The following is a 63,983-nucleotide window of genomic DNA, read 5'->3' on the forward strand; positions in this document are numbered from 1 at the left end:
GGATCCCAACCAGGTAGTCTACATCTACCAACATGGCTCAGTCCACTTGTCATTGACTTCGTGGATTTGTGCCACGTTTTGGTCTGGCCACCCCTAGCTTTCTTCCAACCTACTCCTACACCATGAAACATTGCACGTCGGGGCAGTCGGTAGTTGGGCATACGTAACACGTGTCCCAGCCATATGTATATATATATATATATATATATATATATAACAGTCTATAAATAGTTCATAGAAGTTACCGATAATTTAATCTTCGGAGACAACAGCAAACTGTAGACATTTCTGTTAATGTAAATAATGCTTGGGTGTGTAGTTCAATTAAGTTGATCAGTTTTCCTTGACAATTATCTATTTATGATTTAGTCAGTCTAATTAGATTTGGGATAGTTGATTGAGATTTACTTAGAAGTAAATCCATGTCTAATTGGTTTAGAGGATTTGTGGCTTGAAAAACGAAATTTATTAAAATCCAGTTTGACTCGTTCCTATTCAGTTTGTTTCTGTAGCCCGCTTAGGTACGCGCCCAACTGTCGTTACTTGCAGATCACGATTTCTCCTTCTTATGTATGTGTAACCACACATACACTTTCGTAAATCGATTTTTGCTGCACTGTCATGTCGAAAAAGAAAAAAGCGATCGGAAAAAAACCTGAGAAATCCTACAGTAATAATAATGATGATAATGTCAGTGATTCGTTTCTAGTCAATCCTGACAAATATGTCGCTAATTTTTGCTTAATTGTATTATCTGTTCGTGAAAAGCAGGCACTTTCTCTTGGGTTTTAATATTTCCATCTCAATGATACAAATATCTATATTGTCGATCAATGATCAGTTTGAAAATCTCTATGATCAACTGATTAAGTGTGAATTCAACGGTTGGATCGCATTACGACGAATTTCACCAAGGAAAATATAACAGTATTTACAAAGCGTTGTAATATTTAGGAAAATACCAATACGTGAATGCTGAAAATGAAATAATAGTAAACTTATTTTTAAAAAATACGAAATGCACTGGTGTTTCGTTTCAATGTATTATAATTGCAGAAACTATAGTGTTAGAATCAAGGTTAGGATACTAGATTTTATGTGTTAGCCTTAGAGTTTCTATAGTCCTCTTAGAAATAGTCTTATATATTTTCAGTAAATTTCATTTTCTATTAGAAATTATTCATTTACTTTTGTTGCTTTCTGCTTAGCTAAAACGGGTTAAAATGTTAAAGTCGTTCAGTAATATTTATAGATTCACCGTAATGATACTCAACATGATATCTGTTTAATAAGTTAGTGGCTATCCGAACTCAGTAACCCGGGGAATAACGCGTTGTCGTTTGAAGTCAAAGATTCTGAGTTCTAGTCTCAGTCTGAAGATCGGCATTAAGATACAGGTGTATTCAGATTACGAGTCTCAAAAAGAACGGAATGTTCTGATCGTACATTCTATAAGACTTCAAAAATAATTTTACAGCAACTTAATTTCTGAAATATCTTTTTTGAATCTCTATGGCTCTCTATGGACCATTGTATCAAGATTTCTTATTTCTACTTTATTTTGATGGGGTTTCGTTCTGTCAGTTGATGGGGCCGAATTCCGCTAAAATCACTCGCCTAAGCTGTAAATTTTCACCATATCACTTCCGTTTTGTTTTCGATAACTTTTCAGGAGTAATTTGCTGTTTTTATTCATGATTATTGAATGCCATTTTTAACCCAAAATAAACATATATGGCATAATATTCTACTTCAGGTAAACTGTCAAGACAAATACTTAGTGTATCATGTATTTTCTCTTTACACTGTCAAAAATCAAAGTCGTTTTCAAATATCTTATGTCTTCTAACGGGTGCAATTTCTGAATGATTTAATCACATATCTACTTGTCAAAATCATCTCATATGAAACAGAAATTAAGTTATGTAGATAAATTTTGACATTATGAAATTTTCAACCTTCGCCATCATTGTGTGTTAAGATTGTTAGCATCAATATCTCATTATCAATGTTCAGATTTAGTCACTCAGTAATAGGCGACATAGAATATGGTAGAGCTCTATATTGGTCTAACGTCTCCGACTGTGAAATACACAAATTATGTAGACTTTACTTAAAAAGTCGGTGTCTACCGACATGCCTCAGACTACATGGGTCGAGCTATATCATGATCTTGTATAGGTCTGCATTGAGCATCGAGGCAGACAGTAGCTAGTCATTCAGCTTTTCTATCCTAATATGAGACTTTAGAGCTGTGCCCACTCACAATCCCACTGAGGATCGAACCTAGGGCATTTAGTTCTGGCGGTGGACATTTACTCATTAGAATTAGCCGGTGTCCAGTGGTATAATCCCAACTTCAATCATTTCGAGTTATGGTGCGATGACCGTCCGGCCTCTTTGAAGATAAATGTTTCAGTAAGTCTGAACATTTTTTTTCAAAATGACCTTATCATTGTATTTGTTCTAAATAACATTTCTTCTTCAAATAAAATTTTTTATACTGACACATTTTCATCTAGATTTGAAACAATAATTGCTGAAGATAATTATGAAACAATTAAAATATCAAATCCGGAACAGTTAACTAAATTCCTTGAAATGTATCCACCAGGAGATACAGTCGAATTTTCTGAACTTCCATTTCCTAAACAGTTGTGCTTTTCATGGATAGTGCCTAAAATTTATCGAACTGTTCGTGAATACATCAATTTGTGTTATCGGTTCTGTGAAAATATGGATTTAGCTTATACAGAACTAGAGGATACAATTAATCGTGCTACAAATTTCCTATTCAGTCAATGTTTAAATACAGTTTTAACTTCGGGCGTTCGTTCATCTTTACGTCAATTACCTCGGCTTATGCAATTTTGTATAAATTTGGATGAGTTAGAAACAGTTTGTGGGCATTTAGATAACTATCTTCAATACACCTTGCTGGATGAGGCTTCAAGTATAACCAGTGGTCGTTTAAAAGATTTCGGATTGATTAGGGTAAGTTTCACTATCTTCGGTATTACATATTACATTTAAAAAAGATTGTTGAACGTTTTTACTGATTTACTTTTTTTCTGATATTGTGATCATCCAGACTGAACTCTTAATTCATCATAATACTATTGATCAATATCAGCCATGGTTTTCAAGCAAATCTGTTATTTATAAAACATTCAATGACAATTATGACTGCACTTATGGAACCCCAATTAGGGCTGCTACCTTGCTGTGGTGTTCGGCCTTGGATATAACTAACCTAAGGGACAGCCATCCACACATCTCTAATAACAGTGAAGACTGACAGTCGTAGGATTACACTATGCTAATATTGTCGTGTAACTACTAAGCTTCAGTCTGGGCACCTGGGCAGTATCACAGCCCTCACACAAATCGAATGAGATTTGTGAGGCGCATATGTATCTGGTGCTTCCTTGTACCAATATTTATGTGTTTAAATAATAATAATAATACTAAGCAATTAGGAATAATTTTTTTAATAGTTCGTTGGGATTCTTTTTTTCAATTTTTTGAATAAGCGTCATCATAAACATTATTTCGCAAATGTTAGAAAGTAATACACCGAGATTTCTCATATTGTCGTGAATGTTTAGGCAAAAAAAATTGATTCATAAACACATCAAGATATTAGTGCCTGGTTTCACTATAAATGTCAGATTTTGTATACTCTATTCAGAAGTGATACTTTTAAAGGTTTTAGCTTATTCCGTTAATTGTTTGAAAAATATTGCACTCCAATTAAATTGCGTTGATATTTTAACTACCGAAAACAAAAAAAACAGACAGATAACGTGAACTTTGGTCAACTTATCCATTCTTGCTATGTCATTTCACTTTGCATAGCTGGATATATTACAAATTGGCATGTATAATTATATTAGGATTAAGCACTGTGTAAAATTTTGAAATTGATAATTAATCAATAATAAATCAGTGTAGCAATGTCCTAGTCCTGCAATAGTAGATCAGTCAGTTCCTGAATAGCTCAACGACGACGCTTCTATCTGTAATGGAGATTCAAGTCTCAGTGGATCTAAACCTAGAACTTTATGCCTATTACCTCCTGCCACATAACATTACACATACCTGTCCGATAGACAACCGCAGTCAGTGATTTGAGACCTCGATTGAAATTGCTGAAAGTTAGTCATAGTGGCACAATAATGTATTCCCTTTTTATCCTCTCCCGGATCTCGAATTTTGGTGTCGCTTCATTCTCACCCTTTTATTCTATCTTTTTGAACCATATTCTCAATCCTCAGTTTTTCTCATGATCATTGCTACTATATTATTCCTATCTTCTTTGATATTCATCTTGTTATGCTAGTGTTGTATGTTAACGCACATTTGTTACAGACTCTATGTCGTTTGCGATTAATTTAAACTTACCTGTATATTTCGGTGATGTTATGTAGTGTGAAATAAATGGTCTAATTGCAGAGCTCTCATTGTTGTTCCTGATAACATTATCAGCGCCTACTTTATGCAAATCGTTGACGTGGGACATTAGAGATGGAAGATGGATTTCGTATTTAATTTTATCTATCATTTATATATGCTTCTTTAACAAACATTCTGACCTGAATTCCAGTGTCATGCTTTTTTCAAATACTTTTTAAAATTAATTATTGGTTGTACTTTGCGTTTAAAGAAATTCTAGTTCTCGTAAAATCTATTTGTTCAGGATAATCAACGTGAAGATTCAGATATGACTGCATCAGTTACTCTAAACTCTGGAGCTAATCCACCACGTAGCCGATTACAAGGTGCATCACTACTTAAAGATATACGTGTATTGGTTGAAGATCAAATTTGTAATCATTTAAAGGATAGTGTTACGAAATTTATTAATTTAAGTAACTATGATGATATCGATGATAATAATAGTGGTCAAATTAACAATAATACCAATAAAAATGATCAAACTGTTGATGGACGTAATGGTGTAAGTTATACAGCTAATACAAAAATCAAACCAACTGAAAATATTGTTCATTTAACATCGTGGTTGAAATCAGTGTTCGATTCATTTTCAAATCTTCCCCCGAAAATTGCTCAAACTGCTTGTATGTCAGTTTGTAAACATATTGCCCGTTTATTGTATGATGTTTTATTTGGTTCTCAAGTAAGTTTATATGTGTTGAAAATTGAACTAAATCATCCTCGTAATTCCTTTTTTTTTGTTATAATTGGTGAAAATAAACGTGAAGATTATTAAATTTCAAACATTGAGGACTTTTTTGTTCAGTAACCATCAGTTGTTGTCCCATATTTTAAGTACACATAATTGAGCTCTAGCGGTGAAGTGACTGAACATTGTTTAATGAACTCTAGTGCTATTTAACGCCTTCAATTTATGCGCGAATGAATAATCTTCAGACCCTTGAAGTGGCATCTAATAGTATGTATGTTTAACGTTAATCAATCCACAATATTGTCCAACCAATTTCCTTCACTTGTTGTTGATAATTCTCCCCCACTTGGCATCAGGGTAAAAGTATGATCAATGAAGTTCAACCATGTGGAATATAAGACAGCTATCCATCGTAGGCAATCAACTAAATTTTTATTTTTCAACCTCAGCCATATTATAGAAGTATATATATATATATATATATATATATATATATATGCACGTGATAGGCCCAACAAACATCTTGATTTTTTCAAAGGATCAGACATTTGCCACTGATAGGCTTAGTTACCTAAGTGATAGACAGTTATATGTGAATGACTATCTTCCCCACAAGCCAAGCTACTCGAGAGGAGAGACAAAGAGTGAGGAAAGAAGTCTAGTTGGGCTAAACTGATTCAGATGTATATACATAATATACAGAGAGGAATAGTGAAAAGGATCGTTCATGTTTATTCATTGTTTATGTTATATTCCGTTTGAGTTTGATACTTTTGACCCTATCGGTACTTTTTTTGGCTTTTATTTATCAACCGTATTGAAAGTTGTTCAAATTCATGCATAAATCACAAGCGCACTAATATTTGTTTTGCATATACAGATTAAAATATCTTTTTATGTTATAGCCGATTGATATTTGTATAATTTAATCAACTTCACTGTTTCAACTCAGATAGACTTTCTATCTATACATGTTCAGTTGAATAATTTATTAGAATATACGCTAACATACATCGATCATTCCGTAATAGTAATCAATGTTTTATTGTTTAATGACCTAGACTTTTAATTAATAGTTTTTCAATGTTGTCTCCAAATTAAGTTACTTTATTTTATAGGGTACTATTTGATAACTCGATGTTTAGTTGCTATCTATTTGAAACATGTAATATTTAAAGTCTTAGTCATTTTTATAATCAGGGTAGAGCCCTGGGAAGAACATAGATTAGCCTAACTTATCTCACTAAAACAATAAAATAATAATGACATGACAAACAGAAAAAGAGTTAAAATGACTAGTAGTATTAATAGGGAGAGAGACTAAACATTGGAAATGAAGCGCGATGAGATAGAATCTAAAGGTATATATACAGAATATTGGAACTCAAGATGTGATGGGAGGTAAAGAGTAGATGCATCTCCATCATGACCGATTCCTAACAATGTCATCCGAAGTATCTAACCATTAATCACGGTTATCAGACAGCCTAAACATGTCTTTTTCTTTCATAGGCCACATTTCACAACCATAGAGTAGCACAAAAGAAACTGCTATGTATTATGGTATACATATCACTTTGTTAGGAGACCGGGGACCTCGACTACTTCACAAATGACGCAAGCTGGAAAAAACAGTTTATCTTTTAAAATCCGTGTTCAGATTTCGTCAAACGCCCACCCACGAGGGCTAATTTAACTTTCCAGATAAGTTAAAAGGTTTCAATGCATTCAGCTACTCCACTCTCTACAGTTAGCTTTCAGGATGACATAGACTACTCTTTGAATAAGTTTGCTTTAGAGGAAAAGAAATGGATCCCTAAACTACTGGATTGTTACTCAAGAAGTTCAGGCGACTCCGTAGTATTCCATAGTCTTCACCAAATAGGAATAGATTATCTGTGTATACTCCATGTAGATTAGGTTGCATAGTGTTTCTAAGTTGTTTGTCAGGCTGGCTTGCTAAAGATTTTCATAAAAATATCAGTTTCTCCTCATTTCAATTTCCCAGATTTATATATATCACTTATTGATAAAAGTACCAAAAGATATGACGGTGTATAATTCAAGACTTCTGCTGAGTGTTCCTAGGTATCCAAAAATCAATGTATTTTTTACTGGGACTGTCAATTCATGGTGTAGGCCATTTTGTTTTAATTTTTTGCAGGACTTCCTTTTCTTTTCTTACAGCATTTACTTTATATTTTAGGTGCGTTCTCTTTCTGAAACAGGTCTTCAACAATTAAGTATTGATTTATCTTTGTGTGAATCGTTTGCACGTTCACAACCTGTTCCAGGCCTAGATCGTACTACTCTTTGGTTAATTTTTGCTGATTTAAGACAGTTATTGGATTTATATCACAAAGATGATTGGAATTCATACATTGCATTTCGTAAAAATGTTATTGGTTAGTAGTCATTTTTTTGTGTTCTGTGGAATTGCTTGAAACGTACATACTGTATTATTTCGTGTTTATTTCTATGGCTTGAATACGGCATTATAGATAAAAATGTTTGTCGATAATTAAAATGTTATACGTATATTTGTAGTCTAACCAAGTGTTTTCACAACGATCTGCTATCAACTGATGAAGTATTGAAGTTTAATGACACTTAGTGGATTATATTACATATTCAAACTGTTAAACACCTATTTTAAAACTATGTAGCTACTACAAAGAAGTTTCCTACTTTATATTTGTTTCAGAAAAGTAGCTGTGTACGTAAATCCCAAAATGAATTGACACGATCTTTTAAAAGGTTTACAACTTATCATGACACTCATTACAATAAAATAGAACCAGGAAAATCACAATAGTTGGCACGTTTTTATTCTTATCTGTTCTTTGAAGAAGCGAGGTGTGCTACAGAATCAGCTCATTCAACATATTATGCGGTACGAAAATGACCGAAAACTTTATAACTGAAGATGAAATGACTGATAAACGTTATTGATATATACTTTAATACATATTTCGTGAATAATTAAAAATTATGTATACGTTAATGTGGAATCTTTTGGAATATCGCACATTTTTAGTTAAAAGTTCTTCACTTCAACCAAGAATAAAAGTGTTGATTATTTCATTTCAAACTTGGTAGCTAAGTAATACAATACTCTCTGTGTTGGGATGACCCTGCATTTTTCTCGCAAGCGACATGACAAGCTCAGGGGTCATCAAGGAGCATTTCAACCAATCAGCGATTAATTAGAAGTTATGTTACTAAAATAACGAAAATGGAAAAGTCACATGTGGAGATCCTGATTGGCTGATTGATACACTGCTACTATGTTTAGCAGTATTCTAGAACTTTCAGTAAAAACTCAAGGACTCTTAAATTACTATAAAATCCCTATATTTTCTGTACATAAATGAACCTTGCGGTAAAGTGTTTCTCTCATACTCGTGTCTTCTCTCTGGTGTCCAAGTCGCTGTGTAGTTCTAGTCTGGGGTTACGGAACTAGCTTAGGATCTGAATAAAGCGTTCAACTTACAAGACGTATCACTCTGTAAGTTGGAAGTCTTCAGCTGGATGTATTCATGACTTCAAACAATATCTAACTGAAGATGTCAACAAACGACATGAGCATCATTTAATTTCAGCTCGGTCGCTGAATGCTGTCGAATTCCGAAGATCCTGTGCGCTTCATAGATATACTCAATGCCCTATCCAATCTTAAACTATCATTAAAAAGTTCTTCGCTGGTACTTAGTTTTTAATGGTTTCTCAGTCGTTGTCTGTCTATAAAAAGGATCTATGTAGCTTTAATGCTTTCTTAATGTCTTGAGTAGAAAAAAGATATGCTTTTACTGCTTCCTCGTTATTAATGACCCCGTGACTTTCGATCTGTTATTATTCAATGAATAGTGATAATGTTTACTTATCCGTGTGCTGGTGATAATCTCAACTTGTAAATTAATCACTTCTATCATAACGTCCAGTACTATATTCGGGACTTATCTGCAAGATACTTTGTATCAGATTCTAAAAAAATTAATAGTATTGATCACGAACATGTTTTGCAATTAAATTTATTTCTTATGTGCCTTCCTTTTCTAAAGTATGAGATCCACACCATTGGCGGATACATATAGCTTAAGTTTTGAGGGAATTTTGGCGGGCCAAAATCCATGATATTATTTTTTATACTGGTTGTTCACTTAATTAACTGCATTCCACTTTTCATATTCCAAAAATTATCCTTATCTATTCTCCTTTCTTCCATAAAACTATTGTTTAGGATCAGGAAAATATGGTAAGTCTTGAGAAGAGGAATGTGCTACATATTTTTTCAAATGACGGGTATTTTGTTTTCTTTTACATAAAAATTAGTAGAGATGAGTTTACTGTTGTTAGAAAATTCTATCTGCATACTTGATTAAAACATCGATAATTATATATTTGAAAATAATAACTTACTTATTAACTACAAATTTGTGTACTCAGCCTTAACGTACACTTTGAATTGTGTATTGACTAATAATTACTACTGTGGACTGCCTAAATCGTAGTATGATAAGTGGGGTTTATTTATTTGAACACATGAATATTCGTATAAAGTGGCACCGAATACATATGCGCCACACAAGTCATTTGATTTGTGTGTGGGCTGTGATACTGCCCGGGTGCACAGACCGAAGCAAATGATTTTCTTAGGGAGCCACACTCGGAGCCTTCGACCTAAAGGTCTGATCCACAAGGCAGTGGACATCGTGAGGAGATGCAGTCTCATGGTAGCCGGTGATCAACGTTAGGTTCATACACCATTTGTTTCCTTAGGATCCTGGAGCCTATGTGCACCATTGGTTTGGAATCAGGGTTTTCCAATCCCCCCCAGATGGATCCATCAACCCGGTTAAAGCTCCGAACGTTCGTTTTTCGTCCTCTTAATTTCGTAAATAGCACCCGTGACACGAGAAGGCAGTGAGTAGGACTTCCCTGGTAGTGGCTGTATACGCGTGGCCATATGTGAGCATTTCGAAAGGAAGAGCTAACTCTCCTCACCCTCGGCCGTACCAGGACATTTGGGGGCGATAAGTGGAGTTTGAATCTATACGACGTAATGGTTGAAGTCTCTTAACTATTAAGCTACTGTTTTATCATGAATAATCATTAAATTTCTCGCTTTATTGCAAACTAACATATGCATATTGTATTAATTACTATACAAATAAGCTGTAAATAATTAGAGCAAAGGATTTTATTGTCTTTTGGATTGAGTTCATTTTAATTTCTTCTGAACAACTTTAATGTAATAACTCTTAAGAAACTAATTATTGTCCAAACTATTTTTAGTAATGAAACTTATCGTGCAGATTTATAAACTATCAGACGATATTTTAATATATACTTAGTGATAATATTTATCATATAAGTTTCCTCCTACAATATGTAAAATCTACTTTTTGTAAATTTTAGTCCATCCTATATAAACACAAATTTTCTTATTTCTATAATGTGATCCATATACACAATCATTCTAGGATTATTTATTTATTTAAACACATCAATATTGGTACAAGGAAGCACCAGATACATATGCGCCGCACAAATCTTATTTGATTTGTGTGAGGGCTGTGATACTGCCCGGGTGCACAGACCGAAGCAAATGATTTTCTTAGGGAGCCACACTCGGAGCCTTCGACCTAAAGGTCTGATCCACAAGGCAGTGGAGCATCGTTAGGAGATGCAGTCCCATGGTAGCCGGTTACCAACGATTGATTTATACGCCATTCGTTCCATCAGGATACTGGAGCCCATGTGCACCATTGGTTTGGAATCAGGGTTTTCCAACTCCTTTAGGTGGACTTTCCGTGTCCACCAACCCGGTTAAAGCGCCGGGCATTCGCTTCTCGTCCTCTCAATTTCATAAACAACACCCGTGGCACGAGAACTCAGTGAGTAGGACTTCCTTGGCAGAGGCTGTATACGCGTAACCATGTGAGAGCATTTCGAGAGGGATAGCGGACTCTTCCCACTCTCAGCCGTACCAGGGCATTTGGGGGCTGATTTTAGGATTATAACCTTTTCATATCGTCTATTGTTTTTCAAGTAACATTTGATGGAATGATTTATACATGGAATTGGTATTAGACTTGAAAGTATTAACGGTTATTGTGAAAATATTAAGGTTCTTTTCTAGTTTATCTTAGTAAAGTTTTACTAAAATATAATTTACAAGTTAATTTCAATATCTTTATAATACAAATATTGTGTTTTTTTTTATTATTTCAAATCATTAACAGGCAGTGCTTATGATCGTGTCCCACCAAGTGTAGCAATTAAACTACTAGAACGTTTACGTGATTCCGATAAAAAACGTACAGGATTCCTTCAAGCAATGCGTAAAGAGGAACGTGGTCGAAAAAAGAAACTAGAGGATATAATTCGTCAATTACGTGAATTAAATGTTACACCTCGAAATAATTAATCTTAAAAATTCCAGATTTAGCAAGAGAAAATAATGAAACTTATCTAAAGAAGAAAATCTCAAAATATCATCATTTCTTTTATTTGCTTTATATACATTCAAAATAGCTTCGCCGGTTTCCATGCTGTTATATATATATATATATATATATATATATATATATATATATAAAGCTTACATTCTTTTATGTAAAAATTAACTTGCACACTAATCTTTCAATATATATGTTTTTTGTTTCTTTTATTACCAAATATGTACACATAAATTTGTAAAGAACTACATATTTTTTATTTATAGTCAAAACAATACAAAATGTCAATTCCTTGATTACTCAATGGTTTTCTATGGAAATTCATTTTATTTCGATGAAAATAAGTACATGAAGATAGACCAAAGTATGTAAGAAAAACTGACCTAAAGAAATTGTGCGTGTATAACTTGTTGCGATTCATAATCTCTGATCTTTTTTTCCATTTTAATTGCATTTTAGCTATGATAACTAGTGATACCGATAATAGACAAACCAAAGTAAGTGAAGTCTGAACCTGCCACTATACAGTTAAAAGTTAGACGTCTTAGCCATTAAGCCATCTCCCCACACATGAAATAGATTACTTTGGTATCCTTAATTATGGTGGAATGATATGTTATATTAGTGTACCGAATGTATTCAATTTATAGGAAGCTTATCAATTGTTTTTTACTGTCATATCATAATCATTTCGACCAACAAATATATGCCACACTCTATTAAGAGATTTGTGCCAGAATTGAAAGGTGGTCAGCGTAACATTGAGTCTTTTCTGAAGAAACTAGTTAGTGCGCACATCGGATATGGCATAATAATTTATTGTGTGTTGATATGGTCGTAATTTCAATGGTGCTTGTTCTTTAGTGAATATGAATGGAAAGATCTAAAGACTTCGTATTTTATATTGAACTTAGCTTGCAAGTGTGACTGTTTATAGTTACCTCTTGTTGACTTTATGTTATTAATAAAATATCTTATTTTACAAGTGTATTATTCTACAGTATTTTATTAATGCTATGATGGACAATAGTCATTGGTCATTTTGTGATCTCTATTTTTGCTGTCGATTATTTGTAAGTTAAAGATAAGTGACTTATAGCCACGCAATTCATGTTCAATAACCTGCATTCCGGAATATATATTCATATAGCTAGTCTGTTGACCAGTGAACAAATATAACATAGCGTCTTGATGACTTGACGTGATTGCATCTAGTAAAACTGGGTTTATCAGTGCTGAAATATCAGCTTGATAGGAGGATGTAAACAAATGAGGAGTATAACTTCCAGACACTATAGATACCAAATAATTACCTGTTTTCAAATGCAGTCTGCATTTACCCGTTTGTTTACTTTGAAAAATATCACTCCTAGACAACGCTTTTTAATCCAGTGATTATCTTTTGATTTACATACTAGAACAGATCTCGAGTGACATTACTATTAGGATACAGACACAATTTGTTTATACGACATATGGACAGTCATATGTGATAGCGATAATATATATACATATCTTTTGTCCTATCCTACCTCCTACGTTTCTTTTGTACAATAAATTGCTTCAAATGTAATGCCTTTGCAGTGCGCGCTTCGGACTCTTAACCTCGCCTATTAACAAATATTTAAACAGCCCGCAAATGAAATTCTCATCATTTGGTTCAGTACTGTACCCAACAAATCATCAGTATTTGCTTGATTTTCATAAACATTGTATAATTTATATTTACGTTGATGTGGTGGATAATGTGAAAGTTACGTTCGAGGATATTTATCATTGCAAAAACATTTAGCGAGACTTCTACTTAAAAACTCACTATCTACCTTAAACACTGACAAATATTCTACTGTTATTTTCATGGTTATAAAGCGCATGAATGCTTGAAAATACATCCTATATCATAAACATCGGACAGTCAAAAAGTATCATCATTTTTTATGCATATAAATCATACTTAAACCAAAGCTCCCACAAAATATTTCATATACAAAAATGAGTGTGGTTTATGGTATGCAAGCTTTGTCTTAATATAGTCGTATGAGTCACAGTGATTGTGGTCAGAAAACCTTTCAGTGACTAATGTTCAATCCCTAGTACACATTACCAAGAGCGATACAGTTCCGGAAACCCCTTATTGGAAGACTCCAGGTCGACAAAACTGGTGATCATCAGATGAAAAGTACAGCTTCCTATTGATTAAGGATTGGTTTTCCAGTCATATGGCTGGAGATTTAAGGATGAATTAGATGATTTGCATCAGGAGTTAGTAATTCCTGGGCTGTAGAGAACCAATATAGTCTTTTTCTAATGGTCAAATATCCCAGTTATATTGCGCGATAAATGTTGTGCTTTATGCTTCTATCAGTAGATTATAGATAGACGCTTACTAAGCGATCTTAGTTGAATAATTTGACCAAGTTTTAGGAAATACTTTATAATTGCAACATGTTTCATGAACTTTAGCATGGCGGCTGAGTTTACGGAGAATTTTGCATCCTCAGTTTATCCCTGTAATAATTAATCTGACTGTAATGACAGGATATAAAAGAGCGAAGCATTTTCATATTACAATAATATAACCTCAATATATACATACTATTTTACAGCTTACGTTACAACTTTAGAATAGTTTATTTAGAATTTATTTAGTTTTGTAACAATTAGTATCCTGATTGCTTGATCGAATGCCACACAAACCGCCAGCCCTAGCTTGTCTGGGCACCAGTCTATGCTGCATATTGGTTGATTGGACAATGTGACATTTTGAAGCTGAGTTAGGTGGCCGATTACACCTTGTGAGACTTCGATATCGCCGTTCCCCTCTGGATCTGCTTCCCTCACTATCTTCTGACGTTTGCTGGGATAATGGTACTGCCATAAGCATAAGGATCCATTCCCACCAGCAGTCATAAATATATCACGTTGCTGAGGTAGATGGCTTACCTGCCAAACAGTAGCACCTTGGTTTTTCTCGACTAATGATGCAAACCCCTTCTTTGGATGTTGTGTTCGCATATCCCATACGTGTATTTTCCCTTCTAATGTAGTCGCTACCAGTTTATTCATAGATATATCTTTCCTGTCAAACTGTAGACAACAGACACCATTCTTTATGTTCGCCTCCCAACGGACCTTCATGGCTCGTAGATCAAACAGCTTTATATCACCATTATCATAACCTGCAGTTAGGCATCTGTCGTGCTTATTATATGCGTGGCCAAATGCAACAGTCCAGCAATCCCGTCTATTTTCAGTAACTGAGTTTTCCTTACCATCAGGTGAAACAGGTTCCATAGTTGCTACTGGGAGTTTAGCTTGTCTTGGGTCCCACACCTTAACTACACCATCCCTACTACCTGTGGCAATTTCTGGAGCCCCTTCACCAACTCCAAGTCCGCCAACACCGTCTATCGCATTTATTATCTCTTTATGCGCTTGAACGCCGTATATTGGATTGTCAAGGCGTCCATCACTACTGATATCCCATATTGCTAGTCTTCCATTAAACGCTCCAGTAGCTAAATGTCTTTGGGGAAGCATGGATGCACTAAATGTACAACATTTAAACGAGCTACTTTTTTCACTCTGAAAAATATAAAAGAACCACAGGAATTAAAATAGTTGCAAATGAATGAAAGTAAGATATGAAGTACCAAGAATACTTTGAGTTTTTTCATAGAAGAGTTGTGCACTTACTTGGAGTGCAGAGTTTTTTTTAACTTAAAATAACTTTGATTAATGTTTGATAACTTTTGACGTAGGTGAGACGTACGTCTACTTGCAGAGGGATGAGTACATTGAACGGGTATGTAATATTTTACTGATCAAAGAATAAACTTTGTTATCAAAGGAAATCTACAGACCGCAGGTTTTTGATGCTATTTAGCAATAATAGTATTATATTGCTTGGCTAGAATATCACAAATTATAGCTGAACTTAACATATATGCATGTATACAAAGGCTCCGTAGAAAATGTTTTGACCTCACTTGAGTGCCATTTTAGAAGTAAAGCATATCTTTAGGCTGACACTTGACTCATTGTCATTTTACCACGTGGTATCATCAACTGTTTACATTTCGAAGATGTGCATTAATGATATGTTTTAGGTTAGTATGGTCAACTAGACCATCTGGCCTCCTGTGCTAAAAACAAAGACCTTCATAGTTGTGTCAAATTATTTATTTATAGTTCGACCATTTTTTGCGTGAAAACACTAACAGAGTTGGGTTAAAGATTGGACTGCCTAACTACAATTAGGGTTTCACATAAATGCGAATAACGAGGCTTAACAAAAACTGACGTATAACAGGCTTATATATAATTTGATCTTGTCTTACTTCGGATATCAGTTGAATATCTTTCGCAGAGACATCGTATATTTGAATAGCGCCAGTTCCTCTGGGCTTCGAACCAACAACTGCAAACTTGGAACTAACTGGAATCCATTTACAATCGAAAAGTGTGAAGTCGACAGATTTAGTTATATGTCCTATCATTTGTGGCTTATCCATTGCGTGTAACCTAGGTAGCCAAGTAACGTAACCAGTTGTATTGGGACAAGGTACAAGGTCATAAAAATGTTTGAATGTAGTAGATTCTGTTGTTTTACACTGATATCAGCAATTATTTCTTAAAAGTATATTAAAACGATAATGAAGAACAGATTATATCTGTACAAAGTGCTTTCTGTGGTTGACATCTAGAGGTTTACAGGGGCAAATCATTACCAAAATATATAGTTAAGAAGGTAAAGAAATCCTTGACATATGCATTTTTGTAAGCTCTCAAAGTTAGTGTTAACTATGAACAAGGAAGATAGGATGCAGACGCAAATGAAAATATTGGAAAAGCAAGAGCAGCATTCCTACTGTAGTTGTAAATAAATCCCCAAAATAAATAACTCTGTAAGTATTCGACATTGGATGATGACCACATTAGTTTTAGTGGACTCGTTTAGCTGAAGGCGCTCGGTCATGCATCCCTACCAGATCACTTTACAGCATGGCATGGGAAGCATCTCCTACGATCATTAGCCAGATTAGATCAGTCACTTCTCGATATATTGATAACCCATCAAATATATCTTCTAACCTCCTCGCTTCTGACTTCTGATTTGAACTGGGTGGGCGCGATTCGATTATAGATGTTATTGGTAAAGAGTTGTCAAACTACAATACTGCTGGTATCTTCACTACAATTGAAGAACATATGGAACTCGAAACAACTCATGACTAATATCAAAGTGAGAATCTCCAATACTACCGTTAAGACAGTTAGTCCAACTGCACGGAGTTGAAACGTTGAGAACAAAGATGCCATAGGTATTCAGAGTTTGACAACACTTTAACTAGTAACACCTATGATTGAATTGTCAGCATCCAATGTCGAACACGTACAGAGGTATTGATTTTGGGGATTTAGTTATCGCTTCAAGAACCACTAGAACCATCACCAAAGGATGAATAGTGACTGAGACGAATTGTTTAGAGAATAATGGTGGGAAGCCTATGCTCATCCATGAGGGTTAACTAGCCTAAGTAAGTACTCCTAACCTCTGAAGTTCTTTTTGAAGTACTGAGACGTTCGGCCAATCCGTTATAAGTTCAAATGGTTAAGGATGGAATAGAAGAAGCTTTCGCTTAACGGGCTTCCGTGTCTAGTAGCAGTGTATCACCAATTCCTCCAGGCAGGAACCTAGGTTTATTAACGGTAGTAGAGGAGAAAAACAATTCGGTAAATCATAATAATATGTCATCCTTAGTCCTTAAGAATAGGTCAAGTTTCCTCTTAAAGGACTCCTGGGAAGTCGCTTAAACTATCTCAGTTGGCAGTGAATTGCAGCATTTGATAATTCTTAAGGAGTATAAGTTGTGTCTACAGTCCGTTCTGCTATGCTGGGCCTCCAGTTTCTGGGTGTTACCTCTTAGGTTAGCATTGTGACTACGCTTAGGTAGATGTTCGAGGGGATGACCAGAAGTGTTAATGATACTGTAAGTCATATGAAGGTCACCTTTCAGACGTCTATACTCTAACAGGTAAAGATTAAGTGTTTGGAGGCGCTCTTCCTTAGGTTTGAATTTGAGTCTTTGAATTGATTTCGTGGCTCGACATTGGATATGTTCCAGAGTATCCTCATCCTTTCGGAGGGAGGGAGGGAGGAAATACCATGTTTCCGTACTCTGTAGTGCCGTGCTTCATTAATCGTTCACCCTGATAACCGTTATCATATCAATCTGAACGGTGTAAAATATCAGAAGACAAAGGGAAGCGGCAACTACATTTTTATTGACAAATAACATAGGCTAGAAGGCAGTGAGCACATGAGCAAATGTTAGCGAGCGAAGTAAAAATGACATGCATGGGAGATGGCTGGTAAGCCAACTCGCTATGAGCAAGCATTAATCAACATTTATAGTCAGACAAAAATGAATGACAGACATGTGATAGGTAGGATAAGAAGTGTGCATACACATACGCTCATATAAAAAAATAGTCAAGGTCAGTAAGCGAATAGTTAACAAGATCAAAATATGACTCATAACGTTATAGGTGAATTAGCTTGGCCAGAAGCTAGAATAAAGTATATGGGCTTAACATATTAACTGATACTACAACTCTAAATGGGGACGAATAAAACTGTTGAAAATTATGTGGAAAGTTCAACCACCAAACTAGCCAAAAATTCGCCTCAGTGTTACCAGTACAAGGTTTGCTTGAAAGGCGTTTTTATCACAGTTAGCGTACGACTTCAAGTTGTAGGGTACCAGCACTCTTAAATCTTTTTCGACTTGAGATACTTCTAGAGTGGAATTCCCGTAGCTGCAACTATATTCTGCAACATGTCGCAGATGGACTACTATACACTTTGAAGTGTTGAAGGTAAGTCCGTTGTCGTCTGCCCAACTTTGAAGTCGAGTTAGATGCTCCTGAAGTGCCAGTATATCCTCTTGGTTGCGTAACTCTCTCTCCAATGTTTCACATCATCAGCGAAAAGCAATAAGTCAGACGATACTTGTTGTACAAGATCGTATACATAAATCAACAGAGAAGAGGTCCTAGTATAGAGCTCTGGGGGACCCCACTAGGACATTCTACAGCCTGAGAGAAAGTGAAGTTAACCCTGACGTCATAATGTCATTTTTTTACATATGAAGTAAGACAGTCAATTAGAGATGGTTTGATACCCAATCGTTCAATCTTATTGATAAGGCATATATGGTTGACCCTGTCAAAAGCTTATGAGAAATCAAGGTAAATAATGTCACCCTTCCCCTTACGATTAAGGATGGTTGTCCATCTGCCCGCCGCAGTCAGCAGGTTGGTTATACAAGAGTGACCGCCTCTGAAACCATGCTGTTGGGGTGAGAACGTTAGGGGTAATAAGTAGTCGTGTATACCATCGCATATCAGGGACTCCATAATTCTAGAAGGTATAGAGAGTAGGGCCACTGGTTAGCAGCTTGAGAGTTTTCCGCGCTGAACTCCATGAAAATTGATGTGATGTCAGCCAGCTTACAAACTTCCCGTAGTTTGCCTCGGCTTAGCGAGTGTGAGAACATCACGCTAAGTGGTGTTGCCAGGATTGAAGCTGATTCCCTCAATATAGTAGAATGAACCATATCTTTTCTTACGTGCTTCAGTTAACGGAACACCAGGTCAGTGCTCAGGTCCACTTCGGAAAGTGCTGTGCAGTTGTAGGTGAAGTTTTCATCAGTGTAGTTGATGTGGGTCGTTTGAAATGTCCGAGAGTACTGTTCAGCCAAAAGATTAGCGTCATCCCCGTCGTTATTGGTCGGACCATTAGGACCTAGTAGTTGGGAAACTCCAGTTTTGCCTTGTCGAAAAGAAGCTGCGTAACGGAATAAGCTTTTCGGATTGGAGACAAATTTATCGATAAGCTTGGTCTGGTACCGAAGCCTGTCTTCTCTTATTGCCTTTGAGCATATGTTCCTTTTTTGTTTGTATTGCTTGTATGCGCCGTTCATTTGTGAATACCCAGTCTAAGCGCGATGGCGTCTGACTATTTCTCCAACGAGTTGCCGACTTCACATTTCGAATAATCCCAGATCATCGATAAGTTTGAAGAACCGAGCTTCAGTACAGTTGTCACCTTCAATATATGTATGGATTCCAGTTGGCAACCGAGATCTGTTGGCATGGAATGCTTCCAGAGTTGCAACCGCCTTATGAGAGGATGGGAAGGTGATCTTTATTAGTCGGAGTCTAGAGTCTCTGTCTTTCTTGGCTAGTCTCGTCATCTGTTGGGTCAGTATGTTTTTGAGTTTCAAGGAATCCTTGATGAATGTCCACTCAAGAATATCAGAGTTCGCTTGAGTTGGATCCGTATGTTCCGTACACCTTGCACAATGATATTTCTTCCGCGGAAAAAAACGTCTTGCGGGATTCTTTAGGGATGTTCCGGATGAGATTTTGCTCAGTTTACGGTATGTCAGGTAGTATTCTCACGTTCCCATCGGATTTCAGTAAGTGACTAGCTAGCAAGACATCCTCTACGTCGGAAGCATTCTTGAGTGTTACACGAAGTAACCTTGGGTGATTTTGATGGTTAGAGTCCTTCCTCCGATTACTTTGTCTCATTATATGACAATAGTTCATTCGATAGATAGTTTCAAAGGAATTTAATGTTATTGTAGGTATTCCTGCTACCAATACGAACATCAGGACTCCACACTTACGTCCTTCGAAAATTGATGACAGAGAACATTTAAATTTGCGATGGATTTGGATTATTGCGGTGTTTTTTAGCGTGGTTTTTGTCACAAGTACTTCGTAGAGTACAGGAGATATTTTCGCCTTTTATTTTCTATTTGAAGACCTAGGTTTTATCATTCACTGCATAAAGTGACTCCTGACTATAACAGTGTTGTTGTCTTTTCACTAAAGTTAGTAAGTGCATCAAGTTCTGTAGAAGAATGACCTATGTACTATTTGCACTTTAATTTAATGAAAGTCATATATTCATCCTCCTTAAATAATTTTAGATTTTGCCGTTGCATTAGTTTAAGAAAATTCCATCACTTTATTTCGTTACATTCTATTCAGTTGTAATTGAAGCACATGATTCACGAACCGACTCTCATTGTCACGACAAGTGAATAGAAATCTAAGCGTCTAAGATACAATTAAAGATAAAAACAAAAGTTTCGTGGTCTTAGTATCATAAACAGTAGTGTGATACTGAGGAATAGCAAGTTAAAGTACTAGACAACAGAATAAACCGGTTTTTAGATCTTCATAGACCTGATTTATTTATCTCACTCTAATTAATGTCAGCTCATGCCTTACTGATGTCAGTTAATTATGCTTAATACACAAGTAAATTCAATGTGCTCCGAATATTCATCGAATCTATCAAATGATGCTTAATGCATCCAAGGTATTTCAGTCGATTATAGTTCATGATCTCATCAGTCAGTCAGTCAGTTACAACGTAGGACCAGGCACATATATGCATCGGTCCAAGTTGCCATACCTCGTTAGCACAACAAGATGAACACCGGATTCATAGAAATAGTTAGTTTAGTGGTGGTAGTACATAAAGAAAGATTGTACGTAAGGATATAGTATAGGAAGGAAAAAAGTTATGAAGCAATTTTAATCTCAAAGTTTAAGGGAAGATAAAGAGTGTATACACCTACGCCATTGTGATCGATTCTGAGCCATGTCACCTAGAGTCTCCAACCATTGGTTACGATAGTCACGCGGAATCCAACCAAGTAGTCTGCATCTGTCAACATGGCTTAGACTAGAAGTTAGTGACTTCGAGTACTGATGCCATGTTTTGGTTTGGCCTCCCCTAACTCTCTTCCAACCATCCCCTACACTAGTCAGCATAGCGCGTCGTGGTAATCGGTGTTCAGGCATACGTAACACGTGGCCCAACCATCTCACTCGATGAAGATTCATGACCTCATCAACTGATTTACCATCATTCCCTAATACCCTGCGCCCAACCTCACTATCACTTACCCGGTTATCCCCGCAGATGCGAGTAATATTTCTGAGACATGTGTGGTCAAATACTAGTAACTTGAGAGTATCTTTTACTCTTAATGGCCATGTTTCACAGCCGTAAAGTAGAACAGAGTGAACTGCTGCGCAGTATACTCGTCCCTTAATTGATAGACGGATGTCTCGTCTTCGCCATAGGTGACGTAAGTTGGCAAAAACCAAACGAGCTTTTTGAATCCGTGCTGAGATTTCGTCAGACACCAACCCATTAGGGCTGATCAGACTTCCAAGATAAGTGAAGTTGTCGACGCGTTCGACTACTTCACTCCCTATCCTTAGTTCAGGTGTTGACGCAGGACAGTTCTGGAGTAACGATTTACATTTGGATGGGGAGAAACGCATCCCAAACATCCTGGCATTATTACTCAGTTCTAACAGAAGACTCTGCATTTTGTCAGCGTCTTCACCAAACAGGACTATGTCATCTGCGTATTCTAAGTCGATAAGTGAACCTCCTGGTAGAAGATCAATTCCTGAAAATTCAGTGTTATTTCCAGCAACAGGTCTATAATGAAGTTAAACAAAAATGGGGATAGCGGACAGCCTTGACGGACACCACTTGAAGTTGTAAAATCAGATGACAGTTGGCCATAAGCTCTCACTCGACTGGTAGTGTTCGAGTAAAGAGCCTTCACAAGGTTTATGTACTTCTCAGGTACACCTTTCAATGACAAACACTGCCACAGAACCTCTCGGTCTACAAAGTCAAATGCTGCTTTTGTGTCAAGAAAAACTATCATTGTCGGACGCCGATAAACATGTCTGTGCTCAAAAACTTGACGAATGGTTAATATGTGGTCGAAATTTGCCTGTTACTTTACTCTTAATATTGACGCTCGGCCTCTTCACTGACGGGAACTATGCTATTCGGGTGTCCAAAGTCTGTTAGAATCTCAAAATTGTGAATCGCTTCCCTACAAGTCAGGATAAGAACAAAGATTTGATCGTTTAAGTTGTGTGATGATTGGTTTTGACTAACTGTTTTCGAGATGGAATAATAAAGAAAGCTATGGTCTTGAAAATTACGTTATTGGAGTTGAGTGATCAGTTATAACAGGATTTCCAAATTTGTAATCATGAACAGTCAATGTTAGTGACCAGTGGTATATGATTACGTCCAATTTCAAAACGTTGATGAATAGCTAAAACGATTGGGAAAATGAATCTGCACTACTATGCTTTTTGGGCTAGGGGGTAAATTCACTATGGTATAATAATCATCCCCCTTTTCACGTTGATACACTTATCTCAACATCATGTTCATCTTGTTTTCAAATACTGAGTTATTAAAGTGTAGCCAAAGGTCGGCTAAACTGTCCTTCAAATAGACAGAAAATAGATACATTAAATAATAATACATTGGGACACTAGTTGGTGAACTAACAACTTTTTGCCTTCGACCGTTATTCATGCTGCTACGTGGTCCTAATAGCCTTACTGGATTGTTTTTCCACTGTTAAATCAATTGAATGAATACATCCAATCATTTTTTCAACTGCAGTTTTCGGTTGCTTAAAGGTTTAAACAGAAGTAATATATTAGTTAAATATCAGTTTGTTTTAGTCACTCCATCTTTTCAAATCCAGGGTTTGGTCTTTTTTCTAATACTAAAAATTGTCATGTTGTACCTACACTATTTCAGTGTCTTTTATTTTCATTTCATGCTAATCAGATGTGGCAACTAGAGTCATCGTACATCTGCGTCAAACTCTATGTTGATGACGTTTATTCGTTTAATCACAGGCCGAATTCTCTTCTGAAATTTAGCGACTCTGAAGTACAAGTTTCTGGAGATTTGTTATATTGTAGGTCAGAAGCGAGTTTACCACTTATAACCTGCACTGCTACATAGTTAGGTATAATAAGATAGTAGAGGAAAAGAGTGGATGGGATTATTGAACCTCTACAATCTCATCTCAACACCATGCCCCAACACTCTCGACCTAGTACTCAACTACGAAGAAAACAAAACTGGCCTTGAAAGAATATATACGTAAGGAAAATATAGTGTTTGTCGTATGCAGATCAGTTTTTCAGTGATTAGTTACTTTTAGGTAATTATAACATTAAACCAATTTTATACTGAATATCTGTCAGGACTGGATGAGACACGTAACAAAAGCTACCACAATACAACAGAATATTGTACTAAAATACTTAACAAATAAATTTGTAAAAATTTAGTGGAATGCTAGAGTGAACGATTGTCACATTCAATTGGCCGATTATCTTAGTCTTAATTGCCTCTCATTAGTGTAGCGATTACAGTTTGTTTCTGCACCCAGTACATATCTGCTCCTATTGTCACAATAACCCTTTCAGTCATATCATAAGTTATGTGAATCACTGAAGTTGCTCAACATGACTGAGTCAGTGGTCTGTTTTCCTCACTATTGTTTTACTAACTCCCAAATTCCTAAACCCATCATCCGTGATGGTTAGGGACAGTTTTTTCCTGTTACATTTCATTTGTTTTCCTGCCTCTTGCTTTTATTTTCCTTTTCTGTGTACTGAAATGTCGCAGGTGTCTTGTCAGTTATTTTATGTAAAACCCACGTAGATAAATTTCTTAGTGTCTATTCAAAGGAAGCTATGAAGATCAATTTTTTTCCCACAAGTAGCTGAAAGCTGTTCAAAATCATTAGTACTGTTTGAAAAAAATTGTTTGTTGTGTACTACTCCTTACCAATCCTGGTTAATACTGTGTTCACCTTCAAAATGAAATCAGTGATCACCATATCTAATGATTTCTCCGTATACTTAGTAACAGATACTAGTCAAGAATTAGTGACTCACTTTATAGTTGTAGCAAACAGTCGAATTCGTAGAGTTTGAAAGAAAAGCTTAGTGTTTTTCGTCCTAGTTAAGTCTAATTCTTTAGTTGTGGAGCTATTCTTCATAACCACTACTTTGACGTTTAGGAGGCGGCTAAGAATATTTCAGTCTAAGCTACAATCACATTGAGCAGGAACTTGAAGCATGCAATGATATGCATCCTGACCCATCCGAGTATTTACGTTGGATAACTCAAAGATGACCGTTTACTTGAATTAGCTATTTATAAAGTAAACTAGTTTCATTTTTTCCAGATTGTTGATCAGTGCTTAAGTAATGCTAATCAACTCTCCGTTTAAATACAAATTATTAGCCATTTGATCATGGAGATATGTGAATTCACATTTAATCGTGTTGTACATGTTATTCTAACCGTAAGTTCTAAGTACCACAACGTTTTCATTTGATTTTACTATATTTAGAGTGTAGTATTGTGAACCTATGGGACAGTGTACCAGCTTCCAATTAAATCTAACCGATTAGTTCTTTTTGTCTAGTTGAAGAATTATTGGGAATGGGACGTACTCTAATATCGTCACGCTATAATTAATCTTGATAGTTCAATTAAGTGTTTCATTCTCCACACTTTTTTGTAGGTTTTTGGGTATCGATTACTCATAATTTTATGCTCCAACCTTAATGTTTACAAGGGTTCAGCATGCATCGTTTCCGGAGGTCATCGGTTTAACCTCCAACCAAATGTTTGTATATATTCATGTAAAAACTAAACAATATGTACAGCTAATTACAATTCATGATAATGTGTCCCTTAGCTCAAAGTTTTCTAACTGGTTAACTTTTTATATATTTAAATACATTACAAATATATTTTATATGCGTCACGATCTCGAGTTTTCTTCTTTGCTGTAGGGACAGACCAATAATTCTTAATTAAATGTCAGACACGGCATCTGAGTATGCATGTTATATTCTAAATAAGTATTTTGGTGAAGCTGCCACAGTAAGCACACATATTTTGTGTGTTAAAGGTTCATCAAGTTTGTCGGAAATTTTAAGGGATTCTCACAAAAAGTTACACCCAAGCCGAGTTTGCAAGTTAGTCTTCTTGTCCGTTTAGTTTTTAATAACTACATTTTAGATGCCTTATTTCACTTGTCAGACATTCCATGTTAAATATACAAAAAGATTTGATATTAAAATACAGTTTAAATTATGAACGAATATTTTTCGTGCCAAGGTAATGATGATATTAATAATTTACCGACATGGCTATTGTTCTGCATTTAGACTTCCATTATTTTGCAAACTCGTGTTTCATTACTATGGCAAGGTTGCTGAGCAGGCTATGATTTATTTTTCTATGTTTGGACGTGGATCTTTAAGTGACCTGTTAGTGCATTGTGTTAAAAAGCATCTCAATCGTAAACGTAATTTGGCAATTTTTTAATACTTTTAATCTTTTATTAAGTCCCTGTAGAAGAACAACACAGCTATGTTGAAGCTTTAGGAACCACTGTGACTACCCTTGTTAAAACAAATGTCCTTCAAATTGTAAATCCGAAGCTGTGGTCAGTTGAATCTAACAAGGAGACTAATGTATCGGCTGCACCTCCTAGAACAGGTGAAGCACCTGTACATGTCAATGTCTCGGAATCTGAAATGCAAATGCCAAAGGACGATATATGTGGTTAGTTACTTGAACTATCCTAATTCACTTCTTTCCTGCCTTGTGTGATTCACCATGCTAGAAGTAGTTTTCATTGACTTGTCTACAGATCGTCTCTTTTCTTATATGAGTTGTTATGCAGATCAGTAATGACGTTTTACTTATTTATTTGCTAATTCATATTACCAGGTACGTGGCTTTGAATCACACCAAATGTGTGGGCTAGTGATTATAACTTGTTTCCTAAACCGAAGTAGATGAAACGGGGTTCGGATATACAACTCGGAAGATAAAGTTCAGACATTCAACCACTGAACCGCCGCCTTGTATTTTAATAATAAGAGCTTAATATTGCTGATTATGCATAGATTCACCTTCTAAAGTTTATTTATACCAAATAATTGTTTTCAATTAGATTGTCATCAGGCTTTACTCTAATATACATGAATATTTATACGAAAATTTTAGACCAATCAAGGCTATTTGAGTCAATAATTATTGACTCATGTACGGTTGTTTTCGTGACTACTAGCCTACATGACATTAAGTATTGACCATGTTATTTCGGCTATAGAACTATTTTATTGATGAGATATTTTCTAAATATCGGCTATCGAGATGCTTCCTTACTTCCAAGCTGTTAACTGTTCAGATGTCTGGCGTTTAAACCGGGTTGGTGGGTACAGAGGATACATCTCCGGGAGTGGGAAAAACCTGATTCCAAATTAATAGTGCATATAAACTTCAGAGTTCTGAAGGAACAAATGGCGTATAAACCTATTGTTGGCCACCGGCTACCATTAATCAAGAGCTTCTAACGTTCCTCCTTTGTCTCGTGGATTAGACCTCTAGGTTAAAGGCTCGAGGAGTGACCCCCTAAGAAAAGCACCTGCTTTGGTTTGGGTGTCCGAGTAGTATCCAAGGCCGCACACAAATTTAATAGTAACTACTTTGTATGGCACATATATATTTTGGTGCCCCCTTATACTAATGTTTACGTGCTTGAATAAATAAATAATAAAGAATGAGTAATAAACTTACTAATGTTGTTAAGTAAAATTTATTTATTTCTAATTTAGAGGCATTACATAATTACATTTCCAGTGGATTTGTTAACTGGCCTATTGCAAATGAAAGAAATAATGAACCAGTGCGTAAACGTGCAAAACGTTATGATGAATCATCTGAGGTGATTTTATTAATTTTTCCATAAAGATTTCAACATAATCCTCTAAATGCTTTAAATTAATCCTAGATACACATTGTTGTAAGTAATGTAATTTGTCTGTACAGCAGTTGAGTAGTGGTTAAGGTATTCAGTCTCCAGTCTCTAGGCCCCATCCATCTACCTAGGCTTCGTCAGCTGGTTATTATTTCTAGTCCTGGCTGGAATATGGATGCTGCACTTGGTGAATAAGTTAGCCATCTTGGCTTGTGATGAGTATAGGTCGTCTAATTATCTCATCTAATCACATTTGAATAGTCGACTCACATTTATTCGATCAGTTGATTATTAATTCATAAATTGTGGCCGTACTTTGATTACAGGCTTATTTACTCTGTTTACAGTCACTTTGATATCTCAAAGAGTAGATGGATCAGGGTGTAAATCAGTCACTCATTGATCGTGAGTAGACTGTTGATTAAAATAATAAAATGAACTTGGAGGGTTAAAATCTTGTTTGAAAAAGGTAAACTAATGTACTTTTACTTGGAAAACTGTTGGAAATCACTAATCGTTATCGGTTAATACCTGATGAGTGAACAATGACTTTATGAATAAAAGTGTCATGTAATATTCTTCCTGATCGTTTTATTTATTCATTAAAAGATTCTGTAAGTAATTTTAGATTGAGAATTTGTATGGAGGGCATCAAACAAAGAAGTATATTTGTGAAAATTTCAGCAATAGAAATTGGAGATTAGACAAGACTGCTGGGGAGATTTTACAAAATCAAATTTCTATTTGTTGACCGTAAACCTGTTGTTACAGTTCTTTTTTAGTTAGTGTTTTTATTTGCAAGTTGTATTTATTACAGATTTCTCGCCATCATAACACTTTTAGAAACCAGGAGACAATAAATAACTGTTTCGTATGTGAATACTCAGCATTGTGCACTAATGACATCACCAGGAATCTAACCCAGAGCATCTAGCCATCCATCAATTCCTGGTTTTCAATATTTCCCCCAGCTGAGGTCAATTTTTTTCATACATACAACCTACAAATTGCATTGATCTCTACAAACCCTTTCAACTAATATTTTTTAATCGGTCATTTCAGCTAATCTTAAAAAATAAGATGATGTCTTTTGATTTTTTTTAACTTCAGTTAGTGAAATCTCTTAAATTGGTGGTCTGTCCAAATATTCAAACATTAGAGACAATGTGGAGAGATCGATTGATATGTCAGTTGGCAAGTGAAAAACTTGGTGAAGTAAGCTTTTTCTTGTTCATTTTATTTTTTTAGTACGTCTGTTGAATCGCTCCTCTTTTCTTTAGAGAGGGGGGATAGAGTACTTATAGATCATCTTTTCTTTTCTGATTTAGATATGCGGTGATATTCTGTCACATTTGTTATGTATTGCTACAGCTGCCAATAGGGGCACAGGAATCACCTCTCCTGAGTCAGGAGCTGTTTCACGTTCAGAGGTTGGTCTTCATATTTCACTTTTTTTCATGGTGTGGGTTATTAACAATAAATGATATACTTTATTCTATAGTTTTTTATATGTATATAAAGTTTCCTGAGTTTCATTCTTTCATGTGTAAACAGTAATATTTGAAGTATTGACGAGAAAAATTCAAGTTTACTCACTTTTCACCATTTGTGGTTCATCTCATTCTTTATTGAAATAATAAATACTATAACAAAATCATAATTTTTCCTGCGTAATTATGATTAGATTATTTTACTTGCCTTCTCTTAAATTTTCCAAATGAATAAGTTCTATTTGGCATATATTTTGTTTCAGTTAAAGTGATTACCACATCATATTATTCTAACGATACTATTTATCATCAGTCAGTCAGTCAGCTACAACGTAGGACCAGGCATATTTATGCATCGGTCCAAGTTGCCATACCTCGTTAGCACAACAAGATGAACACCGGATTCATAGAAATAGTTAATTTAGTGGTGGTAGTATATAAAAGATAGGTTGTATATAAGGATATAGTATAGGAAGGAGGGACGTTATGAAGCAATTTTAATCTTAAGGTTTAAGGGAAGATAAAGAGTGTATACACCTACGCCATTGTGATCGATTCTGAGCCATGTCACCTAGAGTCTCCAACCATTGGTTACGATAGTCACGCGGAATCCAACCAAGTAGTCTGCATCTGTCAACATGGCTTAGACTAGAAGTTAGTGACTTCGAGTACTGATGCCATGTTTTGGTTTGGCCTCCCCTAACTCTCTTCCAACCATCCCCTACACTAGTCAGCATAGCGCGTCGTGGTAATCGGTGTTCAGAATATTTATCATATGCAATATTTGATAAGAATCTTGGGTTCAAACGACCCAAGAATATAGAATACGACACAATTCTTGCTTTAAAAAAATGTCAAAATAGGTCATTATTAGGAAGCTTTTATGATATCAAGAAAAAGATAGCCCAATGAAAATTTTCATAGATACTGATCGCTTAATAAATTTAAGTAAACCAAGAAGATTCACAAAATAACATGGATTCATTTCAAGGTTTCTCTTTCGCTTCAAGCGACCCATAGTTACAGCTATATGATTTATAAACAAAGTTTTACACACATTAATCAGGAAAGTTAAGCTTAAAACGACAGAGAAGAAAACATAGACATGAAGAAAAAACATGTTGAACACAATAGTTAAGATTGTTTAGTATTTACATGTTAAAGAAAGTGTTTGACATCATAAATAATAATAAGATAACGAAAAAAGACATTTTTCAACAAGTGAATGATAATCAACCCAAATCATGAATGCCAATAAAATATTTTAAAATATACGATAATATGTAATTGACGACTACTGGAACAATGTAATTGTTTTGCTATGGTAACAAGAAGTTTTGCATACTTTATTTATGCGATGACCGAGGGGAAAGCGCTTAATAGTATTGGCCTTTGAAAAGCGAAGTAAAAGCGATGTTTGCTACTTCTTAGGATTAGGGGCACCTACGTTATGTCCACTGTCCATTAAATGTCTAGTGATTGCACTTGTAAACAGTCTACTTTTTTCAAACACAGCTTTCGGGGACTATGTTCAAAAACCTTGTAAATGTGCCACTGCCAGTCTTTCGTATTCATTTGTTGCTACAAGTACAATTAAATTCATAAATAAATTTGTAGGTGACTTTGGAAAGGTATTGACCAACTTTTGATTGGTTAAGAGAACATCCGGTGTTATATACTGGAAATGGTTGGGCTTCAGGGAAACTTTAGTTTTTCCTTAATCATTTCATCAATTTCAAACACAAGACTGATGAAGACAACTGTGAAGAAAAATCTGTCAATTAATATGTAATTAATGTGGATGTATCATAAACAACGGCTATCCTTAAGAAACTGCATCACTTTACATAGCTGAAGCCAACGACCAAATGACTTCATGAACTAAGACTATGTCTTGGGGTCTGTTCAGCATCATCCGTTTTTCAAAATAATTCTCCTAATCTTGATAACATAGAGTGATAAAACATGCAGTAGTTTTATTCATTATAAATAATGATTTGTCCTTCTCTTTCATTCTCTCTAATTTACTTATTTATTGCGACAGCTTTTGCGAAGTATGCGAACTGTACCGGATCATATATCCTCGTATATCTCCTTATTGATAGATGATGAGGTAATTATGGTATGCTTTTTTCCTACTATTAAATGTAAGCATTTTATTTGTCGGTGTTTTTTGTACGTGTGAGTGAATTTGTAGTACCTTAAGGTAATCGTGCACAAAATTAAACTCCATAATCAACACAATTATTTAGCTTTCGGATTTGTTGAAACGTTAATTACTATACTCTTCACGCAACCCATAATTGTGTTTCACAAAAATTTTAAAATATCTACCATCACTTTTTACATTTTCTTTGAATGTGTCAGGGTTATTTTCCCTCCACGTTATTTGAACATATAAAATTTATTACATTATGGTGCTTTATAGGCCCATGACCTCACTATCTATGGAGGAGTTTATATTATCTCGTAAAATTTTCCCATTGTTTTCTGTCTTTGTCAGTATAGTCGAAAGCCTTTGAGATTTAATCACTAAGGTATATCTGTAATCTTTAGGCTTTCTGTGGCGTTTTGAAGACTTAAACTTACATTAATAATTAATCATTCGAACTGTGGTTGACCCTCTTAAAAAATAGTCTTGCGTTTGAGTGGGTTTATTGATTTTTAGCAATCAGTGTAAATATCTCAATCGTAAATTAATTTAGTCGCTCTCTAGTGTACTCAGTAACAAAGTCTCAAACAATGACAGGTTCAAACCCAATATTAAACATTCACTTCTTTAAGACTCCACAGAGTGATTTATTCATAAAGTTCTTATTGTCTTTATAAACAATATCATATTGATTGATAATTTTCATCTTCAGGGTTAATGTGCTCAATAATTAGTACAAGATTGGTCAGTAATCAAGATGATAGTATCATCTACAATTCAATATAACTCTTACTTACGTATTCGCTTGCTTTAAAAGTTGTAAATTAGATAAAAGGGATAAATAACTAGTAAACTGTATCATTTAATCATCAAGAAGCGTTTTAATCAATGTCTTATCCTTATATTTTGATAACTGTATAGCTATTATTTATTTATTAATTTTTAAAGATTTCTTTTTTTTGTAGGTGAAATTTCTTTTACAACAACCTGGATTGGCTGGTTACATGTACACATGTCGTATCCCTTTTTATGGTCTTTGATTTTTAAACACAAACTGAGAATACTTACCGTTTTAAAGTCCCACAATCACATCATTTATATTGAGGTGAAATAAGCAAGTAGTAGAAATAGTAACTGTATTTTTAGTAGTAAAATGAATGAACGTTTGTCAGATAAAAGAAGTATAAAACAATTTTTCTAAGCTTTATGATCGAAGGGAAAACAAATGATGAATGCATGCACCGTTTAGCAACTATTTTCGAGAATATTTCCAACTGTTGGTCATATTAATTACGTGGACTCTAACTAGAGAAAATAGAAATAGAATTATTTGTACTTCATGTAGGATAATTTTTTTTAACTTACTTTAATTACTTATCCCTGTCACCGCTCTTGGGGTATATTAATCTGACCAGGATTCCTCAACCAAATTTATCCTAGGCTCTGCTTTCTAGTTGTTGTCAAGTGTAGTTCGTTCTTTTGATGTCATGACTTTATAAACTTATTACAAATTATGTAGTCGAGATCATGAGTCAATTGAAGCTAGACCACCATGGAAAACCCGGAAGCACTGGACGGCCGTTTCGTCCTATTATGGGGCTCCTCATCAGTGCTCATCCACGATCTCCACAAAACCCCTTCCGATTATTACAAATTGATCAGTCGTAACATTTCAGCTAAATATTCTTACTTGATTAATTATTGAGAAATTAATTTATCATTCTAATGTTTTCAGCGTACATTTGTTTTCTCTACATAGAAAGGTTAGCTATTTTAAGTGCATAAGTTTTGTTTATAGTTATCTTTTCCCATCAGTGAAAAATATTCATTTCAGAGAAAGAAATAAAAATATACTACTAATGTCAGTAGTGAAATATTCACTCAGATGTAAAAAAAAGATTTTAAGCATTATCTACCACACTCAATATACATTGGGGTGTTCAGTTTTTCACTCATATTATTGTAATAATCTCCTTAACATTCAATAATTTCAGCTTATAAATATGTCATTAAACAATTGTTTATCAAAAATGTGGAGTATATCATACAAGTCCTGTAAGTTGTTTTCAAATTTTATTTTTCAGTACTTTTATGGTTTTTGATTGAGATTATGAATCGGTCGATGTCAGACCACCATTGAAAACCTGGAAGCACTGGAAGGCTGTTTTGACTTAATATGGTACTCTTAAGCAGTGCGCATCCACACGGGATTCTAACCCAGGACCTTCGGTCTCACACTCAAACGCTTAACCCCTAAACCACTGAGCCAACATCCAACGGTGTTAATGTTTAATTTCACCCAATCCACGAATTGTGCGACCGTCTTCCGTTGTCTGAGGTAGATACCTGTCTCCACTTGACACGGATTAGCTCCACTAGTCACGGTTTCTCACTAGAACTCCGAGAATTCCCTCACAAAGCTAGTCACTAGTAAGTATAGGGTAATTAATGTGCGTAGCTAAATCGTATTGATAAACTTATCATAAAGTATTTCGAAACCGGATCTACAAACTATAACTTTTATTACTGAATTGCATAATGATAATAATGTCTAGGGATGTGTTACTTAAAATGTTGAATTACATCTTTGGATAATGCTTTAACATGTATAATCAACTTGGTATAGTTTAGAAGTTAAATCTCGTTAAATTTCTATCCTTTTAATTACTACTCACTGAACATTGAAATAATACTGGACCATAGTTTCTTATCGAATTCGAAGTTCTTTTAACCTACTGACCAGTTTAAAATGTTGATTTTTGTTTAGTCACTTGGGTCTTTGAAGCGCGTCGATAGGCCTCCAGTGAATATATCATTTATGTTGTTATAACTATGACGCATGTATTGACTCAATCCAAAATGTTTGTGGTACAATTACATGGCGACATCACACAAGTTCGAGATTCAGTCTACATTTTAATATATTTTGTTCTTGTCTATCGCTCATGATAATCGGTCTTACATTGTCTATAACTGGCTACCGGCCTTATACAAATTAACATTTTTTTCCGTTTGTATTTTGAAAATTAGCTTTGAAAGTAATGGGTTACGTATTTTCCGGTTTCTTCTGCTTGCTGGACCTTCAAATTTAGAAGAGGTGAATAAATACGAGTTTCGATACTCAACTTTTTAGTAGTTTCGATATGAGTACATATTTTCATTTTTCCTTTGCAATAAATTTTGGTGATAATCATTTTTCGTAAAGTAATCTTCACACATTCGTAAAATATCTTGTTTATGCTTACTTTTATTGATTGTGGTCGATTATTATCGTTTTGAAATATCTAATTTCCCTCAAACGCCCTAGTACGGCCGAGAGTTGGGAGGGCCCACCCTCTCTCTCTCGAAATGTTCTTACACGGCCACGCGTATACAGCCTCTGCCAGGGAAGTCCGACTCTTTACCTTCTCGTGGCGGGGTTGTTGTTTACGAAACTGAGAGGATGAAAAGTGAATGTTCGGCGCTTTAACCGGATTAGTGGACACGGCGAGTCTACCTAGGGGAGTTGGAAAACCCTGTTTCCAAACCGATGGTACACATGGGCTCCAGTATCCTGAGGGAACAAATGGCGTATGAATCAATCGTTCGTCACCGGCAACTATGGGACTGCATCTCCTCACGATGCTCTACTGCCTTGTGGATCATACCTTTAGGTCAAAGGCTCCGGGTGTGGTCCCTTAAGAAAACCACCTATTTCGGTCTGGGCACCCTGGCAGTATCATAGCCCTCACACAATTAAATGAAATGAGATTTGTGTGGTGCATATACATCTGGTGCCCCTTTGTACCAATATTTATATATTCAAATAAATAAATGTCCCATTTATTAGTTAAGCCCGTTTCATCGATAATAATTTTGACACAAATTCATCCATAGTGTCATAACGGTTATGCTGTTTTTATAGAAGCATCAAAATATCATTATTTGAGTTTGTCTTTGTTTAAATAGCACATAGTGAAATAACATTCACTCTTGTTGAACGATGTCTCTGTGGACACACTGATGTATGGCTTAAAGTGGAGTACTTAAATTTCTACTTAATTACCGAAATGTATTAAATTAACTGTTATTAGAAAATTAAAGTTACGTAGTACTAGGTACTTAATAGTATCACTTTTCATCTGTAACACGATTGAAACACTCTGAAATATTAATATTTCAACTGGGTTCACGTTTTATTAAACTCTCAATTATCGGAAAATGTAATATGCTTTGTTAGATCAATGAATTACCATCAGCATCAACGTATCCTTAACATAACACTAGCTATTATCAAATGATCAATTAATGCATGTTTATTTTTTATAGTTGACTATTTTAAACAAGATATTTTCATTTTGGTATAAATTGACTGCAATTACGTTAAAGGGAAAGCTGTAGTTTCACTGTTTTGATCATCACATCATTTCTAAATGGCTAAATTACTATTACTTACTTACTTACTTACTTACGCCTGTTACCCCTCGTCGAGGAGCATAGGCCGCTCACCAGCATTCTTCATCCAACTCTGTCCTGAGCCTTCCTTTCCAGTTATTTCCAGTTCACATTCATCCTTTTCATATCTGCTTCTATTTCCCGGCATAGTGTGTTCTTTGGCCTTCCTCTTTTCCGCTTCCCTTCCGGATTCCAAGTTAGGGATTGAGTCGTGATGCACATTGGTGATTTCCTTAATGTATGTCCGATCCACTTCCAACGTCTTTTCCTAATTTCCTCTTCAGCTGGAAGCTGGTTTGTCCTCTCCCATAAAACGCTGTTGCTGATAGTATCCGGCCAATAGATATTGAGTATTTTGCGTAGACAACTATTTATAAATACTTGTACCTTCCTGATGATGGTCGTAGTAGTTCTCCACGTTTCAGCTCCATACAGTAGGACTGTCTTCACGTTCGTATTAAAGATTCTGACCTTGAAATTGGTTGAGAGTTGTTTTGAGTTCCATATGTTCTTCAATTGTAAAGATGCTGCCCTTGCTTTGCCAATCCTCGCCTTTACATCTGCACCCGATCCTCCTTGTTTATCAACGATGCTCCCCAGGTACTTGAATGTTTCCATCTCTTCCAGAGTTTCGCCATCAAGTGTGATTGGGTTGGTGTTCTCCGTGTTGCATTTGAGAATCTTGCTTTTTCCTTTGTGAATGTGGAGGCCTATCGATGCGGAGGCTGCTGCTACATTTGCGGTCTTCATCTGCATTTGTTCGTGTGTATGAGAGAGGAGGGCCAGGTCATCTGCAAAGTCCAAATCATCTAATTGATTCTGAGAAGTCCATTGTATTCCGTATTTCCCTTCAGATGTCGAATTCTCCATAATCCAGTCAATCACTAGAAGAAAGAGGAAGAGGGAGAGTAGACAAACTTGTCTGACTCCGATCCTTAGTGGAAATGCATCTGTCAGCTGTCCTCCATGCATGACTTTGCACTGTAGTCCATCGTATGAGTTTTGGATAATGTTGACAATCTTTTCAGGAACTCCATAGTGTCGAAGAAGTTTCCACAATATTTTCCTGTCCACGCTGTCAAACGCCTTCTCATAGTCAATGAAGTTGACGTATAGTGATGAGTTCCACTCAACTGATTGTTCAACGATGATCCGTAGTGTCGCAATCTGGTCTGTGCACGACCTATCCTTACGGAATCCAGCCTGTTGATCCCTAAGTTCGGCGTCTACTGCGTCTTTCATCCGATTCAGCAGCACTCTGTTGAAAACTTTTCCTGGTACTGATAACAAACTGATGCCTCTGTAGTTTTCACATTTGCTCAGATCTCCTTTCTTTGGTATCTTGATGAGATATCCTTCTTTCCAGTCCATTGGCACTTGTTCCTCTTCCCAAATCTTCTTGAATAGAAGGTGAAGCATGTTTGCAGTTATTTCAATGTCTGACTTCAGTGCTTCTGCTGGTATATTGTCAGGTCCTGCCGCCTTCCCACTTTTGATTTGTCTGATGGCCATCTTGACTTCTTCGATCGTTGGTGGAGTGACATCTATAGGAAGGTCAGTGTGTGCTGCTTCGATGTTCGGTGGGTTCAATGGGGTTGGTCTATTCAGCAGTTCCTCGAAGTATTCTGCCCATCTTTTCCTCTGTTTATGAATCTCAGTGATTGTGTTTCCTTCTTTGTCATTGACTGGTCTCTCTGGTTTGCTATATCTTCCTGCCAATTTCTTCGTTGTATCATATAGTTGTTGCATATACCATCTCTTGCAGCTTTTTCCGCCGTTGTTGCTAGTTCTCCCATGTATTTCTGCTTGTCGGCTTTAATGCTTTTCTTCACTTCCCTGTTTGCTTCTGCGTAGTCTGCTTGTGCTTTGACTTTCTCTGCTCGTGTTCGGCTGTTGTTAATCGCTAGTTTCTTGTTCTTCCTTTCTTGAATTTTGTCCAGGGTTCCCATAGAGATCCATTCCTTATGATGATGCTTCTTAGGACCAAGAACCTGCCGACACGTTGAAGTTAGTGCTTCTTTTATCCCTTTCCAGTTGTCCTCCAAAGTAGTTTCTTGTTCTTTCAGTAGATCCTGTAGAGCTTGGAACCTGTTGTTGAGAGTTATCTTGAATTCGTGGAGCTTGTCAATATCTCGAAGGAAGGCTGTATTGAACCTTTGTAGTGCTGTTCGTCCAGTTGTCCAGTGTTTCTTTAGCTTCAGTCTCATCTTGGCCACAACCAGGTGGTGATCTGAAGCTATGTCAGCTCCTCTCCGGGTTCTCACATCTTCCATTGATCTTCGGAATTTTTTGTTGATACAGATGTGATCTATCTGGTTCTCTGTGGTTTGGTCCGGTGAGATCCATGTAGCTTTGTGTATGCGCTTGTGTGGGAATATTGTGCCGCCTATAACCAATTTGTTGAATGCACATAGGTTTGCAAGTCTCTCGCCATTTTCACTTCTCTCTCCTAGTCCATGTCGTCCAATTATATCTTCATATCCTGTGTTGTCCACTCCAACTTTAGCATTTAGATCTCCCATCAGAATGGTCAGGTCCTTTCGTGAGCACTTCGCTATAATTGATTGCAGCCTTTCATAGAACTGATCTTTATCATCGTCGTTGCTATCATTGGTGGGTGCATAACATTGGATAACGTTCATTGTGATCCCTTCCTTCTTTGTTCTGAATGATGCTTTGATTATCCTGGGTCCATGAGATTCCCATCCCACAAGTGCATTTCGTGCTTCTTTGGACAGAATTAGAGCAACTCCCTGAGTGTGTGGAGCATTTTCCCCTTCGTGACCGGAGTACAGCAGCATCTCTCCTGTACCTAGCCTTTGTTGTCCAGTTTGTGTCCAATGGGTTTCGCTGATTCCGAGTACTGCCAAGTTGTATCTCCTCATTTTCATTGCTATTTGGCTGGTCTTTCCTGTCTCCCACATTATCCGGACGTTCCATGTACCTATAAAGAGTGTTGCTCTGGTTGTTAGAAGGTGCATCGGCCTCGTGACTTATGAAGAATTTCGGCTTTCATCATGAGACGTCATAATTATTCCTTCAACTCCCAGGGCAGAGTTTAAATGGTTTGAATTATTTTTTCTGGTTAGCGTTTTTTTAGCGAGTTAGCTTTTCTACGGGATGGGGTCGCTAACCCCATGCCCAACCCTCCTCCTTTACCCGGGCTTGGGGCTATAAGGTATGATAATCCTTCATCACAGTTGAATGAAAGAGAACAGTTTCTTGATTCATTGACCATATTGCAATTAATGAACATGAAGCTTCATTTAGATTTCGCTTTGTAGTGTTTTCACTTAATGTTTTCTACTTTCCTAATTAATCATATTTTATTTTTGTATTGGTTGTTTGAATCTTCTCATTGATGTTTAGACTGCAGTTGATCAATCTCTTATTGGTATGTGTGCATCCTGTACGGATTGCCTCGATATTCTCTTAAGTCACAGGCATTATAAAGAGATATCGTATTATCGTTATTATTAATAATAATATTATTGTGTTGAATTTATTTTCATTTCTTACTCTTTATTTTAGATTTCTTTTGCAGATAATTTTCTAGAAATTAACTTTGTCTTTATTGTACAGTTAAATGTTGAATTTCCGTTTGTTTTGTTTTTCTCATTGTGTTCTCGATAGATTGAACGAAAAGTATTGCTTCCCCAAAGTGATTTCCGTCGAATACTACCACGTATGGTATCTATGGGATTTATTACAACAACTGTAAGTGTCATACTTTACATATTGATTTATGCATAGATGTTATCAATAGTTTTGTGAATATTGAGATGGTAGTGAATATTTATAGCTCAGGATAATGATTTCGAGTATGTTTCATTCTGCGAACCGGGTGGTTTGATCATGAAGCTTGCATTTTCTTTCTCAACAATACCATCAGTACAGACGTCAAGAAGCAATTAATTATTAGGATTTCTCCACAATATTGACTATCTGCTTGTTCTGTTGGCCGAGAAGAATTTGTTTGGTTGTTGTCCATAGATGTGTGTGGGCGTTGTTCGCATAGTTGTTTTGATTGTTTCCACCCATAACCTTGGTATTGTTTATCCTTTTCTTGACTTGTTGGTGGATTAGAATAATTTCAATGTCTATTGATTGATCTGTTACCAGAGTGCCATGCTTCTAGGAATTCACTAGCTTTCTTCGTATACCTTCTGTTCAGTATCTTGACATTTTCTCAATTGAAATCATGTTCATGGTTCCTCACGTATTGACTTGAAAGAAGCTATTTCGTGGCATTTAATTACTAGCCGATGTTCATGTAGATGTAGACGGAGCAGGTGGTCGCTTTGTTCTGCTTAGGAATTCTCGTAATTACTGAAATTGACGTTGTAGATGATATTTTTTTTTGATGTGCTGTAATTTAGCCTGTATAACCATTCATATTGATCTAATGGTCAAATCGTAAGTGTCATTACCAAGGTTTGACTTGATAATTTCGAATAAATTGAGTATTGAGTAGATTGTCATAAATAAATAATATATTTGTAATATTCCAATGAGTAGAAACTTAGATTTTCTGACTTTTCGTGACTCAGTGTAAGCCACTTCTGAAGATATTACAAACATTTTATTTATTTATTTATTTATAATGGTCAAATCGTTCGTATAAAATGTATTACAGATCCTTCAAACTATCGATTAGTCAACCTAACCACTAGAACTTGACCACCATCCTTAAAGACCTCTGGAGTCAATCCATTTGGACCAGCTGCTCTTCCTCCTTTCAGATTAGCTATAGCCTTTTGAACTTCGATTAGAGTTGGGGAGTCTGCTTCAGTGTTCCATTCAAACTGTTTGGGAATGGTAAGTAACTGTAAAGTAGCTGAAGGCCAGCTAAACTGTACTCAAAAGTGTTCCGCTCATCGTTCCAAATGTCTGGGCTGTGAGCAGATAAGAGTGTCGTCTTTTTCTGAGATTGTCTCGCTTACACTTGACTTCTTAATTCCGGTTTCTCTTATTAGTCTGAAGAGTTGTCTAGTGTTGCCTACAGCCGCTGTCTTATCCATTTCTTTTGCTTTCGTTGCCCGCCACTGATCACGGTCGTTCCGTAGACTTTTGGTTCACCTAGATCTGATTTGTTTTCTCCCTTCATCCTGTTCAGAGCCAGATGGGGTGAGTTTACGAGAATCTATCGGTGCGATAAATTTAGTAGAAATTCACTGGTTTTTTGTAACCATATGGTTCAAATCACTAATAAATGTCACTACTGTTTCCACAACTGTTCGTCTATCTTTCCAAGTGACATCTAGGACAGCCTCTTTTTCAGAACTGCTCAAGTTTCACGTTAGTTGTTCCTGGAATCTACTTTTGGCTTTCTCGTCCTCCAGTTCAATCCTAATGGGTCTTCTTAGTGTAGTTTTCCTGCGTCCAGTGAGGCGCAAACAAATGCGTGCTCGTATTAGAGCACGATCAGAATCTAAATATGTACTCCAGAACGAGCGGCAGTCTTCTACCGAGCCTCTCCAGCAATGATTGGTGACTATATGGTCTATTTAAATCCACCGTTGGTTTGGTGGAGGTGATTGCCATGTAAGACGATGTCTCTCCTTATGCTTGAAATTAGTGTTTGTTAAAATGAACGATTTTTCGTGCACAGTTGCAGCAAACGATCATCATTATCTGTTCGCTGAGCTGGAATACTAAACTACTCACCTAAATGTCTTTCTGTTTGGTTTAAGCTGGGCATTAAAGCCACCCGCTACGAGTACTATGTCTGAGTGCTTAGCTTTTTGAAGAATTTCAGAAAGCTAGTATAGGTGAGGCAGTAACACGTGATTTCAAGGTGTTTAATGCCTGCTGGCACTTCGTGGTCCACAAACATTTTCGTTCTTTATGCATCAGGCGATGTAAAGTTGCTGCCAAAGATGCGAAATCGCGTACAAAACGTCTATATTAGGAAGCGGGCGCCAGAAAGCTGCGAACATCATCGGCAGATTTCGGCTATGGCCAGTTAATAATGGCGCTTGCGTTTGCCTTATCTGGTCCTACTCTTTTTCCGTAGTGCGATGTCCCTAAAAAAGCACCTTTTTCTGCAAAAGTCGACATTTAAATGTTTTCACCTTCAAATCATGTTGCGTAATACAATTTATTAAAATCTAGTTCTATGGTATTGATGTATCGCTCTCACTTAGAGATATGAAGTTGTGTAGATGCATAACCTGCTGAATAGTTAGTTTTTGTTCTTGACAAAGATTATTTTTAAAGGCAATTGAATAGTTATGTATATATGTAAATATATTCCCTTTCTATGAATCTATAAATATATTAGGAGCTATCGCGAACAAAGGAATACACAGCGGACACTATCTTTTGTTTGTATTCGATCAATTTGTTGCAAGTTGCTCGACTGGTAATAGAACTTTCACAACATGAGGTTTTTCGTATCTCTTTGCGTCGTGATTATGAATTTTCACAGAAAAGGTATGCTATTTAATTTACTTTGTTGTGTCAATTATTTAAAACCTTTAACATGATATTACTCATTGCAGTGACATCTAATTTTCAGTCATTGATAATATCTTCATCTAAAAGAGACCGAAAGTCCTGGGTCTGAATTCCGTGTGCAGGGTCGTGAATGCACACTGCTGAGGAGTATCACACTAGCACAGAACGGCCATCTAGTGCTTCCAGGGTTTTGTTGGTGGCCCAACATTGATCGGTTCATGATCTTAATGAAACTTAACAATCTCTTCAATCCTATACTTACAATTTTGAAAATTGTTATCTCCAATATTCAGTCTTTGATATCGTTGACTTATCTATGAAATTGATAATCCTAGAAATTGAAATCATTGTCAGATATCTGTACATATTTTAGTCGTTTATATACTTCCCCTTTTCAGTCGTTTAATCGAACAACGTTATCGTATTGAAACTCTTATCCTGCAACATCAGACTAAGTTGAATGAATGCAACGAATCATCGTCTAGTGCATCTCTTAATGATTCGAATGATTCTGAATCACAACACAAAGAAAGTATAGAATCTTTGAAATCTTCAATAACACCTGCTGAACTGAACCAATTAACAGTTTTATCAAATAAATTATCTAAGTAAGAATTATTTCCAAATTTGTTCATTGTTGATGTCTTTTATAGTGTTTTGTTGCATGGTTTGTTCTCAGTTTATTTTAACTCAATTTATTTTATTTCTCCTATGTGTGTTTTGTTGTTTGATGTTGCGTTCAATTATTTCATTATGAAATTATATTTTAATACTTCTTTGAAATACAGATTTGTCTTAATAGCATCAAACATATTTTTGTTAAATCTTCAGTGACATATGTCTTTTATTCGTTTATTTATTTAAACACATAAATATTGATACAAGGAAGCACCAGATACATATGCGCCGCACAAATCTGATTTGATTTGTGTGAGGGCTGTGATACTGCTCAAGTGCCCAGACCGAAGTAGGTGGTTTTCTTAAGGGACCACACCCGGAGCCTTTGACTTAAAAGTCTGATCCACAAGGCAGTGGAGCATCGTGAGGAGATGCAGTTCCATGGTAACCGGTGACGAACGATTGATTCATACTCCATTTGTTCCTTCAGGATACTAGAGCCCATGTGCACCATTGGTTTGGAATCAGGGTTTTCCAACTCCCCTAGGTGGACTTTCCGTGTCCACCAACCCGGTTAAAGCGCCGGACATCCGCTTTTCATCCTCTCAATTTCGTTAACAACACTCCCGCCACGAGAAGGCAGTGAGTAGGACTTCCTTGGTAGTGGCTGTATACGCGTGGCCGTGTAAGAACATTTCGAGAGAGAGGGCGGGCCCTCCCCACTCTCGGCTGTAACAGGGGACTCATACCACTTGACCAATGTTAGTAGATAAGACATACATAAGCTTTTTTAGGAGGCTTTGTTGTCGAATAAATATACTTCTAGTTCGTGCGTATTTTGTAAGTAGACGTATTTATGGAAGCATGATTCTGCGATATAATCATTTTTTCTAGGTTGTATGCGTGGTATAGTCAGTTGCTGAGTTTATTCTTGCCTAATCACTTACTCATGTTACTCTTCGTAGTTGAGCGTAGATCGCTCACCAAGATCCTCAACCCAACTCTGTCCTGGACAATCCTTTCCAGTTCCTGTTCGTTCTTTCCGTGTTTGCTTCCAATTCTCGACACGGTGTGTTCCTTGGTCTTCCTCTTTTCCATTTTCCTTCAGGATTTCAATATAGCGCTTGCCTCGTGATGCAGTTTGATTTCCGTAACGTATGCACTATCTACCTCCATTGCCTTTTCCTAATATCCTCTTAAGCTGGAAGCTGGTTTGTCCTCTGCCACAGCAGGCTGTTGCCGATGGTATCTGGTCAATGGACATTGAGTATCTTGCGTAGAAAGTAGTTTATAAGTACTTGTACTTTTTATGTCATTCTACTGCAGTAGTATTTCTGTAAAAGTATCACCAAGAATGAACCTTAGTTGATTTCCCTTAGCCAGTTAATCAATCTGTTTTTTTCGAAGTTGGAAATTTATAGACACAAATACTTCTTTAAATGGATGGCCTAGAAGTCATTTTACTGGTAGGTAATTTCTCGCATTCTTTTAACTGCGACGTTGATCAATATTATCACAATACATTTAATAACGTTTACAGATATACATGAAATATTTATACTGTTCATTTTTACACAACCAAGAAATGAAATCATTAGCGAACCTCTTGGTTTTCGTTTTTTTTATTGACAAATTCATTCGTTATCTTTGATTTTAATTTCGTTTCATTTTTTAGGTTAATTAACTGTGAGTACAAATGTCATACAGCATGGTTTGTAGCCGATCTTTTTCTTCGTTTACATTCTTAATTAGATTAAACATAAAAATCTATGTCCTTCATTGTATGTAAATAATTTCTATGCTAAGTTACCCATGGTTTCGTGATACACAGAATATAAATGAATCTTGTAACTTTTTCGTAATCTCAAAATACATATTACTGTTTTAGGAAATGACGTTTTCGTTTACCATTACTTTTGTGGCGGGTACATTGTATTTATTCAAATAAGGCATTGAAATAACTGCATTGATGTCATCTTTTTCTGTGTAAACGGTCGAATAAGGATAGCTTTTTCTGTGGCGTTTGGTGTTCACATAGGCCCATTAAAATCTGAAGCTGCACAAGTAATTTTAGATCGTGAATTTGACCAACAAAAACGTCGAAACTATTTAAAACAGCTAAAATTAAAGTTATCCATATGTGTTTAAGTGCAGTGTTTTGGGATCTAAATAAACGTAAAGGACTTAGGTTTATGGTACTATAGATTTATTTGCAGAAATGTCTATAAGCTCGACATAGAGGTCTCGCTAGAACTATGTCTTTTTGAGATGAAAGGGATTTGCTGTTGTTAAATGATCGATAACTATACAAACAACTTAGGTGTATTTTATCTAAATTGTACAATTAACAGTGAGTATGAATTTTCCAAGTGTTATAAACGGTAGGATACTTGTTATAACGCTAGGGTTTCTTGTTATAACAGTCCTTTCACTTTTTACACGTATGTGGGACATTAATTTACCTTAGACGAATACCTACGCTAGATTTTCACTCTGTGTCTTTTCTACAGGACTTAAACACAACTAAGATCAAGAACATGAGATTAGCCTGACTAGAACGTCGATATATTTCCACACCAAGATTCGACAACAAGGAGCAGTCAGTGCATAATAAGGATAGGGTAATATATAACACATGTCTGACTCAACGAAACAACCAATCATTCTCGCTCACGCATCACTAAGGTTTATTGAGTGGTCACAATTTAGACGCAGTTGGAGATTTATCTTGATCTCTTAAAAAACAATCTAAAGAATAATGAGATAAATATGCTGTTTTACGTGTGAAGGTTTCTGAGCGTATGGTGTATATATGTGCCTGGTCGTACGTTGTAGCTGACTGACTGACTGAGATATAGAAATTGCATGATGTCAGTTGGAGCGGTCGTTTTTCTATTTATAAGGAAATTTGTGTCGAACATATTTTTATGAAAGGGAAAGTAACTTTTAGGGTGGTTTGTGACTATTCAATATGTGTAAAGTTTTATGAAAATACTTGTTACCAAGATTATCTTTCATGAAAGACTTTTATTATGCTGTCCGTATACATCGTATCTTCTGTAAATTGCTGGTATTTATTTTTACTTTAACTTAGTTATTAAGTGGAGTGATGAACTCCTTTCACAAGGGTTTCTTGTTGATAGATCATCTTGGAGTCCCGCCCATGTTTTGTCATTTCGACATTATGAATGCCAATACCTTGCTTCCAACTTCAAGTGAGAAGTTTACTGCTAGGTGTCAGTTTTTAAATGTCTTTGAAATATGATTCAAAACATATTTTCGCGAATAGTAAAAATATACACGTAACTTTTATACGAGTGAAAGTTGTCGATAGTAGTTTTATCTCGATCGTTTTCCAAACTGGCCTTGAAAAGGTATGCTAGTAATGTGCCATGAGGGGATCACATAGCTATGCCATCCCTTTTGCGGATGAATTATTTCTTTGAATGTAAATTGTACAAGTGCATCGTAATTGTAGTTCCTTCAAATAAGCTGGTATTCTGATATTATTTCCATTATTATTTATGTATTCGCAGATAAAACTGGTGGTCTCTGTGAGTGGAACATTAGGGAAGTGTTTCGAAAACAAGGGAAAGGATAACTTTATTATTTACGTTCATTTCTTTTATGTATTCAATGAATTCAAGAGTATCATATTAGAAGTGAATACAAATACGTCTTCTTATAGGTTCTAGGACATCTGCCAGCCAATTTGCTATAGAAAGGTAAGGGGGTTCGAGCATATGAAGGATTTATCAGAGAAGTAGACTAGGTTTGTATATTTTAGGCAAACCATGAAGTCGTGGTATCATCGATAACCTTGGTAGATATCTTCGTTAACTGCATGATCATTTTTCATTTTCTTAAGAACTTCGTTCAGCTAATATTTATCACTTTGGTCTTGTTCTTTATAGTAATTAGTTTGGAGGATTTGATGTCATCTCTTAATAACTTTTCGGTAGGATTAAACTATACTGCCGAACCAATCAGAAGCTTTCGCGGGTTTTCAAGGTCACGGCGCTAAGTTTGGTACCTGATGCTTACGTACGGTCGGTTTACAGCGGATTTTAGGAAAGACGTGATAATTTGGCGTCTACAATAGCAGTGATCATAAGATTTTGGCGCGAAATTCAATTATCCATTTGGATGAATAGAGTTTCGGCATTATAGCTGATGTCAGTTCGTGATGAAAACCCTAAGTATAATTCCTAGCCTTAATCATGAACTGTAAATCATAATTTGAATTCTTCACACAGGTTTATAACCCTCATTTAGTGTTAGTTATTATGTTGACACTCTCAGAGTCACTCTAGCGTCGCTCAAAGGTTGTCCATAACTTATAGTCTCACCCATAACCCTAAACCCTACACCTAAACCTTAACCCTAACCCGTAAACCATACCAATATACTAACATTATTGAAGCTATGTGGTCGAGGCTAAAAGAATTTTTGAGACCTTATCATGGTTTCAGAGGTCGACTACTATGGAGCCATATGGATGTGTTCCTGTACCGTATGCACTATGATTTTAGAACTTCTGAACCTATATCTGACATTGAGAAGTTTTTGACCCATGTAAAAGAAGTGTTTCCACTTTAATTCTTTGGTTTTGTATAATATATTTTTACTGTATACTAACCGTCTTCTGATTGGCTAATATTTCTCAAGGTCATTTAAGATTCGTTCAAAGGTCGGCAGTATAGTTTAATCTTACCAACTTTTCATTTCTTTGACACAGATCGTACCGTCTAACCGCACTGAACTTGCACCTTTATCTGTTTGTGCTATAGTCAAGCCTCTGTTTCTTTCAAAAAATAGTTTCAGTCGATTATTATGCTCTTTCATTAGAGGACTTTAGCCTGTTTCATTTGTGCTAATATACTGGTCGCAGTTTTCGAGAACAGTGGGTCCCAAACTTTAAAATTGCAGACAAGAGACTGTTTGATCCAATTCTCCAATTGAGAATTATTGTGAATTTGGTTAATTTTCTCATTTATCTCGATATTTTGAAGATTTAAAGTAAACAGTAGTTAGAGGCTATATAAATGCAAAAGAATTTGGATGTAACACAGTATTGTAGACTGAATGTGCGTAGGTCCAAAATAACTTGTCTCGATACCCATCATGGACTTGTAGTGACCGGCCAGTCTCGATAAGAACACGATTGGAATAACAGAAACAATTACTATTATTGCAACCAATTGTACCAGAGATCGTTTTACTGTATTTGTTTAACTGTATCAGTTTCACTTCTTGTTTCGCTCTCCGCCTGGTTTGGTTCGAACTTGCTCACGCACTGCCCATTTTGCCTGTACTCTTTGGCACGTCTCGGTATTATTTCGATACCACGAGATCGCCAATAAATATACCTGATCTGGATTAATAAAGCCTTCTGATTTACGAGCTATCAAAGGAACCAAGTCGTTTTTGGGCGCGTAATCGAATTGTAGTGGTGATCATAGTCCGTCCTCGACTCGACATCCACTATAAACTGGTGAGCCGTATTTTGGAACACGCAAAATATCTGGTGAACTACAAACTGGTGAGCCGTATTTGGAACACCCACAACATTTGGTGAACCACAACTGGTAACCCAATTCATCGAGCACAGTTCAAACTTGGCCATTTTTCCAACCCAGATCAATTCGGTGAGTCTGTTTATCTATCTACTTCTGTTGCACATATTCGTATTGGTATTTTCAATATATAATATCTTGGCAACTTACTATGGTGGATAACGATAAGAATAGTATAAATATTATAGACTCCGAGGTACAGGCTATTAATTTTCGACCGGTTCCTTTCATCCCTCATGATCGAGAAATCTGGTTCGCGGCACTGGAATCTCAATTTGAGATCCGCCGCATAACCAATCAAAGGCAGAAGTACGCCTACGCTTTGGAATCATTGCCCGGGGACCATTTGACCGCTGTTCGTGAGGTTGTCCTCAATCCCAACGTTCCAAACGTTTACGACCGTCTTAAGGATGCCATCCTTCGACATTTCCTCCCATCAAGAGAGGAACGATTGAGGATTCTATTAGCACGTCACCCTATGGGTGATGCTAAGCCGAGCCACCACCTCACGCGCCTGCAATCCCTTGCAGGAATTTCGACAGCCGACTCCGAAATAGTCAAAGAGTTATGGCTCGAGGTATTACCAGCGAGTATCCTACCAACTCTTACGGCCCTGCTCGAAGACACCCCACTCAACAAGGTGGCCCTCATAGCAGACAAAATTCTAGCACGAACTAGCGCCAAAGACAACTATATTGTTGCCTCTACTTCTCGTTCAAACATGGATTTCGATGCTAGACGACCTTCGGCTCATGGGGATAGGGATAAGTGTATCTATACTCGTCTCAGTTTCCGAGACCGCTCAAATGTGCCAGCCCCCACACGTCCCCCGACCCAGGTCACAATCTCGTAAGGCCGTAACGACTCACCCCAAGCGGGCATCTTCCAAGCCACGCCAAAAGGCGGTTTCGGAAGCGAGTCCGAGTTGGTGCTGGTTCCACCGTGCCTTCGGGGCCGGTGCCCGTCATTGTCGAGCTCCCTGCTCATACAAGGCGGGAACTTCCCGAGCCGGTGAGTAAATACGGCCGTACTCACCGGCCCTTCACCTCAGTTTGACCGTTTATTTTACGTGCACGATTATCGCACTAACGCTAGGTACCTTGTGGATACAGGCACCCAAGTTTCTGTCGTACTTATCAGTAACAGTAAGTCTCAAGCTACGATGCTTCGACTACGCGCTGCGGATGACTCAGTCATTCCTAACTATGGTACACGACAAGTTACGGTCAATCTGAGCAAACAGCCTTACGAAGGCCCTTTTCACGTGATTTCCCGTCACGAAAAGACCTTCAAGGTTGATCGACATGGCCGCGCCGAAGTAGTCAGCATTGATTGTCTCATGCCAGCACACGTCGATGACAGTGCTATACCTGATTAGCCGAGACCCAATGCTAGACCCATCAAAGCTTCAAGCGGGATCTCTACATCTACTTCGGATCCCACGCTAGATGCACCTGAGACCTCATTCTCACGTCCCAGTCAACAGCACGTGTCATCTGCCCCGTCTACGGACGAGACTTCCGTCTCACGTCCAGACCAGCAGACCACACCGACCTTGACTGCGGATGAGACTGCAGGCTCACGAGGTTCGAACGAGACTACCGTCTCATGTTCCGGTCGCCGAGTACACCTACCCGTACGCTTTCTCGACTAACCTCATAACCAACTGCGGATACAGTATAGGACCCTACCCCTATACTACACGAATGCTACACTTTTCTCTTTCATTTTTCTTGTCTACCCCGAGCCTACGCCTCCGACCATCGCTGTTTTGGTATCGTCGACTTCAGTCAATCTTGGCGAAAGCTGGCCTGATCACCCACGCTCTAGTCAACGCACTCAGTCGATCTCTCTGGCTCCAATACGTATGGTATACATTTGGTCCCGAACTTGGTTATTCTGGTCGCATCTGGTTCCTTGGCCCAATCTGGTTTCGTCCTACGTCTGCAGCGTTTCTGGTCCGGACCTCTACGAAAGCAATCTTCAGATTCTGGATACAAACCACTCTGGTGTAGCATGCTAATCCAAGCAATCAATACAGTACGTTCCTTCTAGTACCGTTCTACGTCAAAGACTTTTGGTGGCAACTCGGGGATCAACGATCACTTCCTGTTCTGCCAACGCCTTCGTCCTACAATTGCACGTTTCGCGATCAGTCCCACGAACGAAACCACTACGTATCGAAAGTGTAAACCCTTTCTAGCGGGGGGCTCCTGTAGTGACCGGCCAGTCTCGATAAGAACACGATTGGAATAACAGAAACAATTACTATTATTGCAACCAATTGTACCAGAGATCGTTTTACTGTATTTGTTTAACTGTATCAGTTTCACTTCTTGTTTCGCTCTCCGCCTGGTTTGGTTCGAACTTGCTCACGCACTGCCCATTTTGCCTGTACTCTTTGGCACGTCTCGGTATTATTTCGATACCACGAGATCGCCAATAAATATACCTGATCTGGATTAATAAAGCCTTCTGATTTACGAGCTATCAAAGGAACCAAGTCGTTTTTGGGCGCGTAATCGAATTGTAGTGGTGATCATAGTCCGTCCTCGACTCGACATCCACTATAGACTAAACTAACAATCTAAACATAATCTAAAATTGTAAGAAATTTATAGTCCAAGCACGCCGTAAATTTCTGGCGTTTGTATTTTTTTGTTTGACCATGGGATCGAGCAAAGGAAATTAGGCAGGCATTGGTCAAGTAAGAAAAATATTGCAGTTGATAGTTTCCGACGCAAAATTATGTATGGAGTGGTTAAGCAGTGTTATATCTTGTGGGTTTGTGCCCTATTAATATATGACGTGACGATGACGCCAACCAGAGTACAGTGAATTATTCGATCGGACAATTAACACACAAAACCTATACGAGCAGTCTAAGGTCCTCATTGGTCCTTGCGTCCCGCTCAGCCCTGTCTGTCAAATCCAAAACACCAATAACTGCCTCTGAGACATAAATCATGTAGTTCGGACATATCGGGTTTATGTACAAACCAAATAGACCACGTTGTACCATAAAATAATTAATAACATTCGCACAAGATTTAGCCAATCTTTCCTACCTCTTCTCGTCTGACTTCTGATTTCTATCGGGCATAAGAAGGTTTCGAATATAGAAGGTACTACTGGCCGCTTGTTGTAAAACTAGAATACCAGTCGTATCCTCAATTCTGTTCCTTAAGTTAGCCTACCAAAAAAATTGCAATTGGAAATCAGCACATACGGACAGGATACCGACATAAAAATCAACTTTATAGTCTAAACCAAAGATAATATTATCAGGATTTCTACAATATTGTTTGCTGTCCTATTTTTAAACATAAAATACTTGTACTATCCATATGTTAAGCCATTACCTAACGGCTATTTATATTCAGCTTACGGTAACTTGGTAATGTATCTTTATACTAAATCATTCTGTTTTATTATAATCTCACTGTGTATACCTCTTGAATACCTGCATGGATTTTCATTTGAAGCGCGCTAAGAATAAAAGTAGACACTCGAATTATCACATGTATTTACGGGTCAGTTGCCGATGCCTTCTTTTTGACTTTCTTAGTTTATAAATACCTGGAGGATTCTTATTATTCTTTAGGTAACCTTCGGTGCACTACAGTCCCAGTCTATTTGGTATTGAACCAACGTCACATCGATTCTGGTGAGGGAGGAGTATAGCGGCATTTATTTCCAACCTTTCCGTCTTTAAAGCCAAGCGTGTAATTACTGGGGAATTTACATTTAACATGTAACACTAAGAGAAAGTCAGCGGAGGTGAGGTGAGAGGGAGGAATCGAAATGGCATGGATCCGTCATGCTGGCGTGGTCAGTCTTCATAAACTCTTGTTTCTTATATCAAATATACTATCCCCTTACTAGCTCAGATGTGTTCTTGGGGAACATTATATATCATGTTGCTGGTTGTCACGTAGGACGAGTCCGTTTGGGTAATGATGTGATTTACACCTAAGATTTTATAGATTCGGTGGTCACATCATAAAAAATTTACCATTTCGGGAATGGGTCAATTATTGTGGTATTATTAATAACGAACTAGACGATAACTTTACATGTGTTTATGTAGTAGATTAACTGGAAGCACATAAGTGCAACCATGAAAAGTGGTGAGTCATTGATCAACTTTTCGTCTGGGTTTTGAGAGCCAGTGGTTTCTGTTTAAATCAGTAGAGGTCGTACGCCACAGATCGAGCTGAAGGTAGCATGATGAAAATGGCTCTACAGGATGATAAACGGCTGTACGTAAGTTAAATAACTGAACCGAAAAGTAATGGACAGAACATAAGAAACCAGGATTGTCACCCCGGACTCACCTCTATTATATTGGTGCAAGGCGCTGCCACTTTTGGGGCTGAGACAACGCTGTCGTTTTCAGTTTGTAAGAGATTCTCTTGACTGTGTAAACTGATGATTCGTGCTAATGATTGTGTCGTCATATTGCTAGCTGACGTAGGCTGTTTTATATCGTCAAGTATGTGAAAAGCTGATTTATGTGCCGAACTCATTTGTTAGATTGCAGCCACGAGGAAAAGATACTTCATAAAATACAGAAAGTACGACGTTCAAGCTGAATGAATGCAGTAGTCCAGATGTATTGTAATGTCTTGGCAAAATGACATCGTTCTTATATATATTGCTGGTTATTCTGAATGTTAGTTTCGGTAATCATAATGCAACAGTCGGATGCATAAATACAGACATATAAAAAATTATGGTACATGAAGAATTTCACATGTCGTTTCGATACTTCTCAAACCCGTAGTGCATGTAAGTAAGCTGAAAACGGAGTGAAGATGACTGACGTGCAATAGCCAAGTTGAGTCATGCATTGTTGTATGAGATAACATTAAATATGCAGCGGTAAAAAGTTACCCAAAGCAATAGCTCTGTTTGTCTTCGACATTTGGTGCTGAACTCATTAGCTTTTACGGAATTAACTAACTGAAGGCTCTCGTCACTCATCCGCACCAGATCACGCATAAGTATGCCGTGCTACACATCTCCTACAATATCTAGCCGGCCTGGATTGATCACTTCTCGATATATCGATGGGCTATCAAACATTTCTTCGAACCTCTTAGCTTCTGACCTTTGATTTGGCCGGGTTGCCACATTCAGATTATAGGTGTTATCCGTTAACGCGTTGCCAAACTCCGGGTATTTATGGCATTTTTTGATGCGAAGTGGATAACAAACATTAGTAAGAATGATAAACATCAATGTAACCAAGGTTTGGAAGCTTCATAAAACGTGACCGTATCGTAAACAGTCAATAGGGAAAGCTCATTATTTCGTAATATATCTAGTAACATAATAATTACGTCAATATGACGAATTATTTAGTTAAGATTTAAACTGAGACTGCTTGTGTTTATGCAATAGGTTTTTCCACAGTAACGTCGACCTATGATGCATAAACATACATGATTTCGACCAAAAGATGACGGAAATAGGGTTAAATGGCCCATAGAGAAGATAGAAAGGTAAGCATATGACTTTGAAAGTAGATAATGATACAAAATGATGACTATCTATTAAGGATAGAATTAGACGACTCAACCTATTTCTTCTATTATAATGTTAATCTTGTAGAATATCAAAGTAGATGATCTCTGTCAAATTATTAGGGGCCTACTCTGGTTAGGTGGGAACGATGTGATGAATCAGCTGACTTCGAAGTCACACCTCGCAGTCAGTATCTAACGTGGATTACCCCTTCGACATATTAAAATACTGTGGCTGCTTTGAAGATTGTATAACACAAAAGACGCTTTTACGTATGTATATTGGTAACAATGAGTACAGATTTGTTGGTAAGATAACCACCACACGGGCCGGCCTATGGTGTACGATTTACTGATGCGCGTTTATTGTCCTTGACCTTGAAAGCGATCGGTGATCTATCCGATATTCAGTGACGAAACTACCGAATGATTTGGCTAGGCCTCAGTAACATTTTACAGCCCCTACAGTCTAAGGTTTAGATTATACTGGTTTTTTATATTTTACCGACTTTTGCAAACAGAAATCAGGACTTTTCAGCACAGCGTACCGTGACTATTGACGTACATCACTTGATTTCCTATGGTAATCTCTGTAGACGTTTTCTACTTTCTTACATTAAAAATATTCTCAGCGGATATTAAGACTGAGAAAGGAAGTTAAGGAGTTTGGTTTAAATTTATTAAGGAGCAAGAGAGACACTGAGACATTACACTACTCAAACTTGTTAGAAAGGCCAATGCATATTAGGCTATCTTCACCGAAATTGGACCACAGGTTCTCCAAAATCTTTCCTTATTCTTCGCTACTCAAAATAGATGAATGCTGTATGCCTTGTGTCGGAGAATCTGACGTAATGATATTTTATGTTTCGCTTCATTTTGACCTTGAGTTTGTTTGAACACGTAAGACAGAACTATTTACTTAGTTGCGCGTCAATTAAGTTTAATCATGTGTTATCCAGATTCAGGTAAATTGATGGTCATCTAGTTATAAGAACATCACAGTGGTTTAACAGACAAAAAGCATATATGTTTCAAACAATTGGGCACTCGAAAAACTTAAAATTATCACATAATGCACAAATGTTTCATTCATATTTAAATTTTATTAATTAAGTTCAAAATGATTATTTAACCGTCATAATAAGGCAGCTATCAATTTATAGTTTGTTTTCTTATTGGGATGTTCTAATCTTATTATTATTTGTGCCAAATGAATGCGACGAAGTGTGAAGAAGATATTACCTGTAAGTATTCTATTTATTGATGAAATGATTCTTGAAATTCTTCATATTATACCTTATTATCCGTTGCACGGTTTTATCTATTTTGCCTGCAGGAAGTATGTCTCTTTCAAGATTTTTGAAACACAAAACTTGGGCAATATGTTAATATGTCATGTTTTTTGATAACTTGTTTACCACTCAAATCGCCCTAGTTTATGCGCTATGTATGCATGAATTTTGAAGATCACTTTTCTATATCAGCAATAAGGAAAATCTGAAGTGAATTACTAATTCGTTAACTGTAGTTTCCCCTCACGCAGAAATGCTACGCATAGTAGTGACTCTTTTACGACGTTAAATTTCTCCTTAGACTGAAGAAATAATGACTTTATCTTTGTAAACACAATAGTTATTTGAAAAATAGTAATAACACTGGTCAACCGAGTGTCATCGGTTCAAGCTTAAAATATTCAAAGATTTGTTGTGTACTTATTGTTTCAAACATTTATGTCATAGTTAGATTTAGTTTTGAATATACATGTATGGAAGACTGTCTTATTTGATGGAGTACTTAAGAAGAGAACTGGTTAGGACTGTATCGTTGACGAAACACCTTGAAACTGTTCATAATGACACAGATGTACCCACTATCTTGCTCTAAATCTCGGATTTATTTATTTACACTTTTTCATCCTATTTTTCTGGGTGAATTTCTGAATCTGTAATATTTCTATTCGTCTTTGATGTTAAATTATTCCGATTTCTTTTGTCATACATTTTGTGACTTTCGTGTGCAAATGTGCCGTGCTAACTAAGCGAAAGAATACTTATTACTCTATGCTGATGATGGTTGAATATTTTAACTTTTTGGAATGATATGAAGCTATTATTTCATGTTCTACATCCGAATGTTGGTCATCCCTCACATTGTCTTATGATGAAAAACTAGCCACACCTAAAGTCTTCACTTATTATATTTAGGAACAATATTGTGGAGTGAATTCGAAGCTAAGAGGAGTTTTACAAATGGCATACAGGCATTAGCAAAACGTGTCTGCTATCTGTTATTGGTCAGAATTTAGTATCGAAAATTGCTTGTTAAATATCATACTTACTGATTGTTGGTGTTGAAAGGATTCAGAACAAGTTGTATTTGTTTGCTTTCATAACTTCACTATGAAGTGCGTATAAACACAACTCACGCGCGTTTGCAAATAAACTTAATGTTCTCACGTATCATAGGAGTTAGTGTTACTTAAAAGTACGAAATATACAATTAGCTGTTTGACATCTTTAAATAACACAAATAGTTTGATGTTTTTTGGTGCGTTCGATCACAGCCATAATCAGTGTTAGAACTAACCTTTGATTGCTGATATCAGATTAAAGAGGTTGTTCACTTCATCAAGGCTGTTGTAAAAGGAATCGATTTAACAATTAAACTTAAATATTTGCACAAAGGTTATAAGCAGTACGAAAAATACCAGCTCTTACTATAGAATTGTAAACAACACAGGATGATATGTACTAAAGTAGTTTTCTGAACTGAAAAACGTTTGGAGACTTTAAAGCGGGTTGATTAATTGTAGATAAATCCTTAAAGTTCATAGCTTTTGCCCTGGCTCAGGTACGCATTTTCAAAGATAAGGTGGGATATTCTATCGGTCAATTAATTGGTAAGAAACCTCTATCTATCTTACAGTGTGCTACAAATTACCTCATAACCTACAAATATTACTGAGGATTTTAGTGCATCCAAATTTTGACTTGAATAACACTCCGAACTAGTAATTATGAACAAATCAATAATATGTCCTCGGTGAAGTGGCTTAAAATTCGTTTCATTGGCGAATATCTATTCATTATTCTGCTCTTTACATTCTTCTCTTTTATCTGATCGTTTCAAACTCTGTTTTCTACGTTAAGTTGTACACAAATATCATTGTTATCTTTTTCGTTTCTTTGCTTCTCATCTTGTTAGAGTATTTTTTGTTGTGCATATGGGACGAATATTAATGTGAACTTACACACATATATGCCGAATCCCACTTAGTTTATGAATAAAAACGTTGTCAATAAACATGAATTATACTCAGAAAAAATATTTAATGTCGGCTTTTGTTAGAATATGTATTCATCTTGACCATGGTGACGTGTTTATCTTTATTTTATTCAGTCATTTCACATTTATATGTAAAGGTATCTATTGAACGATACATGGGAAGCAGTATGCAGTTTATGCTATTACTTACATGCCACTTAAGTATTATATTGAAGATAAAAATTTGTAGTTGTTAAAATAATTCTACACTAACCAGGCTGCTGAATAGCTGTTTTGAATCATTATTATTACATCTACTCTATCATACATTAAACGAGCATCTGGTCTTGTGATTTTGAATGTTTCAATTTGTCAATGTTATTTAGTGTCTATTGTGTATATAAATAACGTCACTGCAATAATGTAAGCATTGGCACAGACAATAAATCTCTCTATTTACACACGTATATGTTGGGTGTGATAAAAACGTTTGCATGATTTGAATCGGGAATCGTAATTGTTCTTAGTGAATATTTTAGTCTGAAATTATTTCCTCGCTGATAGAACTGATTTAGCTTTATGAAGTAGATGTATTACCATGCTAGTTATAAGTTTTCATCTGTTTACCCTGTTTAGATTTCGAACATACTTGAGTTCTACAAATATTTGTAAGATTAATAGGGTAGATCATAACCAAGTCACATAGATTTCATTCAATTACTCGGTTTAATGAGTTTAAATTTGAGTTACATTTACATCATAACACATAAAGATTGAATTCAAAATTCTAATCACTATTTTATATTATGTAAAAACCTTCTTTACTTAAATATTTTGCACATGAAACTGTTTGTAATCTCATCTATCAACTAAATACAATCTTTTTGTTGTAGTCTATGAATTATATGTTTAATAAAGTAGGCTAATTAATCTTTAACCATTCATTCTCAGGTTTGAACCCTGATTTGACTAATTCAATTTAGGCAGCTCTGATAGTATTTTCTAGCTAAATATCTAATTATATATTTCATAAATGAGCTACGTCATATATAAGTAATATTAATGACATTATGATGTAAGACTAAATTTGATAATGATCACAGTTGTTTATAACACAATTTCACTCAATTATATGATACATATACTACTAATAAAACCAAAAATCCACTTTATGAGTAGTCTTGAACATATTGAGAAGAAAAATTCTAGTAATAGATGTGAATTTTGTTTGTTTTTTTTAAAGAAAAACTTTCATTTTATCTACAAGACAAAAAAAGAATTAAAACCTAAAGGATTTACTTTTTGTTCACCATTCTTTATTTTATTTAACTTGTAAAATAGAACTTTTAAAATAAACCTTTTAATTAAATTATAATTATGATGAAGACGATAATAATTAGAATTTATTTTCAAATTATTGCTAAGTAATTAATAAGTAGCATTGAACACTGCTTGTTATGTTCATTGAGTATGCATTCTAGCTTTGTTACTCTCTCTATTTAGTATGTTTGTACATGTGTGTGCGTGTGTGTGTGTGCATGTGCTCATTTAGTCTACAAACAAATGTTGAATTTTTTTCTTTGTTCTTCTTATGAAAAAAACTGATAACTTTACGTCGTTCTTGGAAATTGTTAGTATGAAATAATAACCATTTATATTATTCAATTCTAGTCATGTGATCGGTTCTTTTTTTTCTATGATGAAAGACTTTATCCTGGAAAAAAAAAGGAAAACGTTTTTCAAAATTTTTTTCTTTGTCTGTAAAATATGAAGGATTAATGAGAGTTGAATAATAGTTTAATAATTAGAAGAATGATATTTTAAAACATTGAATTGTTCTAGGTACTAAACATTCTTTCAATGATTTAGTTTTTGCTTCAGCCAGCTAGTCAGTTATGATCAATGAAGAGTTAGCAAATATTGTGTATTAGTCTTAGTTGACATATCATTTCAGTATGACGAGATGAAATTAGCACAATGAATAACAAGGGGAGTCAAAATAATTGTCACAAAAATGATGATGAGGGAGGTTATGCATTGTGATTATGGTTAGAGAAGATAAACTGGGTAGGTATATGTCAAGGAATGCAAGAACTTATGATCTAGCGCGGACAGAAACTAGGTAGTCTGAGTCTATCAACATGGCTTAGATTATTAGTCACTTCCTCGTTCGGCTGTCTTCGGCGTTCTTGATACTTAATTGTACTTCACCAAACGGTGCCTGCCATGGTAGTTTGTGATTAGGCATAAATGGCACATGTTTCAACAACCTCAGTCGATGAAGAATCATATCAACTGATTCCTGATATTTGTCTAACCATAATCTACATTAATCTCAACATTGCTCGCTTGGTCATTCTACAATACACTACCAATGCTTCCAAAATACTGTTAACCAAAAGCTTACTACATATACCTCTTTTCGATTTTTATGGATCATACTTTATAGTCTCTCTCACCATTGTATACAAAATTCTGTACGTTTATATATATTCATTCTAAAAATCAATTTACAATACTGTTGATATAAGGTATAGTCAAACTTCTATTCCCTTTGATATTATTTCCCTTGCTATTGCTTCTCATCTTTGTTGATTCCATTTCACTATACTGACTTAAATTGTGTCAGTTTGAACTAGTTCACAACGGTTCCCTGTCTTATCATCGACAGTAACCTACTGAATGACTCCTCACTATAAAAGTTTTCGGAAAAAAGTAAGATGTTCCTTTATCAAAATCTACTTTTATAACATATGAATTATGTAAGCAATTTCTGTAGTTAATCCACAATGTAGGTGATGTGGTGACTTAACACTTAATGGATTCAACTACGTCTCAAGTTGCAACACCGTTTTACCTAATTCACTTTTAGTAACCAGATAGTATAGACAGCACTCACACTTAGAGTATATTTCATCTACAAATTACTTAATAGACGACTATATTATTTCTAAACTAATTATTATTAGTAGTATAAGACGATATTTTTTCTGAATATGTGCATCTGCGTATTAAGGAAATTAAATTCTTTGATTCAAATAGAACGTTTTATGCTTCATTTAGATTTCAACAGTATTCTTCCTAATATTTGATTCAGTCTATGTATATGCAATTTCATTTCTTTATATATAAGATTTAAGTAACATTTTGTGCACGAAGAAAACACACTAAATTGCTCTGTAAGCAAAGATGGATAGTGGCTAGCAGTGGAATCCAGGACGCGCGTTTCATCCTATTTGGGACTTGTCAGCTGGATGTACATGCATCTCAGAGTTGCAGTCCTAAACATCAAAGGGAAGATTCAAACAAACAATACTAAGTGAATTTAAACTTCACCCCATCGCACAAGCAAGTGGCTATCAGGACTCAGTGGCCGAGTGGGTAACGCGATGGCGTTAGTAGCGAAAGGTACTGGGTTGGAGTCTCAGAGTGAACATCAACTGTGAGATGCAGGTACATCCAGCTGACAAGTCCCAAATAGGATGAAACGCGCATCCTGGATTCTACTGCTAGCCACTATCCATCTTTGCTTACCATGCTTGTGAATTAAGGCTATATCGAGGCAATATGCACAGTTTGCACATATGCCAATAAGAGAGTGACTGATCAATTGCAGTTCTGAGCATCAATGGGAAGATTCAAACAAACAATACTAAGTGAACTAAATTGCTCTTATTATAAGTTTGACTCTTTTACTTATTTCAGTTTACTTTTTTTGAAAAAGTTCTATCTTAATCTTCAATCTTATATCATGAATAAAGTTTAGATAATTAAAAGTAATTTCAAATTGAATAAATAGTAAGCTCAATAGTTACTAACTTTAGGAAACACTTGAAAGTTCTTATTTCGAAACTATGACCGTTAAAGACTAATTACTTGAGGAGTGGAACAAATGTATCACCGATTGGATTGAATAATGTTAGTAGTATATTGCTGATATACTTTATAAGACCAATCGATACCATCTTAGTGATTTAAAGGTATCGTAATCATCATGAAAATTAATTCTCCTGAGGTTACTCGTGAATGGACATTATTTAGGAATCCTAAACTTGATTAGAACAGTTTTGGAGTGCTTTTTGACTCGAGACATTGTCCAAACTCTCTTTACAATCAACAATCTCGACAAATTCCACCTCCCATCTATAGCTCAGTGTAAATCAAACGTGAATAAATCTTCGCTACATATAATTATTTGAAGCCTGAGATTTCATAGCGCCTAAAAATATCCATACTATATTTATTTCTCATTTTATTAGAGTATGTCTAAAATCTATTTCTTATTGAAAAAAAAAGTTTAGTCTGTGTTTAATTTTGAAAGGTTTTCTTTTATAGTCAAATCAACTGAAAACTATTTGTCACCATACTTCGCATTGATAAAATATACAAGTTACTGTTGTACAAAGTGGAACAGCAAGCCGATTATTAGGTTTATTAGTGCATAAACTTGTTAATTCGTACAGTTCGGTGACCACTAGATTTTCACTTCATAGGCATCAGTATGAGATCATGTTCCATCTACTTTGGCTTAAACATTCAGGTTGTATGACTAGGTCTTTGAAGAAATGTTTGCCTGAAATCTATCTGTATAAATCTACTCTTGATTATTGAACTGTTGAAAGTGAAGTGGTTAAAAGTCATTCTTTTACTAAAAATTACTGGTTGTAAATGTATTTTATGCAAACTATCTTACTTCATGTAAGTTTTTCATACATAACTGTTTCTTTTCTCATATTCTGTTATTTTTTCATGTAATTTGGATATGTAATAAATCTTTCGAATCAACGCCATATTTGTCGGATTAAATGAATGAATCGCATGAAATTCTCCTACAAGCTTAATGGTGTACACCTTTATCTTTTCAAGTTTATTATTTATAAGGACGTGACATTGATGGTCACACCAACAATTAAAACTAAGACTTCCAAGTGTCCTAGTGCCTATTCATCGAAATTAGTTATCGAATAACACTTATTAATTATCACATAAGAAGTCTTTTTTTGGTAGTAGGTTATAAAACACACAAACCTCGTCCTTCATTCTGTCATACGACTTGTTAGCTTAATTCACATGAATTTTTGAGTGCTTAGCTAACCTTACTTGACTAGCATATTCTACCGCACTAGTCTGAAAATGGGTTAAAACACATTTCTCTTATTTGAATTCTATCAAGTAATAATTAATGTATAGGTTAACAATCAAAAATAATATCAAGATATCCGTATAATCAGACGATATAAACAACATAAACTGTTAAATTATCACTATAATATTAGTAAACACTAATTCACTTCAAAGATAACATTTAAATTTAGATTTTTCTCAAACCCCTTATATTGTTCAACCTATCAGTTCATGAGTGAGCTGCTATCTATGAATGTGAATGCATTACAGAACAATACATTCCTTCTTAATTAATTTTAGCCTTTGATCTTCGGTTTGTCACCATTTGTTAAAAGAATAAAAAAAAACACTGTGAAAGTTATCACCAAAATAAAGGATGATTGTAAGTATATGATGGTAATCATATCATTGATTAGTTGTATAACATTCTTTCTTTCTGTCATTACTGTTATTACTATTACTATTATCATTAATTATGTTGTTTCATAAATGTAGTGACTTAATTTTCTCTTCTAATTTATGATCATAGAAATAAGGAACTTTGTTTAGCTACGGGGTGGGTGGGTGAATGTTATGACGTATACTGACAACTTGGTAAATATTTAATTAAGTTTACTTGAAAGTGTAATTGACAATTGTCTAATAACTATATATATATATATATATATATATATATATATATATATATATTGTAATGTAAACAATCAAGAAGATCAACAGAATGCACTTCATTACCAGCAGTAAATATTCTCAAAAAGTACAAGGAAATAATCACCTAGAGTGCAAAGTAAAATAATATAGAATTTAAAAAAAAATTCTACCCTAATCTTAACTAAATAATAATCTTTCTTCTATATTCAATCATTCACCTATTTATAAACATAATGACAGCTAGTATATTGGCAGATTAAGTGAATAGTAATTAGAGTGATTAAACAATGATATTGTGTTATTTCTCTAATCTATATTGAAATGTTGCCAAAAACTAGTTGAGATTCGTGTGATATTCACTGTTTATAGTTCAAGACCTTAGGTGATATATATATATATATATATATATATATATATATGGAATCTATTCGATTGACATATGCTAAATGGGTTCCTTGAGGTAATCATCACTTTTAAATTTTTATTACAATTCCTTGTTCTATTACATCATAAAACCTCGATATTGTCTATTGAATAATTGCTCATTTTGAAGTTGAAAATAATTAAATAAAACAAGAGAGTGATGATACTACTAATAATGACTGAGAAGCACTAGTGTTAAAAACCCATTTTAGCAGTAATTATCATAACGATTACTGCATAAACTTGAAATCATGAGTCAATTGAAGCTAGACCACTATGGAAAACCTGGAAGCACTGGACGGCCGTTTCGTCCTATTTTGGGACTCCTCATCAGTGCCCATCCACGATCCGGCCTCACGAGATTCAAACCCAGGACCTACCAGTCTTGCGCCAGAGCACTTGATTACTGTATAAATTAGAAATGATTTAAACTAATTAGAGGATTTATAACTAAATAGGCTAATAATTTGATACAGTTAATTGATAATCATATTTTTCTCAGTATATTTCTCTATGATCATAATGGTAATAAAAAAACTTAAGACAATCTACTTTCAAATGCATTTTTATGTAGAAACAATTTTCATAGCTCATCTTGAATATTATCTATAGTGATGAAACATTTCAGTCGTGGTGATTCCGCTTGTTCAGTCAAATATAGTTCAAGTTTGAAAGAAACAATAACATTGTAAACTTATTTGTTAACATTAGAAAAAAAATAAGGATAGTAGGTTAATTTGTTTCATCGCTGAAAGAAAAAAGAAATAGGTAACAATGCTCATTTACTGTAATCATTTCAATAGAAATAGCTTCAATTGACTCATGATCTCAACTATATAAAATTACTAAAATCTCCACAAAACCCCCTTCTGATAATGATCATATGCTCACTAGTGACTGGCTCCATGAGGTAATTCCTGGAGTTCTAGTGA

At 35.8% G+C, this 63,983-nt stretch overlaps 3 protein-coding genes across 3 annotated transcripts in view; 2 read left to right on the forward strand and 1 right to left on the reverse strand.

The window, feature by feature from the left end:
- Nucleotides 1-11,914, forward strand: part of Smp_146100 (putative sec15) — a 39,018-nt gene extending 27,104 nt beyond the window's left edge. The window contains exons 6-11 of the mRNA XM_018796279.1: nucleotides 1,057-1,078; nucleotides 2,523-3,013; nucleotides 4,974-5,140; nucleotides 7,356-7,554; nucleotides 9,390-9,404; nucleotides 11,395-11,914. Coding sequence (XP_018650507.1) covers nucleotides 1,057-1,078; nucleotides 2,523-3,013; nucleotides 4,974-5,140; nucleotides 7,356-7,554; nucleotides 9,390-9,404; nucleotides 11,395-11,579 — 1,079 coding nt within the window. The 3' untranslated portion in view covers nucleotides 11,580-11,914. The remainder of the gene's footprint in view (nucleotides 1-1,056; nucleotides 1,079-2,522; nucleotides 3,014-4,973; nucleotides 5,141-7,355; nucleotides 7,555-9,389; nucleotides 9,405-11,394) is intronic.
- Nucleotides 11,915-14,244: 2,330 nt separating this feature from the next.
- Smp_044400 (mouse mitotic checkpoint protein-related) lies at nucleotides 14,245-16,124 on the reverse strand (the record flags this gene model as incomplete). The annotated part of the gene is made up of 2 exons (XM_018796280.1): nucleotides 14,245-15,195; nucleotides 15,951-16,124. 2 exons carry the CDS (start codon nucleotides 16,122-16,124, stop codon nucleotides 14,245-14,247), a joined length of 1,125 nt encoding a protein of 374 aa, XP_018650508.1.
- Nucleotides 16,125-25,330: 9,206 nt separating this feature from the next.
- On the forward strand, nucleotides 25,331-42,503 carry Smp_146110 (hypothetical protein). The gene is made up of 10 exons (XM_018796281.1): nucleotides 25,331-25,536; nucleotides 25,580-25,678; nucleotides 25,729-25,868; nucleotides 25,910-26,128; nucleotides 27,187-27,296; nucleotides 28,440-28,544; nucleotides 28,658-28,759; nucleotides 39,039-39,122; nucleotides 41,689-41,840; nucleotides 42,263-42,503. Exons 1-10 carry the CDS (start codon nucleotides 25,376-25,378, stop codon nucleotides 42,474-42,476), a joined length of 1,386 nt encoding a protein of 461 aa, XP_018650509.1. The 5' UTR covers nucleotides 25,331-25,375; the 3' UTR covers nucleotides 42,477-42,503.
- Nucleotides 42,504-63,983: the final 21,480 nt, after the last annotated feature.

Source organism: Schistosoma mansoni, chromosome 2 (genome assembly GCF_000237925.1).
Source record: "Schistosoma mansoni strain Puerto Rico chromosome 2, complete genome".
NCBI classification, from domain to species: Eukaryota; Metazoa; Platyhelminthes; class Trematoda; order Strigeidida; family Schistosomatidae; genus Schistosoma; species Schistosoma mansoni.

Excerpts from the sequence above, each read along its gene's own strand:
- Smp_146110 (XM_018796281.1), top strand. The coding sequence starts at position 25,376 with ATGTCAGACACGGCATCTGAGTATGCATGTTATATTCTAAATAAGTAT. Across the intron at positions 28,760-39,038 it reads GAGCTGTTTCACGTTCAGAG|ATTGAACGAAAAGTATTGCT; the intron begins GTTGGTCTTCAT and ends TGTTCTCGATAG. Across the intron at positions 41,841-42,262 it reads TATGAATTTTCACAGAAAAG|TCGTTTAATCGAACAACGTT; the intron begins GTATGCTATTTA and ends TCCCCTTTTCAG.